At 35.2% G+C, this 72,089-nt stretch overlaps 4 protein-coding genes and 1 pseudogene across 4 annotated transcripts; all 5 read left to right on the forward strand.

The window, feature by feature from the left end:
• The first annotated feature begins 11,464 nt into the window (after positions 1-11,464).
• Positions 11,465-12,415, forward strand: LOC128100898 (olfactory receptor 10AG1-like). The gene has a single exon (XM_052723641.1). The coding sequence runs from the start codon at positions 11,465-11,467 to the stop codon at positions 12,413-12,415; it is 951 nt and encodes a 316-aa protein (XP_052579601.1).
• Positions 12,416-15,709: 3,294 nt separating this feature from the next.
• LOC128100899 (olfactory receptor 10AG1-like) lies at positions 15,710-19,857 on the forward strand (annotated as a pseudogene).
• A 12,597-nt stretch (positions 19,858-32,454) lies between these two features.
• On the forward strand, positions 32,455-33,399 carry LOC128101933 (olfactory receptor 10AG1-like). Its single transcript, XM_052725394.1, has one exon. It carries the CDS (start codon positions 32,455-32,457, stop codon positions 33,397-33,399), a length of 945 nt encoding a protein of 314 aa, XP_052581354.1.
• An 11,840-nt stretch (positions 33,400-45,239) lies between these two features.
• LOC128102080 (olfactory receptor 10AG1-like) lies at positions 45,240-46,208 on the forward strand. Its single transcript, XM_052725592.1, has one exon. It carries the CDS (start codon positions 45,240-45,242, stop codon positions 46,206-46,208), a length of 969 nt encoding a protein of 322 aa, XP_052581552.1.
• A 10,814-nt stretch (positions 46,209-57,022) lies between these two features.
• Positions 57,023-58,000, forward strand: LOC128100901 (olfactory receptor 10AG1-like; the record flags this gene model as incomplete). Its single annotated transcript, XM_052723642.1, has 1 exon — positions 57,023-58,000. A coding segment is annotated over one exon (978 nt), but the record flags the coding sequence as incomplete, so codon positions are not given.
• Positions 58,001-72,089: the final 14,089 nt, after the last annotated feature.

Consider the following 72,089-nt stretch of genomic DNA (forward strand, 5'->3'; position numbering starts at 1 on the left):
AGTGACACAAATTGGATAGAAGAAAAGTCAAAGTATCTTATTGTGTGGAAGATATGTTAGTATATGTAAGTGTCCCTAAAAACTCCACTGGGATACTCCTATGGCTGATAACCACTTTCAGCAAAGTATCTTAATATAAAATTAATTCACAAAAATTAGAAGCTTTCCTTTGTAGAAATGAAAGAAGGTCTGAGAAAGAAATCATTGAACAGCACCATTTACAATAGCTTCAAGTAATATAAAATATCTTGGGGTCACTCTAACCAAGCAAATGGAAGACCTGGATGATTCAAATTGTTATGACATTGAAGAAAGAATCTGAGGAAGATATCAAAAGATGGAAAATTTCTCATGCTCATGGATCAGTGGAATTATAGTGAAGATAGCCATTCTACCAAAAGCAATCTACAGACTCAATGCAATCTCTATCCAAATTCCAACACAATTCTTCACAGAAATTGAAAGGACAATTTTCAGATTCATATGGAAGCACAAAGACTCAGAATAGCTAAAACAATTCTAATGATAAAAGAACTGCTGGAGGTATCACCATCCCTGATCTAAAGTTGTACTAAAAAGCTGTAATAATAAAAACAGCATGGCTTTGGATAAAAACAGACACAATGATCGGCTGAATCAAATTGAAGATCCAGACATAAGTCCACACACCTATCAATCCCTATCAATAACTGTTATTTTTGTTGTTGTTGTTTTACAAAGAACTCAGAAATATACACTGGAGAAAAGATACCATCTTCAACAAATAGTGTTGTTCAAAATGAATGGCCACATGAAGAACAATCCAAGTAGATCCATACTTATCACCCTGTACAACTCCAAATGGATCAAAGATCTCAGCATAATACAAAGAATTTCACAGGAGAGGAAGTAGAGAATTATCTTGAAGTAATTGGCACAGGAAAAGACTTCTGAACACAGCACTGATTGCCCTGGCACTAAGGAAACAGCAAATGGGATCTCATGAAACTGAAAATCTATTTGGAAAATGACACCATCATTTAGTCGAAGCAGAAGGCTACAGAATAGGAAAGGATCTTTATGAATTATATATCTGATAGAGGATTTATACCTAAAAAATATAAAGAGCTAAAAAGTTCTGAACATCATGAAAACAAAAACTCAACTATAAATAGAGTACAAAATTAAACAGAATGTTTTCAAAAGATGAAACACAATGTTTGAGAAACACTTAAAGAAATGTTCAGCATCTTTAATCATCAGAAAAAGGAACCCAAAGGTGCTTTGAAATTTCATATTATACCAGTCAGAATGGCCAACATCAATATATCATATAAGAGTTCATGAGGGTGAGGATGTAGGATATGAGAACACTCAACAATTGCTGTTGGGAGTGCCAACAATTACAGCCACTATGAAATTTCATGTGACAGCTATGTAGGAACATGGGACCAGAGATGTACTTCAAGATCCAGCTATGACACTCTTGGATACATATTTAAAGGGCTCTACATCATATTATGGAGACACTTTCTCAAGTGTGTTCACTGATGCTCTCTTCATAATATCCAAAAACTTCAAACAGGTTAGACATCTATCAACAGATGAATTGATCAAGAAATCATGGTAAATTTAAACAATGTAATATTACTCAGCTGTTATAAAATAAAAATAATGAAATTTGCAGGCTGCCTATAGGGATAAAAATAGTCTTACCATGTGTCACTGTTATGTATTTCAGTCTTTGCATATTTGTTAAATGACCCATTTATTCATTATATGGATTATACTTTGCTTGCTCATATTAGAATAAGTTTTTCAACTAGTATTGACTAGTTTAAGCAATAGAGGTCTCAGAATTACCTATGAAAAAAGTACAAAGAATCTCACCTTTTAATTTTCTGGGAACCCTGAAGGATTTATGCACAGTATCCATAAATCCTCTTCAGTTTCAAATTCCAAATCAAATCATACAAGTGCTCTTCAACAGCTTTTGGGAGACAGGAATGGGATCAGCCATTTCTACAGGTCACTACTGGTGATTCACTTGACTTCTTTCAGGTTCAGGTGTCCAATTGCCATCATTGTTGGGTATTCCTCAACAATACAGAAATGCCCATGGATTGGTAAAGGGTGAACAGTGAACATCTGCTTCATTGCATGTGAACAATCACTTACATAATTGAAGCCTATTCACTATGACTGGTTAGCACATTACCTCAGATTGGGTAGCACTCATACCATCGGGGTCTCTACTGCAGAAGAAGTTATTACATTAAAAGGAGATGTGGGGAGTGCAGATTCATATACAAGATAGCTACTGGCCCGCTGTTGGCTACTCATGCTGCTTTGAAATTCAGTGTTCTGACTTCAGAAGCATGGTGTGCCATGCTTCCTATTCACAAGCTCAGTGCTCCAAGTAGGCTGTCCCCCAGGTCATTCCATGCATTTTTCTCCTACACAGAGGGACTGGAGGACACCAAGAAAACAAAGCCTGCTTGTGGTTGATATATTGTGCACCCCAATAAACTTATCTGGGCGTCAGAGAACAAAACAGACATAATAATAAACATAGAGGTCAGGCAGTGGTAGCACATGCCTTTAATCCTAGCATTCCAGAGGCAGAGATCCATCTGGATCTCTGTGAGTTCAAAGCCACACTGGAAACAGCCAGGCATGGTGACTCATGCCTTTAATCCCAGGAAGTGATGGCAGAAAGCAGAAAGGTATATAAGGCGCGAGGACCGGGAACTAGACCTGGTTAAGCTTTCAGGCTTTCAAGAAGCAGTTCAGCTGAGATCCATTTGGATAAGGACACAGAGGCTTCCAGTCTGAGGAAAGAGGATCAGCTGAGGAATTGCAAGGTGAGGTAGCTGGGTTGTTCTGCTTCTCTGATCTTCCAGCATTGACCCCAGTACCTGGCTCCAGGTTTGTTCCTTATTAATAAGACCTTCTAACGATTTGTGCTACACCAGCTACAGCAGCAGAACTCATAGAAATTCACAGAGACTGAAGCAGCATGCACAGTGGCTCCATGGGTCTGTATTTTAGCTTCTGCTTTAGTGTTTTAATGGGATTCTTGAGTATGAATGAGCAGGTTCTCTGATTCTTGTATCCTCTCTTATTTTTTTAATCCTTCTGTTGATTTGTCTTGTCCAACTTTAATGTGATCTTCTGTTTTAACTTATTATATTTTATTTTGCTGTATTTTAAATAAATGAATGAAAACCTAGAAACTGTGGGAAATGTTAACAATTGATTTATAATTGATTACCTGCTGGGAGAGGGAAAATCTATTTCTCCAATGCAGTGACACTGGGCATATCAATCACTCATGTTCAGGAGTAATTGATGAACACAGAACAGATTCCACAGGGTTTTGGGTTTTTTTTTTTTTTTTTGTGTGTGTGTATGTGTGTGTGTGTGCTTTTATTTGGTTACACTTTGGTCTTATTTTTTTCTTTTAGTTTTCTATGTTGGGGCTTTTGTTGTATTGATTTTTGTTTGTTTCATGATCAAGAACATAAAGTTGGGTGGATAGGGAGAGAATCTGTAGAAGGACTTAGGGAAGGGAAAGAATATGATTAACATATTTTTAAATATAGCAATGGTTTACAATTACAAAAAATATAGCATAAACTAAAAATTAAAACATTTGAAATTGAAATAATAAATTTTTGTGTTCAAAATAGTTATTTTAATTCATTTAAAAGTTAATGGCTTTAATGTGTGCTCCATGGTAAATATCTTAAGAAGAAAATCATGGAGTCTCAATATGTGGCTGAATTGGAAAATTATTACATAGTTCCTTAATTCTATGTTTTTCAGAAAAGAGATAGTTCATATTACTTATAAATATTGAAGTACCATTCTCATTATCAATACTTATTGATAACTTAAACATTAAAGGAAAAGAATATTATAATTTGATTAGAGCACACAGTGTCATAGTTGCTTTTTGACATTTCCTTTTTGTACCAAACATACTCAAATGACACATTATTTAATTTTATATCTTAATAGTTTTCACCAAATATGCATTTATACAACTTTAAATTGTACTTTATTTTGTTCTATAAATATTATATGTGTATTAAATTAATTATATTGTTAATGACATTCACAAACATGATACAAGAAAGTTAGATTTTGCTCTTCTCTTTTCTACACCATGCCTTTCCTCTTAAGAAAATCTATTTCCTTTTTGATTTATTACTTCATTTCTGAATCAAACAGCTAGCATCAGATAATATCTACAGCCATTTTCTAGAATCTGAAGATGTGCACATCAGCACAGTATTCATGGTCCTTAACTCTCATGTCACTTCTCATTAATGAAATAGCTGTCATACTAAAGATTAGGGAAAATTTGAACATAATGTAGTGTTGGAATTAGGGTGTCAGCATGGAGGAGAAATACACATTATAACAAAGATTCATGAAACTTTTGAGAGTATGGAAATTACATAAGATTTGATGATTCTTCTAAGATATTGCTGTCTCCATATAGAAAAGTACTCAAGTATAATTTTTTAAATGTTTGCATAAAAACATAGAGGAATTAATTTATAAAAATAAATATAACCAGTATTTATACAGACCACTATAGATGTTATGGTTACTTCAAGGTATTTTGTATATAACAAAATATCTAATACTCATAGTAATCCAAATTTTTTAATCATTCATTGAGTTATTGGGAAGCTGAGTACAGTAGGGAACAGAGAAAGGGCCGTCAGAAGGGAAAATCACACCACCAAGATATCCAGTGACAAATTGACAGCCATGAGAGCATATATGCATATAACATCTTATGGAATCAACAGGTTATACGTAGGAATATATATTATGTACAAATACATATATGCATGTAACAGCTTATGGAATCAACAGGTTATACTTAGGAATACATATTGTATGCAAATACATATATGCATGTGATAATCATTATTAAAAAAAGAGATAATGAATTTGAAGGAGACCAAGGTGAGGTATGTGGTAAAGTTTGGAGGGAAGAATGGGAAGGAGAAAACATTGTAATCTCAAAAAAAAAGGTTTACTCATCCAACTACTGAGGGATCTGGATGCAGAGATCCATGACTAGGCCCTGGGTGGATCTCTGGGAGTCCAATTAGCGAGAATGAGGAGGTTTAAATGAGCGAGAATTGTTGAGACCAAGGTTGGATAAAGCACAGGGACAAATAGCCAAATGAATGGCAACACATGAACTATGAACCAATGGCTGAGGGGTCCCCACTGGATCAGGCCCTCCGAATGGGTGAGACAGTTGATTGGCCTGATCTGTTTGGGAGGCATCCAGGCAGTGGGACCGGGTCCTGTGCTCATTGCATGAGTTGGCTGTTTGAAACCTGGGGCCTATGCAGGATTGCTTGGCTCGGCCTGGGAGGAGGGGACTAGAGCTACCTGGACTGAGTCTACCAGGTTGACCTCAGTCTGTGGGGAAGGCTTTGCCCTGGAGGAGATGGGAATGGGGGGTGGGTTGGGGGGAATGTGAGGGGGGCCAGATTGGGGAGAACAAGGGAATCCGTGGCTGATATGTAGAACTGAATGGTATTGCAAAATAAAAAAATAAAAAAAAAAAACGTAAAAAAAAAAGAAAAAAGGTTTAAAAAAAGAAATTTTAAGGATTGTATTTATAAATCATGTATAGTTTCTAAAACTGTTAAAGTGAAGCCGGGCGGTGGTGGCGCACGCCTTTAATCCCAGCACTCGGGAGGCAGAGCCAGGCGGATCTCTGTGAGTTCGAGGCCAGCCTGGGCTACCAAGTGAGTTCCAGGAAAAGGCGCAAAGCTACACAGAGAAACCCTGTCTCGAAAAAACCAAAAAAAAAAAAAAAAAAAAACTGTTAAAGTGAGATATACATTTAACAGTAGAAAATAATTACTATGATCATGAAATCAACATTCATGATCTAATGAATGATGAAGTACTTCTTGCACTAAAGGCAAACTATATAATTTGTGTTAACTGGATCGGCCCCACAATAAACCACCAAACAAAACTGCCAGAAGGGAATTGAACCAACCTAAAGGAATTTGTTTTGGAATTTTCTGATATTTCTCACATCCAGTGGTTTCTTGGTGGACTGTTGATTTTCAAGTATTACTTTATACTCTTGGGCAACACCACCATTGTACTAATCACATGGGTATTGTTTTCCTTGGCAACTTTTCCTTTTTAGAGATATGTTTCAGTTACTCTTCCTAGAATGGTCTTCAACCTTGTGACTCAGAGAAGAATCATCTCTTTCATTGCCTGTGCTGCACAAATGTGCTTTGCTCTTATCCTGTGGCCCAGAGTGCTTTCTCCTGGCTGTGATGATCTATGACTATTATGTGGACATCTGCAACCCTCTGCACTATCCTGTATTCATAAGTCACACGCTGTTGTGTGTGCTCCAAGGTTGTGGTCAGGAGATTTCCAGTACATGTAGGGCAGACATCACAGAATTTATATCATTTTGTGGTTCCCACTATATCAAGCACTTCTTTGATTTTCTTGATATTTTACCTTGCCTAGGAGGACATATATGTAAAAGAAGTGGTGGTCTTACTGGATGCTGAGTTGTTTTTTTTTGGCTTGGTTTTATTATTTTTATTACTTACTTTTTATACCCTATTATTAAATTCTGATGTAATTATTATCTAAATGATTTACTAGAACATTCTTTGAACTACAACTATTGAATATATTTTGCATATAAATATAATAAAATTTCAAGAATCATTTATTTTTTAATCTCTTCCTACTAATTTTTATGATAACATTTTAAAATTAAACCTTATATGTAATGTTGAAACTAATTTGCTTTCATGTCTATGCATGAAATATTTATCACACATTCCAGTGCAATCTATGTTGAATTGTATTAATTGGAAATTATCAGAAATAATATACTTCACTTTCATGAATTAGTGACAGCAGTATTTGAAAATACAATGACATATTGACAATGAGCATTAAATGAAATAACAAAACCTCATATACTTTTACATGTAAAGAGTTTACTCTAAATATGAATAACCAAATGAATCACTTATCATAAAAAGTCCTCAAGTTTGTCTTTTTAGGTTCTTTTGGGGGCTAAGAAACGTAGCAATGACTTTGCACATGTTGGAAAAGTGCTCATCAAGTAGAAATTTCAAGGCACTAAATGTACTCAGTTTGGTGTATATAGTTATATCACTGTTATTATTTTAGGAGTAGTAGACAGAAGTCATATTTTATGTGTGTATATAAGTAATCATTACAGCAAACCATGGTTTGATTAAATAAATATTACTGAAATACAACTGTATGTTAAAAAAAATCAATAGCATATTTCTGTGAACACAGACAAGTACTTTTCCAGTGAATGATGACAAATTATGGTTCACTTCAAATGTATTTCCTGAGGCTATATAAAATATAGTAAAGTTAGTAGTGAGGACAAGGGATTTTACTTTTCTTTTAAAATATCTCTTTACTTTCTCTCTCTCTCTCTCTCTCTCTCTCTCTCTCTCTCTCTCTCTCTCTCTCAGTGTGTGTGTGTGTGTGTGTGTGTGTGTGTGTGTGTGTACAACTGAGTGAATAAATGGTTTTAAGGAGCTAAAGGATTGGGAAATTAGATTAGTGGCAACATTCTTTCTTCATATATAACTGTCATTTGGTTCTATCCAAAATACTTTAAAAAGAGAACCAAAACTCTAATTATTTTAATTACCACTTTATTATGTTTTCTGATGTCAAAACTTATGTTCCTTAATAACTGCACACAAAACCGAAAGACTAAGGATATATAGTAATGATAGCCCAAGGGATATTTGCCTCATTTATTCATTTTTATTATTATTTTGAATTCTTGAGTAGCAAGAAAAATTTTGTTTTGTTCAATTAAAAGGTAACATGGGAAAGGAATTTATCCCTAGAGTAGTGATGATCTGACACTGAGGTTGCAGTGTGTCTTCCACCAACAGAATATGTATTAGAAGATGACCACTGAGGTTGCAGTGTGTCTTCCATCAATAGAATGTATATTAGAAGATGACCACTGAGATTACAGTGTGTCTTCCACCAACAGAATATGTATTAGAAGATGACCAATCTCTGACAAAAACAGGATTCTTAAGCACAGTTAAAATAATTTCTTCATCAGTTTCTGAAGTTTATCAATCAATAAAGGTAAGAATGCTATGTTTTAAGTCTAAACTGATATTCTTGAGTTTCTTTTGCCAAATATTAAATTTACTGGTACCTGTACTTCTATTATTTTAATATCATCATTAGAGTGGAATCACACAAATTAATGAAAAGGAGTTCATAGGTTGCTGGGTTTTATAACTGCAAATGATATTTCAGAATGATTTTATTTACTGTTCCAATATTTGACATTTATTAGATCAAATGAAAACTTTTAAAATAAATGGCAGATCATTAAAATTATTGTCATTAATATTGTTATCTTTTGTGTGAATATGTATCAGGTCATTTTCTTTTTTGATTAGGAATGTATTTAAATGTATCTACATTAAATCTGGAGTTCCAGCTGTATAGCAGATAATCAAAATATTAATGGACATGATTGAAATATCTTGCTAACCTATTGTTACCCAAATTATTCCTGATTTTTAAGAGTTAATATTAATAATAAATTAATCTTGAAAATTAATGTATTTCCTTTGGGTTTTAAAGAAATGATTTTTTTATTCCCCATCTTCACTTTTACTCATATACTTATTTAGAGAAATAAAACTGTTGGGTATACTCTGATGGATGTTAAATGTTCTTGTTAATATCACAGCAATATCTACAGAAACAGAAATCAGTATTTCATAAAGGATGACAGTTAAATAGAGGTAAGGTGCATGAATTCAATATGCCTAGATTTACCTGAAACGCCTACTGGTTTTCCTTTTATTAATGTAATTATTCAGTTCTGAAGGTTTCCAAAAATATAAAAAACAGACATGTTAAAACATTTGAAGGAATTTGTGCAAAGACTTTACCAAGCAAACAGGTCAAGGTAGAGTGTTGTTTGGCATCCATGAATCCCTGCGTTAGAGCAAAACCACAAACAAATAAAAAAGGAGAACATAAGAACTCTTTAATCATATAATTGCATTGTCTCTTCTTTTCCACATAGTTTTAGATGTCAAAATCCATAAGTGTGAGTAAAATTATTTGTTCTTTTAACAATGTAAAAGTGAGACTCCCTCACCTAAAACCAAGCAAAACATCAGAGAAGTTTAATAAATAAATAGAAAACAATTCTAGAGATGTAGAGGAAGTGAATCTGTTCATGATGCTTTTTCTCTGTCTAATATCTTATAAACCTAGTTTAGTTCAATGTAGAGATGCATTCTATGACCTAAACAGTAAGAAATGTTGAACACATCCAATGTAAAGAAAAATGAGATGGTATTTTCTGTGTGTGCCCTCTTGAAGGAAGCAGTTTTTGAGGGAAATATTTGGCTGAACAAACTCAGAAAACAATACTTTCTAGTCTTCAATAAAATGAATAAAGTTTTTTATCATTGTCTCTAAAATTAGCTGTATATTGAATTAAGTGTTTGAATAAATGTTTACATGAATTTTAGCATATAGTGTAGAAAAATGAAAACTTTTGCGCTGTAAATTTGTGAGTGTAAATATATACCTTCATAAGGTGAACTCTTATCTACTAGTTTCTGTTCATTAAATTTTTAGTCAATTCATTTTCACATTTTAATAATTGCTTTTAGTCTATTAGTACTTAATATGAAATATTTCAAAATGGAAAATAAATTATAACTTTACATATCTATCAGAAAATTCTTAGGTTCTTTTTTCATATTTAACACAAGCTTGGGATACCATACACACATAAGTCTCTAAACATGACTGGTGGTCTGACTCCTATTTGCTGTGCATCTCTGTTTCTCTTCAAATTAATAATGATTAATAATGACTCAACAAATACTGAAAATAAATGATATTATGAGCTATTTCTGCAAGAGTAGATGAAATTAATGTTCTTCTCATTATTCATCTACTGAACACATGACCAAATCCATAATATAGAAAATATATATGATACCAGCTGAAATTATAATACAGGTATAGAGGCAAAATGAGAATAATTATTATAAATGATAACTTAATAAGAAATGTGTGCATGAACCCTCCCAAGCTAATACAAAGCAATAGACAGAACAGAATAAATGAAACCAAAAGATAAGGCCAGTCAGGGAAGATATCATTGATTTGAGAACAGCTCAAAAATATCTGCAGTTGATCCCATTTCCACAACAGATCTGTATTCTGAGTAGAGAAATGCACACCTTCCTTAGATCTTCTTTTGACCATCAACGCCAGTGAAAATTTTCTGCCTCATGAGTTAGTCCATACAGGAAGATCACCCTAAAAATTCTTTTATGCATCCTAAATTCATAGCTGAATGACACACAATCCTTAAAATCTGAATAAAAGTTATGAATATTGATTTTTATGGTCTTTGCAATGAAAGGTAAGCATGGGTTTACATCTTAATAACACCTCATTTTACATGGTAGATAGTTAATGATTATTTAGCAATAAAAGACTCTATGTAGGAAAAAAGAAGTTAAGAAAGTTTGAGAAAATCACTTTCTGAAAATAAATATATCCTTACCTAAATTATTTCACAAACATTTAAAGAATATTTCCTCATGTAAATGAACACAGGTTCACACCAGACAAAATCCCAGCACTTAGCAGCAGAAGAAAAAATAACCTAACCAAAAAGCTATTTGCAATTGATATCTGCTGGGAAATGGAAAGTTTGTGTTCTCTAATGGAGTGTCACTGGGTATACACATGACAAAACATGCTCAGGATGAGTTGCAAGACACAACATAGACTCCATATTTTGTTTTATTTCTGGTGGTCAATTGTGTTTTTGCTTTTGTTGTTGTTTGAATATTGTTTTATTCTTTTTTGTTTGGTTTGATTTTCATTTTTTGGAGAGAAAGAACATAAAGTGAATAGTAAGGTGGTGGGAAGGATCTGGAAGGATGTGGGCAAAAGGAAAAACATGATAAAACATATTGCATGAAAAAAATAATTTAAAATAACAAAATAAATCTTTATTAAACTGAGCAAACAGTGTGATAATTGCACATGCAAAAATAAAATATTAGGTAAGAAGTAAAAACATGAGCAAAAGAAGAGATTCATTGCATAAATGACAATTAATTTGGAGTTCTGCCTCTGAGTAGATAAGCATTAAAAGTGGCATGCCTTATTATTATTAACTAGAACACACATTAACATCTAGTCACAAAACAAAAGCAAAATGAAAATGAGATTGCTCATGGATCTTTTTAGTACTCCATAGTATAATTTCCCATATTGTAACAGTTTCCTGTATGGGATGCAGACATTGAATATATGCCATTTTCAGTTTACAGATCGAATTGTAGACAATGCTAAGGGAATAATTGCACTTCTGGTTGAATTGTTCCCACAGATGGAATACACAGATGAGAACAAGCCAGAGGATAATGCTACTACAGTGACACAGTTTCTCTTCCTTGGGTTCTCTGACCTTCCCAACCTACAAGGATTTCTGTTTGGGATGTTCTCCATAATGTATGTGATTATCTTAATAGGAAATAGCTTCATAATTGTCGTAGCTAAAATTGACCCTGCACTGCAAAAGCCCATGTATTTTTTCCTGGCCAATTTTTCATTTTTGGAAATAAGTTATGTATCAGTCACTCTTCCTAGAATTCTCTATAATCTTTGGACTCAAGATAGAAGAATTTGTCTTCCGGCCTGTGCTATTCAGATGTTTTTCTTCCTAATTCTGGCAGCTACTGAGTGTTTCCTACTGGCTGTGATGTCTTATGACCGCTATGTGGCCATCTGCAACCCTCTGCATTATCCTCTGGTAATGAATCCAACAAAGTGCACACAGCTGGCAATTGGCTCTTGGCTCGGTGGCATCCCAGTCCAGATAGGACAAACTTGTCGAATATTCTCTCTACATTTCTGCCATTCTAATAGAATAGACCACTTCTTCTGTGATGTTCCACCGATTCTCAAGCTAGCCTGTGGGGATACTTCAATGCATGAGCTGTCTGTCTACTTAGTGGCTATGCTGTTTGTTGCCTCCCCTTTCCTGCTGATACTTGCATCTTATAGCAAAATCATTGCCACTATTCTGAAGTTGCCAACAGCCACGGGACGGGCAAAAGCCTTCTCTACATGCTCTTCCCATCTGTTGGTAGTAGTTTTGTTTTTTGGATCAGCTACCATTAACTACTTGAGGCCAAAATCCATTCATTCTGCAGGAACTGATGAGCTACTTTCTCTATTCTACACGATTGTGACCCCCATGTTCAACCCCCTGATATACAGCCTTAGGAACAAGGATATGATTGCAGCACTGAGAAGAGTTTTACTTACTAAGTCATAGACTTACAAGTGAATGAACACCTTCTTCCACATTAACCAGAAATATTTCAACTGTGTAGATTCCTTTTTACATGGTAACTGTGTCTATGCTATTATGTGTATTTACTTTTTAAATTTAATATATTATAATTAAAATATATTTACATCATTTCCCCTTTCCTCCTTCTAAATTCTCCTATGTCCCTTCCTCCAGTCCCTTTCAGGTTATCTACACCCACTCCCTCTCAAAATGATGGCCTTATTTCTTTGATTATTATTGGCATGTGATTATATAGATGATGATAGAGAGATACATAGATATATAAATGATGAATTATAAGTAGATAGGTGAAATATATAAAGATACATAAATGATAGATCATAGATACATAGATACATAAATGATAGATGATAGGTAGATACACAGATACCTAAATGATAGATAGGTAGATAAAAGATGGATGGATGGATAGATAGATAGATAGATAGATAGATAACAGAGGATAGATAGTTATGTAGATATAGATAAATGTATTAGACGAATGTATGAACACAATCTTCTGAGTCTTTTTGTGTTACTTGTATGTATATGATTTCAGGGCAGATACCTTCATCAAATAAGCTTTTCTTTATAGCCAATGAAGACTATTAAAGAAAATTAAAATTGGACCTAATGCAGACAACAATGAATTGTGAAGAGTACTGCACCAAGTTATATATCCTGAACTCAATTCCTGCAGCTGAGATTCAAGGAACATGACAGAAGAAGGGAGGGGGACTGTAAGAGTCAGAAGCCCAGGATTCCTGCTGTGATACTAGAAATGGTTGCCTAAGCAAGACTTGAACAATTGTAATATCAATAGACATACTTAAAAATAATTTTTGAACTATCCTCAAATGTTTTCTGCCATAAAATATATTTTATAAATTAATCTATCATCATGCATAAATTTTTATCATATCTAAATTGCTGTATACATCAGATTTCAATAAATATATGAATTTAAAGGACTTGAAATTTTTTTTAACCAAGATTATGGTAATTTATTGTTTAAAATTGCTCAGTGGTAGTGTGCTAGATTTACATGTGCAGTCATGTTTTTTATTGTTATTGTTTTTATTTTTTAATAAAGCACTGAAACCATCGAACAAAACAAAAGCATGTACATCCTGCCTAAATAGATTTGTTAACCATAGTACCTTTTAATGTATATTTTTCATAAATATGAAAACATGTTTATTCATTTACAGTATTTCTATTATGATGGAGGGAATATGAGGTATTTTAGTACTTTACTGTTTAATATGGAATTTTATGTATAGAAAATGAACTTGTTTAATATCCCTAATATCGTAATGAAATCCTGAGGATCCTCAATTATATCTCAACTTGCTATTCCCAATTTCCCTCTAGGTATTAAGCTTGGAATTTTGAATACCAACCACACCTAGCCTTTAAGACATAAATAGAAGCTGACTTCTTATTTGCATTCAATATGCATCATTGTTTTTAAAGGTGAAATGCTTAATATGAAAATGACTGTAGATAAAATTGATTTGAAAACGTCTCTGTGACATGATAACTTCAATTGGTTTGGATAAAATGTAGTTTAGCTGGGTCTTATGACAGATTTACTTTTAGTTTTGGAATATCTTTCACACTGAGGTTTACACACCTACCAGCAATGTCCTCCCCCTTGTCCCTATCTGCACTAGAATATCATTATCATTTGTGTTCATTTAAAAAATATAATTGAAATAGGATTGCATCCATTTCTGCCCTCCCTTTTCTCCTACCAGCTTTACCATATTACCATCCCTTGACTCTCTCCCATGCACCCCACTCTCATTGATAGGCTCATTGTCTTTTATTATTAATGTTTTTCACACACAAATATACACACATATATGCACACATACACTCACAATTATACATAAATATAACATGCTTTATCTATTTCTGTTGTTTATATATAAGTGGTGTCAAGGCTGACCACACTGAATTGGACAACCATTTATGGGGTTAATCACTAGGAAAGGCTAATTTTCCTTCTCCCAGTAGTCATTATTTTCCTGTAGTTTGTTGTCTAAGTCTAGAACCTCAGGCAATTTTCCCTTTTCCATGTTAACATGTCCCTTGCAGTTGCCATTATGATGGTCTTGTTTATGCAGCGATTTCTAGAAAAGACTGCCTTACAGCAACCTTCTTGGTATTCTAATTCTAATAATCCCTTTGCTCCCTGTAGCTGGAGTTATCTTCAGTCCCTCTCTGACCCAAGTAAACATACAGCTAGCCACCTACTTTTCCATGATATTCTTTGAGCCATAGATGCAGGGTTTGTGATATGGATGTATCTCATCTTGGGTCTGAGATACCCATTATTTTTTATCTCTGCATTGTGTTCAGTTGTGATTTTCTGTGGTTTCCATTTGCTAGAAAGAGAGGCTGCTTTGATGAGGACTGGTAGCTATATTCCCCAATGGATATAAAGATAAGATTTTGAATGTACTAAGAAATTATGCTAATGTAAAAGAGTTGCAGAAGTAGATTCTTTTCTAAGGTTCCAGGAAGCTGCCTAGGTTTTCTGTAGTAGAGAGAGTTTCCTACTATGGAATAGGTCCTAGTCTGATTAGACACCAATTGGATACTAATAACATGTGAATGCCACTTAATTCACCTTTATGCATATCTTGACATACTGGTAATTGTTGTGGTTTATAGATATTGGGTAGGACTGGGTAGGACTGCTTAATTGTTTCTATCCCTTGAAAGCTCCCATAGTGTTTTCTGGAACCCTAGAAGTTAGGATGCAGGAAAAAAATCTTGCAAGCCAGATCCACCTTAAATCATCATGGCCCCCATGTTTGTGACTACTGAAGGACTAATTCATACAAAATGTGAATCCTGGCAGTTTAACAACAGTCTGGCTAGAAATTCAATTCTGCGGCTTATCCTCCCTCTTGCTTTAAAGTTATGATCGATTTTAGGTGAGCAACTATTTGTAGAAGTTCTACATGTTATATCATTTGTAACTCTAAAACAAAACATAACACAATAAAAATCATCCAACCAAACAAAAAAACAAGAACAAAGCCTGACAATTCTCTTTGTTTTTTCCAGCCTTTATTTATAGGATATGATGAGGCCATACTTGCAAGGAGGGCTTGAAAAATGTAAGAAGCAAGCTCAAGAGACCAGATTATTGTTAATTTTTAATGACCAAAATAGTTCATAATTTACTTTATGATTTGCAAATCCACGAATTTGTTAGATTATCGTAGTATCATAACTAAAATGTAGTTAAATTTGGACATGATGGCATATGCCACTTGTCTCAGCATTAAGGAGACAAGGGTAGGCTGACCACTGTGAATTTAAGGTCATTACATACTGTCATAAACATAGAAAGGAAGGAAGGGAAAAAGAAGGAAAGCTAAGGAAGAATGATAGTAGTAGAGTGTTTGCTCCATTCAAGACTCTTTGGCCCGTGTACTCAATACTGAAAATAAAATAGTGCCAATTATTGGAAAAAAAACTAAAGCTATTAACAATTTTGGTACTTAAGATTCTAATACTTCTTTATAATAACAAAAAGAAGAAAGACTGAGGATATACAAGAATTGTGTATTCAGATAAGTTTTTCATTTAATATCATTTAATTCATTTTCTGTTATGCTAAATTCCTTGAATGAGAGGAAACAAAGATTTCTTACAATTAGGAATAACATGGGAAAGGAAATTGTATCCTGGGCTCCTACTGAAATGGACTGTGTTCTGATAATAAAATATAAAAAGCCTCTATTATTAAAAAGTGAGTGTCTGTAAGTTTACAAAATGAAAATTTATTACTACCTGTGTTTATCATTCATTAATAGTTATATTTTGCCCATATTCCAAAGATATTGCATGAACTGCTTTTAATAAATGCCAAATTTATATTTTCCTGATTGTTAGTTTTGAAAACTAAAAGAAAAGTAGAATTATCTATTTATGGTAGATTGCAAATAAATTTTCAAAATACCTTCCTGTTTTTCTGACACCTGTGGCTGAGAGACTCAATGAGAACTGAATGTCTACTCTTTTATAATATGTAATACTAATGCATTAATGACTATTATCAGTATTATCAGCTCATTTCCTGTTGGATATTTGTGTAAACATTTCTAATGGATAAGATCTAGGTATCACACCTTTTATAAATCTAACTATGTACAAGATTTGATTGAAATATGAAATTGAAATCACAGAAATCAACTGAACCTCCTAGGATCTGCAGGGTTCCTGTTGACTGAGAGCTAAGAGATTATGAAATTCACCATAAGTGAATCTGAAATTTAAATGAAAATGTTGAAACTTGAGATTTCCCAAACATCTGGGAACACATTGCACAGAAGCAAACAGATTGATGACACTATCTAGTTGACCTAAAGTAGTTTGATGCTGGGTGATTTAATCTCTAAGGTCAGAGAGAATACAGTGATTTTCTGTGATTAATGTGACTAGTACAGGAAAAACAATTATACTGGTTTATATCCACAAAGAACTAGTGTGAAGGTGTGTCACATCAGGTGGAGCTCAGTACTCTGAGGTGATAGGGATCAATTTGGTCATTACTTAAGATCAAAATTTTTTCAACCACCTTGATTCCAGAGAAAAGGAAGTAGAATTCTGGTAAAGTTATTAATGATAAGGAAATACACATTGCAAAGAAGTAAGTGACTTCCAATCTTGTTTTGAGGTGAATATGTGCCTGAGTTAAAGATTTTACCCTTAAAACATATCTTTAAATTCAAAGGAGAAACCATTTGTAATAACATCAAACATTCCCTAATAAAATGTTGTAATAAAATAGCCTATGTTCAGAATTATGAAATAGAAAAATGTGAAACAGAAAATACATTTTCATAAATTAAAAAATGATTTATAAAGCTTATTAGGAGTAGATATGGAATGTTTACTCATTAATATTACTTTTAGAAAATCATAGCAATATGTTGGAAAATAATGTATAAGTCCAATGGAAATAATGAATAACTGAAGGAAAATTTAGAATTTGTTTCTTTGAAACTTTAGGTAAAAATTTAAAGGGGCAAACTAAATATCACCAACTAGATCACCTATTAAAGCCTCATGAAGACTGAAAAACAATAAAATCAGCTTAAACATATACTTAGCAACACAGAATCTAATGTATGACAATTTCAAAGTTCATGAAGATGTATATTCCAGTTATTTTGTGAACCAGATATTTACAATTATAATAACCAGCTTTTGCATGAAACAACAGACTCCAAGGCCATTCAAGTAACATGTACTTCTAGTTTAATCTTCCACACAGTTGAAACACATAGAAATCAGGACAGAGGAAAATGCTTCCACAGTTACACAGTTTCTCCTTCTGAGATTCTCTGACCTTAAAGAACCTTCAAGGCTTTCTATTTGAGATGGTCTGTATAATGAACTTGATTATCTTAATTGATAGCTTCATAATTGTGATGGCTACAAATGACCTTGTACTAGAGAAGCCCATGTAATTTTCCTGGAAATTTCTTTTGTACTTTTTATTAATTTTGTTTGTTTTTATTTATTTTTTTATTTTTTTTTTGGTTTTTCGAGACAGGGTTTCTCTGTGTAGCTTTGCGCCTTTCCTGGGACTCACTTGGTAGCCCAGGCTGGCCTCGAACTCACAGAGATCCGCCTGGCTCTGCCTCCCGAGTGCTGGGATTAAAGGCGTGCGCCACCACCGCCCGGCTAATTTTGTTTGTTTTTATATCCTGACCACAGTTTCCCATCCTCCTCTTCTCTAAGTCCCTCCCCCCCTACCTCCACTCATTCCATGTCCACCCATTCCTCCTCTGTTTTGCTTCAGAAAAGTGTAGTCTTCCAATAATTATCAACCAGCCAGGGGATATCAAGTTGCTGTGAGACTAGGTCCCTCCTCTCCTATTACGGCTGTACAAGGCATTCCAGTTGGAGGAAAGTGCTGCAAAAGCAGACAACAGAGTCAGAGACAGCACGTTCACCAACTGTTAGAAGTCCCACAAGAAGACCAAGCTACACAACTGTTACATGTATGCAGAGGGTATAGGTCAGTCCCATGGAGGCTCATGTATGTTGGTTCAGTCTCTGTGAGCCTCTATGAACACAGGTTAGCTGCTTCTGTGGGTTTTCTTGAGGTGTCTGTGGTCTCTCACTCCTACAATCCTTCCTCCCCCTCTTCTACAGGATTTGAAGTTTGGCTATGGGTCTCTGCATCTGTTTCCAACAGTTGCTGGATGAAGCCTCTCTCATGACCCTTGGGCTAGACACTAATACCAGCACACCTAGTAGGCAGAACAAATTGTAGGATGAAGATTTTGCGAATTTTTATTGTTTAAAAGTCTGCTATGTATCAATCATATTCCCTAGGCATCTGTACAGCATTTGGAACCAGAACAAAAACATTTCTCTTCTGGCCTGTGCCACACAATTGTGTTTCTCTCTTATGCTGGCAGCTATTGAAAGTATTCTCCTGGCTGTGATGTCCTACTACTGCTATGCTGCCATCTGCAACCCTCTGCATTATCCTCTGGTCATGAACCCAACCAAGTGCACACAGCTGGCAGTGGACTCCTGGCTTCAAGGCATGCCAGTCTGAATAGGACAAACCTGTTAGATATTCTCTATACATTTCTATAACTCTAACCAAATAGATCACTTCTTCTTTTACATACTCCCTGTATCTGGCCTGTAGAGACACTTCTATTAATGAGATGTATGTCTATGTAGTGGCTATCTTGCTTGCTTCAATCCCTTTTATGTTAATACTAACATCTAACCGCAAACTAATTGCCAAAATTCTGAGGTTGCCAAATGCTGAAGGATGGATATCTGGTTAGGGTTTCTATTGATGTAAAGAGACACTATGACCATGGCAACTCTTATAAAGGAAAACATTTAAATGGGTCTAGCTTACAGTTCAGAGGTTTGGGCTATTATCATCATGGCGGTGGCACGCATTCAGACAAGGTGCTGAAGAAAAAGGTGCGAACTCTATTTCTTGATCCACAAACAGCAGAAAAAAAAATTGTGTGTCATACTGAGCATATCTTGAGCATTAGAGAATTCAAAGTCTACTCCCAGAGTAACACTTCCTCCAACAAGGCCACACTAATCCAACAAATCCACACCTCCTAATAGTGCCATTCACTATGGGGGCGAATTTCTTTCAAACCATCACAATGGGCAAAAACCTTCTCTACATGTTCTTCCCATCTGGTGGTGGCAATTTCGGGTTTTTTGTTTGTTTGTTTGTTTGGCTCTGCATCTATTACCTACATAATGCCAGTCAACTCATCCTGCAGTAAGTGATAAACCTCCTCCCTTTTCTACACTATCAGGACCCCCCTGTTCAATCCCGTGACAAATAGCCTTAGGAACACGATGTGTTTGCAGCTCTGAGAAGATTCCTGTTTAGTTCATAGTGCAAGGGAATTATGTGTACGTGATTGAATTGCATTCCCAGTTCTCACACAGAGTTTTCATTTTTGTACTTTCTCTGTGAGTTATTAATCACTTACTGGTAGAAACTTATGGTGGTATGAGTGGGTATGGCCCCCATAGACTCTATGTTTGAATGTTTGGCCCATAGGGAAGTGTGACCTTGTTGAAGAAAATGTGTCACTAGGAGTGAGTTTTGATATCTCAAATGCCCGGGTTACACCCAGTGTGGGACACAGTCACTTCTGCTGCTATAAGATAAAGATGTAGTTCTCTTGGTGCCTTCTCCAGCAACATATCCCTGTGCCTGACTGCCATTGTTATGCTCGGATCACAGGGAGCCCCAAAAGTCTTCCATGGAGAATGAATCCCAAATGTAAATGCAAAAAGCCTTAATTTTCAAGCTTGGTGCTTAGACTCTCTGTCTTACACAGTGGTGAGAGCAGAGAGCCCCAAGCTCATGCGGGGTAGGGTTTTTAATCATAGCAGAGGTTGGGGTGAGGGGATTTAGGGTTCAGGACCCTGATTGACTGACATTTGTCTAGGGGTATCTGTAAAAGAGAAATAGGTGTGTGGTAGGCTCAGGGACATCTGGTGATCTTATCTAATCTTCTGTAAGGGTTGGAAAGTTTTGGGATGTCTGGCACATCCCCTTACATGCTGGCCCATCCATGGGTGGATTCCTGGGTGGTGTTAGCTTTTGGCTTTTCCTGGATCTGGGTGTTGCCTGTCAGTCAGTAAGCCTGTCACAGAATCTGTATCTGGGCCTCTAAGCCTATCATGGCAGTTGTATGATCAATCTGTTTTGCACCCCCCCTCCCCAACCCCCACACCAGCCATCATATTCTGCCATGATGATAATGGACTAACCTCTGAAATTGTAAGCCAGCCTTAATTAAATGTTTTCCTTTATAAAAGTGGTCATGGTCTTGGTGTCTCTTCATTATAATAGAAACCCTAACTAAGACAGAAGTTGGTATCAGGGACTGGAGTATTGTTGTGATAGGCCTGATCATATTTTTGTTTTGAGGAATTTGGACTTTAGGAGTTTGGGTTAGGAAATCAGTGGAATGCTTTAAACACTGCTTAATGTGCCATACTAGTAGGAACATGGAAGACAGTGGTGCTGAGGGCAATTTGAACCCTGGGGTTCTGGCTGAAGAGTTTTCAGAGGAGAAGAATTTTAGTATGTTGCCTAGAGATTATTCTTGTGATATTTTAGTAAAGAATGTGCCATCTTTTGTCCTTGCCCCAAATGTCTACCTGAGGCTAAAGTGAGGAGCTTTGGATTAATTGCATTGACAAAGGAAATCTAAAAACAGCCTAGCATAGACTCTGTGGTGTGGTTACCAGTGTTGACTTATATGAAAGTTCTGCAAATAAAAATATAAAAAAAAAGATTGAGAAAAAAAAAGGCACCAGAAAATAGAATAGAACTGAGTCCTGTGTTTAAGGAGGTTAAATACATTTAAAAAATGGAATAAAGGGAGTGGTGACCTCAGAGCTAGACCCATCCAGCTAAGCTACCAATGAATGAAAAAGAAAAGGAATTAAAGAACTTTGTTCCAGGCTTGGTGATACAATCCTTTAATTATAGCACCCAGAAGACAGAGACAAGCAGATCTCTGAGATCAAGGCTCACCTGGTTTATAGAGCAAGTTCCAGGACAGTCAAGATTAGACAGTGAAGGAAACCACCAGAAACAAAGCTGGTGAAGATATGCATAAACGAGGGGACTATATTCCAACCCTAGCAAGGAGCACTACTTGGCAGCTTCAGCCACATAGTTCTAGCTTTAGATTCAAGGATAGAAGAAAGGACTAAGGAAAGTCATTGAGGCCAGTTGTGTGGCTGGGTGTCCCTGCGTGGAGTCCCAGAGAGGACACTGTGTGAAGCTGTGAAGGGGAGTCCTGGATTGCCTTGGAGAACACAAGATGTTGGGCATGCCAGAGCTGTGGGATACCTTCTAAAAAAAGCTGCTAACAGGGAGCGGAACCAGCCAAACAGAAAGAGATGTGTTACAGTCCATAAAGTTGAAAGGAATTGAAGATCTGAAGAATGCTTAGACATCAAACACAGAGAAGGAGAGTTTGAAGTTTGCCTTGCTTTGGTCCAGTATTTCCTTACTATGCTCCCTGTGGTTGTCCTTCTGTTCAATTGTTGCTGCCTTTTAAGCCACAGCTGTCCAGGTCATCCACTGCAACTCCGCAGCTACCAGCAGCAGTTTAGTTAGGCAGCAAGGGCTGAAGCCGGAGGGAATTCTGTTCCCTCAGGCCCCGACTCTTGCAAAGCTATGAAGGGAACTTAAGTAAACCTCTGTCTCTCTAAGGAACTCAAGATTCAAAGGTTAAGGTGGAATTCTGCTCTTCAGACAGGCTGAATAGCAAGTAGCTCATCTCTCTTTGCTCACATCCTCCAAAATCCCTCAGGCTTCTTGCCCCTTTTTCAAAACCTTTCTCCACTTAGCTCCTCCCTACCACTTCCTGTTAGCTAATTGCTAACGAAGACTCCTGACTGCAGGTGAATTTTATTTAATCAAACACATCTTTGCATCATTAAACAAATGTTCCAGAGCATAAACAGATGTAACACACCTTAAAACCATATTCTTCAACACCCTTTCTTCTGTCTTGGAACAGTAATGTGTATTCTGTGCTGTTAAATGTTGGAAGTATGTGATCTGTATTTTAATTTTTAATTTATAGGAGATTACAGTTAAGAAATTACATGAACCAAAACAGCAACAACAAAACAACAACAAAAACATGCTGGGTAGTGGTGGCCCATGCCTTTAATCCCAGCACTGGAGAGGCAGAGGCAGGAGGATCTCTGTGAGTTCGAGGCTAGCCTGGGCTACAGAGTGAGTTCCAGGAAAGGCTCCAAAGCTACAAAGAAACTCTGTTTCAAAAAACAAAAAACTAAAACAAACAAACAATAAAAACCAAAAGCAAACAAACAAACCAAAAAAACAAAAAAGCAAGAGATTACATGAATCTCAGAAGAGACGTAGAGACCTTAAACTTTGGACTTTTAAACAAGTTATAGACCATGAGGACTTTGGAAGTTAAATTAAATTCATTTTACATTATATTATGGCTACAAGCTTGGAGGCCAAGGAGTGGAACATGGTGGTTTGAATGAGTATCCGTCCCATAGATTCATTTGTTGAATGCTAATAGTGGAACTATTAGGAAGTATAGCCTTGTTGGAGGAAGTGTGTCACCACGGGGGTGGGCTTTGGGTTCTCGTATTCTTAACCTTACACCCAGTGTGGGAAACAGTAGCTTCTGCTGCCTGTGGATCAAGATGTGGAACTCTCAGATCCTTCTCCAGTACCATGTATGCCTACACCTCATCATGTCCCACCATGACAATAATGGACTAAACCTTTGGAACTGTAAGTTCACCCCAATTAAATGTTTTCTTTTATAAGAGTTGCCATGGTCATGGTATCTCTTCACAGCAAAAGAAACTCTAAGACCAAACAGTCTTTGTTACTTTTAAAAAACATTATGATATTTGTGTTACTTAGAATTATATTAGCTGATTCCCTACCCCTTGGAACTATCGGTGATAGTGGTCAGAGAAGAAGAAATAGTTTTCTTCCGCTACTGCCAATGTTCTGCTGGATGATATTGTACACATCCATATAGTATCAGCACTAAATGGACTCAATAGTTTTCAAATACTATTCATGAATTAGGAGGGAAATGCTGTAGGCATCATGGGGAGAATTATAAGGCAGGAAGGGGAGGTGGTACATTTGATCAAAATGTATTATATTTATTATTAAATTATCAAAATATAAGTTTAAATATATTTACTAGAAAAAATAATCTTTCTCCACCATTTTTACCTATAAAGAAATCTGTCTTATGGATAAAAAATGTAATATAAATAGCATTCCATTGAAAACAAAAGCAGAATTTTTGTTCATTTGTTTTTTTAGAGATAGGGTTTCTGTGTAGTTTTGGTGCCTGTCCTGGACCTTGCTTTGTAGACCAGGCTGGCCCAGAACTCACAGAGATCCGCCTGGCTCTGCCTCCTGAGTGCTGGGATTAAAGGTGTGAGCCACCACCACCTGGCAACAAAAGCAGGATTTAATCTATTGATATTTGAGGAATTATACCTGAAAAATCTGTTACCATAGTAATATTCCAAATCATCACAAAAAAATTTCCTCTGCATTGTTTTGCACTGTGTAGTCATCAAAGTGTGGTTATCAAAGACTTATTGAATGAGAGGCTAAATAAGTGAATGATTCAATGAATATTTCTGTATCCTACTTCAGAATTTTGTGAAATTCTGTGGAATGCCTAACAATGAAGCAGGAAAGCAGCATTTAACTTACTATATATCAGGGCCAATTTATTGAACTCAAATACTGAAAGATTATCTTGCACTGTACGTTTCATTGATATTTTTTTCTTTCACAGAACAGACAAACTGATGATATGTTCTTTTATTTTAAGATTTACACTCATGATTTTTGTAAATACCACAGAATTTGAATTCTAAATGACCTATCCAGACTATCCAACTTTGCCTAGAATGGAGTGTGTTTCTGCCCCTAGGTCTATTCCTTATATATTATAATGGTGCCCTTTTGCCCAATATAAAATGTACTTTGAGTAAATTTCTCACGAACATCACCTTCTTCTTTGTCTTTTCCTCCCCTCAGACTTGTCCCCTTTGTTATTGTAGACATTTCACTTTTACTTTTGTGTCACACATACATATACTTTAATTTAGCAATTTCAATAAAATATCTCAAGCCAAAATCAGAGAAAACATTTAGTATTCACCTTTCTGAGACAGAATGACTGCATTTAATTTGTTTTTCTACAATTGCATCCAATTTTTGACAAATTTCGTGTATTTGCTTTTCCTTGTAGTTGGAAATACTGTCCATTGTGTATATAGGATTCATTTTTAAATACACATTTCTGTTCATTGGCACCTGGGTTAGTTGTGCAACTGCCATCTTGTGAACGCTGCAGTCAGAATTGATGTATTCATAAATTCCTGACATTTTTCAATGTTGTCAGTGGGTTTGGTAGGGCTAAGTCATTCGGCTGATCGACTTGCACTTCACTAGAATCACCAAAATGATTTCTATACAGGCTTGGCTGGTTTTTGTTTCAAACAGCAGGGTGCAAGAGTTCCACTAGTTCCTATCTTCACCAGCATGTGTTATTTGTTCCTTAATGACTACATGCCAGACTATGATGGGTATTTTAATAAAGCAATTATAGCAATTGGGGATTGGAATATGATCAAATGAAGAACAAGTAAATTAGTTATGCATCCTCATTGGAATATTGAAACAGACACATCAAGTGTTCAGAGACATCACCAAATCATCTTTGTGTACTGGTGAAAGTAACAATAATATGTGAAATGGGACTCCAGATGTGAGTAGGAAAAAAATATATGGAAACATAATTTCCAGGCAACAAATTGATTATGTAATAAGAAAAGAAGAAGAAACATGGGTATGCTAGAGTTACATGATGAGTTGGGGGAAGAAGAGGGGGTATCAGCAAGGCTGGGTTATAAACTAAGAGGTAATCTCTAGATACGACCTTTGCAACTAGTGACCCCTCAGAAAAAAATGACCTCAACTCCTATAATATAACATGAATGTTAAAATGGTCTTTTAATAAAAACCTGGTACCAGATATTGAGGAGAAAGCTGAAAGATGAGAGAAGCAGAGCAAGCCAAGTAAGTTACCCCTTACCTCACCAACTCTTCAGCCAGAAAAGACTTTCTAGCAAAAAGGCCTTTAGCTGAAAGGAGTTCCTCAGTGGAAAAAGACTTTTGTTCTGGTCTCATCATGCCTTATATACCTTTCTTCACCCATCCATCACTTCCTGGGATTCAAGTTATGCGTGCTTCCCAAACAAAGGCATGAGTTCTCAAGTGCTGGGATTAAAGGCGTGTGATTCCCAAGTACTGAAATTAAAGGTATGTGCCACCACTGCCTGGTTTTGTTTCTCTCCTAGACTGAGTCAATCTCATATAGTCCAGGATGGCTTTGAACTAACAGAAATCCAATCAGATCTCTGCCTCCCAAGTGCCAGGATTAAAGGTCTGTGCCACCACTACCTGGCCTCTATGTTTAATCTAGTGGCTTGTTCTGTTCTCTGATCATTAAGAAAATTTTATTAGGGTACCCAATATATCACCACATAACCTCAAGGTGACGAACTAATTGTGTGAATGCATCCTATAGAATAACCTCAAGAAGATAGTGCTATACTTCTGACAAGCAAAATGATGTCATTGCGATAGACTTAAGTCACCTACATAGTTGTGACATACATTTGAATTTTGAATTAGCAACTAATTCACAGTGACAATGGGTGACAGTATCAAACACCACAGATTATCAGGAAAAACCAAACTATGAGTTCATAGTACTATCACTTTTTTGTGTGTTACTATAGCTATTATTAACTATTATAGATAACAAGTATGCATATGAACTAAGAAGAAAAATAATTCTTATAGATTTTATAGGAAATATAAACTAATACATGCTTTATAGAAATAGTATGGCAGCTCCTCAAGAATTAAAAACAGAATACCAAATGATCTAATAAGGCAATGTTGAGTATATGCCCAAAGGAAATGTGGCCACAATATTGAAAAATCATAAGTAAAAATGTTCCAGTCATATAGTTGGTAAGACAAGAAAATCATAACCAACATGAATGTGTGCATTCTCTTCAATTTTGAAATTGTTAATAAAATACCTGAATACCTAATATTATTTTAGTATATCCAACAACAATAACAAACGCATAGTGTGCATATTAGAAAATATATCCATCACTGAAAACATAGACTGGTGCTTAAATTCAGTGGTGCTCAATATATATTCACAAAATAATTCAACTGCAATTACAATTTTTGTTACTTACTAGTAGTCAATGAATGAACCAAAGAAAAATTTGAGCTTGAGATTCATGATACATGATCTTGACCATGTGAGTGGCTCCTGTTGCTTTGTTAGATACCTAGGAAATATCAAGTGATAAGCTTACACATTCACTATTATTTATTTCTGTATTTATTATTTGTGCCATGGAAGTAATCACGGCCTTGTGCTATACTATGTCACATTGCTACATCCTCACACCAATTTGAGTTTCAAATTTATATTCATGCTGCTTTTCAAAGATAAAGAAAAATGAATTTAAATATACAAACTTTAAATAACACTATGTTGCATTGTCCTTCCTTGGAAGATCTCTCTTCTCTTTTGGGAACTTACTAAGTAGCTAAACTCTCTGGTTATTTTCACTGTAGCACACATATCAAAAGTTTAAAAACTGGCATCCATATAAGAGAGAAAACAAGTAATGTTTGTCTTTTATGCATCTAATTGCCTCATTCAGGATGATTGCTTCTTGCTCCAACATTTTACTTGAAATTTGATGATTTCACTTTTCTTAACATTTGGACAATATTCTATTGTATAAATGTACCAAATTTACATTACCTTTTCAGTGCTTAGTGGATTTCTAGGTAGCTTCCAATAAATGGCTATTATGAATAGAAGCAGAGTTAGTCACCACAAAAACTGACTACATGTTTTATTATGTTTTTGTTTTTGTTTTATTTAGTTATTTTTAAGGGGTAACACAAAATTTGGACAAGTAGGAGAGTGGCAAGGATTTGGGAGGAGCTGGAGGAGAAGAAACATTGTAAAAGTATATTGTATCGGGCAGTGGTGGCACTTGCCTTTAATCCCAGCACTCAGGAGGCAGAGGCACGTGGATCTTTGTGAGTTTGTGGCCAGCCTGGTCTATGGAGCGAGATCCAGGAAAGGCACAAAGCTACACAGAGAAACCCTGTCTTGAAAAACCAAAAAAAAAAAAAAAAAGTACATTGTATAAAAAATTTGAAATACAAATTTTAAAAAAGAAACTTTAAATAAAGAAAAAACATTTCAGATTTACTTTAACTATAAAATAATTTCAAAGGAAAATACTATGAACAGTCAGTGTTATATAACACTATATGGAGTTGATGTTGGGGAATATAATTATAAGGTATTTTACTTTTGTTTATGTTTCATTTGTTTAACTCTGTGAAGCTGTGTTACTGTGCCTGTGTAAAACACCTGATGTCTAATAAAGAACTGAATGGTCAATAGTGAGTCAGGAGACATAATTGGTGGGGCTGGCAGGCAGAGAGTGATCTAGAAGGAGAAATCTAGGAAAAAGGAAGAAGTAGCCAGAGAAGGAGGAGGAATCCAGGGGACAGACATCCAGCTACATAGCCAGCCATGGAGTCAGGAGTAAGGTTTATAGAATTAAAGGAATGGGAAAAGTGCAGAGGCAAAATGTAGATAGGACAATTTAAGCTTAGAAAAGCTGGCTAGCAACAATAACAACAAGCTAAGCTAAGGCCAAGCATTCATAATTAATAATAAGTCTCTCTGCATGTGATGTGGGTGGTGGGTCCCTAAAGAACAAAAACAAACAAGTGGCTTATCTTTTCTTTTCATAGAAAATTCACATCTTCTTGTATTTTATTTTTAGATTATAATTATATCACATTCTCTGCCCCTTTCCTTCCTCCAGTCCCTCTCATATACCCCTTCTCATTTCTTTCAAATTCGTTTCCTCTTTTATCATCAATTTTACATAATATATGTATAGACATGTATATTCCAAAATACAGCCTGATCAATCATATAATGTTACTTGTTTGTATGTTTTCAGAGCTGATCACATGGTATTGGATAAGCAATTGGTGTGCTCTCATCTGGGAAAGACAGAAGACTATTTACTCTGCTTTTAGCATTCTATAGTTGCCCTTAGTTGTTCTGTAGAGTTACAGCTTCCTGGACTTTCCTTAGTCCACCTTAGCATGTCTATTGTTGTCCTTGTTCAGCAACATTTTAGTTAGTCAAATTGGTGAGATTTATGTGTATGGTGGGTAAATGATATAAAATCTTGCAAATGACTTTTAATCATTGGAAGAGACTTTTTCTTTAAGTTTATTTAAAATAAAAAAAAATGAATTTCTAAAGTCAATGTCTTAATTGCTGTTTATCTTTGTACAAAGGGCACAAATAAAATCAAAGCTTTACTGAGGTAATAAACAGAAAAACACATGTCTAAGATGCTTCATACCAATAGGTAGTGACATAAGTGTAAGGGAAAAAATGACTTAGAGTTATACCAGTATGTTTATAATATCCAGGATTTAATCACATTAATGCAAATTGTATCATTCAAAATTGTCAAATTAATACACAGTCTTCCATTATGGGGAAGGATGTCAACATGTAGGCTGGATGACAAATCATGGTTCTTAATCATAAGTTCTCTAAGCATAATCTTAACATTTCTGTAAATTAATTACAGATTCTCACAGTCATCTAATATTTTCTTCCATTGATTTTGTGAATGTGAGTTCATGTGTGTTTATATGGGGTCTTTGTGGATTTTATCAAAATTGCCCTTATGAATTAGTAGTTAAAAAGGGAAATCATTGATGGGGTACTCAATCAATGACTGGGAGGACCTCTGGATTGTGACATCTGGATGTAAATGGTTTTGAATTGAGAATCCCAGCCTATCAATGGTAGTCTAGCTAGACAATAAATTTAGGACTCTGTCCTCCCAGTTGCTGTAGATTTGTGATTAGTTTTTAATGAGTTATTGCTACTTGAAATTCTACATACCTTTCCTCGTTCAAATAGCTTCTAAAGGAACATGGACAGCTTTGTTTGTTTATTTATTATTTGTTTGTTTGTTTTGTTTGTTTATTTAGTCAGTTGAGATTAAAATCATCCTTGGTTCAAATAGTTCATAAAGGAACATGTACAGTTGTATTTATTTACTTATTTATTTATTTAGTTGGTTGAGATAAAATGTGCCTGTCCTTGGCAATATATTTTTTTTAATGAAAGACATGTTTAAGATGTCAAAATATTGTTGGATTTGTTGTGTCAAAAAGTATATTTTAATAACTCTAAGACAGTACATATGTTCAGATAAGTTAAAATGTCTTACCATATATAAAATGTAGTTACACTTAGGATTTGTCAGAAACCACTGACTTCAGCACTATGAATATATAGGCAGTTTGATTACAGCAAGAATTTTGTCTTTTAGTGGTCCTTTATCTCAATAAATATCAGTGCTGAAAAACTCTTTCAGTGGCCAAGTGTTTCCATCAGGAAGCCTTAGCTTCAATCCTTAGTACCAATTTCAGATATTTTCAATTCTAATATTTATTAATAATAACAAAAACAAATAATGACAGTATATATATATATGTTGTTAATTTAATTTGTGGTGCCTATTATGCCAAATTCATGAGTCATAAGAAAAAAGAGTTTTCTTCAATTAGAAATTAACATGGGAAAGGAGTTGTCCCAAGGGTAGAGAACATTCCTGGTTAAGTAGAATACTGTGTTATGACAAGAGAATATATTTTAGAAGGTGTTTGACCTCTGTTTCTAATAAGGAAAAATTCTTGAGCTTAGAAAAAAAATTCTTTATCATTTTACTATTGTATGTCAACAAATCAAGGTAAGAACTATAATTTACAAAATTCCAAACAGCATAGACTATATTTGACTGACAAAAAAATCATGTTCCTGTATTTTTATATTTTTAATATCAGCATTTAGATAAAATTGCAAAAAGTAATTAAAAATTGAATTATTTATTTTTGATTAAATTTCAAACATTACTTCAGCTTGGCTTTACCCTACTCTTCTATTATTGGATGATATATCATCCAATACATATACAATCAGCATATAGAATCCTTTTTAATATGAAAGACTAATACATTAAGGATCACAGTCATCAGCATCAACATAGTATGTGCTGAGGTATATTACATTATTACTTTCTGTTTCAGCATATGTTTAAATGTTTCAATGATATGACATCTGGGGAATATACATCATGAAATTCCTTCTATCTGCAATAGAGAATTAAAATGTTGAATGGTGATCATTGACATTGGCTTGACACCTATAATGGTCAGAACAGCTCCAGGTGGCAGAGTGTTAAAATCTATCAGCAGGAATTTGAAAATGTTATAGAATTATTGCATGTTGTCATTTGGTTCTACAGAATTTTTCATAGGAAACTCTTCAAACTTAAGGCAATTATACATTTATATATATACTTATAATACACATATCCATTTTGATATGTGTATTCACTTTTTTAGCTTATAATATAATTACGCATAAATGGACATAAAGACAAAAATTACATGCTCATCTCAATAGATGCAGAAGACTCTGTATCTTTTATTTTTATATTAATTTTAATTTCTAAAGTTCATAGTGAAACACAATACAATGTATTGTAAAGGTTTTAATAAATACCACAAGGTCTACATAAAAAATTATTGTTTCAAAGGTGATAACAGCTAATATTTATAAAGTATTTAAATAAGAAAAAATACCTATAGTTACTTGAAATTTTTACTGAATTTTTTTCTCAGCATAAAAATGAGAGTCTGAGGGTTTTCAGCTGTCACACTTGCACACACACAGACATGAGAGACAGAGAGACCGAGAGAAGAATGTTAAATGATTTGAGAAAGTTTGTTTTACCAATTTGTTTACATAACTTGCATACAGTAGTTGAGGAAATAGACTGTTGCACCACCAACAAATGCCACAGCTACTGTAGGCAAGTTATGTACACAAATTCCTAAAACAGACTTCCTCAAATCACTTAACATTCCTCTGTCTGTCTCTCTGTCTCTCTCTGTGTCTCTCTCATGATGGTGTATGTGCAGGTGTGTCTGCTGAAAACCTTCAGACTCTCATTTTTATGCTGAGAAAGAAATTCAGTAGAAGTTACAAGTAGGTATATATTCTTATTTAGATACTTTATAAACTGCAGGGTAAGTACTATTTGTAAAAAAACTGTAATTAATATATCTTTTGATTTGCATACAGTTTCAAAGAATTTGATAGACTAAGAAATATGAATTCTGATTACATAGATTTTACAACAAACTTCCAAAATTTTAAATGTCAAATAGAATTTCGTCAAATCTGGTGCTTAGTTTATCATGAATTTTGCAATAAATTGCATATATACAGGACTATTGGGATAAAAGGGTTTAGAAAACCACATTAAAACATTGAAGAAATTTTTTGCTAGATAATTTATAAGTGAATAAAGAATATTTAATTACAATAAAATTGATTTGTGATGATAACAGGAAACAATTTTGGAAGAAAATTTAGCAGCCAACTGAAAATAAAATCATTAATTCATAATTTGTCACTTTGAATATTTAGATAATAATTTAAAAGAGCATGTGTCATTGTGCCATTAACAAGAATATATATATATATAATGTATGCAGTACAGAGGTGAAAAAAACAGTAGCATTTACCTCAAAGGTATATTTAGTGACAAAGAATATATATCATGACACAGTCTGAGTTCATCAAGATATATATATCAACCTTTCTATATATTTGTAAGCAGAACTGAAAACCATGCAAATACATTTCTGAATGACACAGTAAAACCAAGGATAAGGAAGTGTACTTCTGATTGAATCATCCCCACAGATGAAACACACAGACATCAAGGAAGAGGACAATACTTCCTCAGAGACCCAGTTTCTCCTCCTTGGATTCTCTGACCTTCCCAACCTTCAGGGCTTTCTGTTTGGGACGTTCTCCATAATGTACTTAATTATCCTAATTGGAAATGGCTTCATAATTTTAATAACCAGGATTGATCCTGCACTACACAAACCCATGTATTTTTTCCTGTCAAATTTTTCTTTTCTGGAAATCTGCTATGTATCAGTCACTCTACCTAGGATTCTGTATAGCATTTGGACCCAGGACAGAAGTATTTCTCTTCTGGCCTGTGCCACACAAATGTGTTTCTTCCTAATGCTGGCAGCTACTGACAGTATTCTTCTGGCTGTGATGTCCTACGACCGCTATGTGGCCATCTGCAACCCTCTGCACTATCCTCTGGTCATGAACCCCACCAAGTGCACAAAGCTGGCAGTGGGCTCCTGGCTTGGTGGCATGCCATTCCAGCTAGGACAAACCTGTCAGATATTCTCTCTACATTTCTGTAACTCTAACCAGATAGATCACTTCTTCTGTGACATACCCCCTTTACTTAAGTTAGCCTGTGGAGACACTTCTGTTAATGAGCTGTATATCTATGTAGTGATGATCTTGCTTGCCGCAATCCCTTTTTTACTAATACTGACATCATACAGCAAAATCATTGCCACCATCCTGAGGTTGCCAACTGCTGAAGGACGAGCAAAAGCCTTCTCCACATGTTCTTCCCATCTGGTGGTAGTGGTTTTGTTTTTTGGCTCTGCATCTATTACTTACTTAATGCCAAAGTCAACACATTCTGCAATAAGTGACAAACTCCTCTCCCTTTTTTACACTATTCTAACTCCCATGTTCAATCCCATGATATATAGCCTTAGGAACAAGGATGTGATTGTAGCTCTGAGAAGATTATTGCTTAGAACATAGTGCAATGGACTATGTACACTGATTGTATTGCAACCACAGTTCTTACATAGACTGTTACATCCGTATTTGCCCTTTTAGATGTTAATTGCTATTATGATCTCTATGTTACTTTTGAAAGGTAGTATAGCATTATTTTGCATAGAAATACACTAACCAAATTGTTATTTTGTCGATGTTGTATGTCTAATGAAACATTTAATTAAATTTGTTCTTTGACGTTTTTCTACTTGTATGTAAAATTCCCTGTTCCTCTCAAAACTCAATTCCTCCATCCAAATCTTTCCCACATGTACTTCTTTCTGTTGTCTTTCATGACCCATGGGCTTAACTGAGGTCCTCCATGCTACCACACGTTTGAATGTAATATGTATAATCAACTGAAGGCTTTGACCCCTGCTCTCACTGAATTTGTTAGTAGGTAGGATTTCTGTTGGCAAAATAATTTTCCTCCTTATTTTCTTAACTTATTTTTGATAGGGCTAGTTTCATTCAGGCCCAATAAAGGGAAAAGCAGCAGCCATGTGTTCAAAATGCCATTGGCTTTGTCATGCCCAGGTGCTGGCGTTTTGTAGCCATCCGCCCAATCCTGTTACTCTTCCGTTAATTTGGTGTCCCCTTTTTTAATATTCTTTGAACTTTAGATGGTTATATAGATGTCTTCTATAGGACTTAGTAATCAATTATTAATTTTTGTCTACAGTTTAACCAGCCATGTATATGTGCATTCACCATGAATAAAATGTAATGTATATCACAAAATCCATATGAAAATAATAAACTGAATCAGTCTCTTTTCATGTGACATATTTATACGTCTAAATTACTTACTTTAATATTGTCCCTAATCTTCATGTTTATTTCCTGCTATATTTTTTTTGCTTGGTATCACATTATACCTAACATTTATATTATTAAGTACAACAAATATTTTTTAAAGCATAGATTAATTTAATTGATAAAGCAATGAAACTTACTGTTTTCAATCAGAATTTTGGTAAACTTAGAGGTTATGAGGCAATGAACCTTGAAAGGAACATTGAGCCTACTATGTATCTCAGTAAGATTGCTGAACTCACATAACAAAGTAAACTTATTTGAACTTATTTTCAAAACCTCAGATGACTGATAATATATTCATTTAATTCTACATTTATACCATAAATGATTGGGATTATTATAAAATTTGATTTATAAGGGTTCTGATGATCTGTATTTAGAATACATTATGTTTCTTCACATTCCTACACCATACAATGATTTTATATATATATATCTTATATATATATATATATATACAAATGATTTTAGCATGTGCTACCAGTTTATAAAAGATATTTTCATGCAAGTACATAATATATTTTGAGTAGACTTCCTCCTACCTTTCCTGTCTTCTTGGCCTCTCTCTCTCTCTCTCTCTCTGTCTCTCTGTCTCTCTCCATTGCACATACACACACACACTCACTCATATATATATACCAATATAGTAAAATATATTTTATTTATATAATTATATAATTATATTTATATATACCAATATAAATAAAATATAGAATCCACAAATGAGGGGCTGGAGAGATATCTTAGAAGTTAAGAGCACTGGCTGTTCTTCCAGAGGTAGGTCCTGAGTTCAATTCCCAGCAACCACATGGTGGCTCTCAACCATCTATAATAAGATCTGGTGCCCTCTTCTGGCATGCAGCCAGATACGCAGGCAGACACTATATAATAAATAAAAATTAAATAAATAAATAAATAAACAAACAAACAAATACATCTTTAAAAAAAGGATCCAAAAATTATAGAAAACAAGACATAAGTGATCTTTCAAAAAACAGAAATAAAGTCAAATATTTCTGTGAAAGAATCAATTAACTTATTATAATTTTTTTCAATTGTATATATTTTTCTCTAAAGGACTTAATTTGGTTTTTTTTCATGGTTTCCATAACATCTGTTGGGTGTACATATTTTCTTTAGTAATTCCATTTTCAAATGATACTTAGTTTGGTTCTCAAACTTACCTATTAAGAACAGTACTACAATGAACATTGATATGCCAGTACGTCATTGATCTGTTAATACAGAAGCATTTGAACATTACCCTAAAGTGCTGTAGCTTGGCCATGTGGTTGATTTACTTTAGTTTGGAAAAAAAAAAAAAATTTAATGTTCCTTTCCACAGAACCTAGACTGTTTTGCATTCTACAAAATTATAAAAAGGTTCTCTAATTTTTCTCTTGTTCTCATCAGTTTTGGGTGTTTCTTTCTTTTAGTCTGATTTTCTATTTATGTGTATTTATGTATACCTGTGTGAGTTAAAGTCCAAAACAGGAGAACAGGGGCCACAGGAAGTCAGAAAAGGGTGTTAGATACTTTGGATTTTTAATTGTTCCTAGTTGTTAAGCTACCATTCCAGTCCTATTGCTTGTTTTCCTAATGATTAAAATTCACAGTGTGTCAAGATACAATCTCAGTGTGGCTTTGATCCATGTTTCCTTGATGGCTAATGAAGCTGAACATTTTACTCTGTGTGTAGTGGGCATCTGTATTTGATCTTTCGTAAACTGTCTGTTTCAATAGCCTGTTTATATTTTGGATAATTTAAAATATTTTCTGTTTTAGGTTTTTAAGTCTATATATTCTAGATATTAATTCTATGCCAGATCTATGGCTAACAAAGATATTTTATATTCTGTAAATGTTTCTTCAGCAGATTGTTTCATTTGCTGTAGAGACACTTTTTCATTTAATGAAATCATTTTTTTTGTCATTTTTACTAGTGTCCTAGTGAGGAAGTTATGCCACTTTCTTGGTCTGATGTACCATATAAGTTCTTGGGCATCATTCTTAGGCCTGGTTTTTTGATAGGAGTTTAGCACCCCCATGGGCCATATAATCTCAGTTCGTCCAAATAAACTCATAGGGTGACACCCATTATATGCCCAAGACCAAGTCATTTAAGAATCTTTGCTGAATGTGTGGTTCCAGACAGATGATGTCATTTACATAAACACCCAGGCATACAATCAACTTGCTTCCTAAATAGAGTCAAACCTGCCTTTAAAATGGAGTTCCTCAGGGCAAAGCAAATTCTAGGGAACCACTGCTTTCCACAAAATGAAGCAAGAGTGTATATTAACAGAATGATATCAATAGTTTTATATTCCCATCTTGTATTAATGATAGTGTTCAAAAACAAGTAACATTAAAACAAAATATAGTAAACTTATGTAAAGTAAACAAAGAAAATTTATCACAATCATGTGTAATCTACACAGATTAGCAACCAAAAAAAAGTCTTATAGGAGCAGTGACACCATTACTGAGATGAAAATTTAGCTTTCCAGGGAAGGAATAAATCTTTGTAAAGGGCTTTTTAAATACCGTAAATTAAATTTCATTTTAAATATTCTTACAATGTAAGAGGTTGTTTTTCTTCTCTAATACTGTACTATATGTGCTTTAATATTGACTTGCCAGGTAAGAAAATCCCAGTTCACAATAGCAGCGCGATTCCTATGAGGACACCAATTGACTCCAAATTAAATGTCAGGCTTGCTTCACAGGAGAGAATTCATGTCTCTTACTATAAATCTAGTCAAACCCCATGGCTAGGGAAGTCATAGGCCCTGGATAGGGATCTTCTTGACGTTAATTTTCTAAGTGATCATGTTGTTACCTGCCTTCCAAATGCTATGTCTGTGCTGCTCCCAAATTCGCTCAGAGTAACTTATCTTTTACAGTTTGTGGTGATTAATGCAGAGAATTATCACTGGATAAAATACTAAGAATCAGTGACTAAATGCTCAATTGTAGATGGGACATCTAAAATCAACCTCCTTCACCCCAGTGTTCAGGGGACATCTTGAAAGACTGGATATAAATATGTAAGCCATAAGATAGAGAAGTGTGGTAGTTTGAATTTAATTGGCCCCCATAATTTCATAGGGAGTAGCACTACTAGGAGGTGTGGCTTTATTGGAGTGGGTATGACCTTGTTGGAGGAAGTGTATCACTCTGGGGGAAGGCTTTGAGGTTTCCTTTGCTCAGGAAACCACCCAATGTGTCAGCCAACTTCCTGTTGCCTGCACAATGTGGGACTCTCAGGTACTCCTCCAGCACCACATCTGCCTGCATGCTGCCATGTTCTCCACCATGATGATAATGGACTGAACTTCTGAAACTGTAAACTGCAACCTAAAGACATTGTTGCTGAATGTGATTTGATGAACTGTGGGGATCGAGAGGTTTCAGAGGAGAAGAATTATAGTAAGTAGACTGGTCTTGTGATTTTTTGGTGAAGAAACTGGCTGACTTTTGCGCTTATCTGAAGAGTCTGTCTGAAGCTAACTAAAGTGAAGAGTTTTGGACTAACTTTGTTAGCAGAGGAAATTTCAAAACAGTCTAGTATAGACTCTTCCATGTGGTTTTTAGTGGTAACTCTACTGAAGATTTATAATGAAAGGTAGCAAGCTGGGCAGTGTAAATTACAAAATGTAAATTTTGAGGAGGAAAAAGAGTACCAGGAAGTGGAAAGGAGCTGAGTCCTGTGTTTAAGGAGGTAAACAGATAAAGAAATGAAATATCTCTGTAGGTTTCCCCATCATGATCTTGATGGCCCTTGCTCATAGAATCCCTCTTCTCACTCTTTGACTAGACTCCTGGAGCTCTCCTGGTGCTTGGCTGTGGATCTCTGCATCTACTTCCATCAGTTACTGGATGAAGGCTCTATGATGACAATTAGGGTACTCACTGATCTATCTACTGGGGTAAGTCAGTTCAGGCACCTATAGAGACAACCAAACCAAACTAGTGGGAACTCAGGAACTTTAGACCAACAGCTGTGGAGTCTCCACAGAACTGGACTAGGCCCTCTGCCTAATCGAGACAGTTGTGTAGCTTGATCTGCTTAAGGGGCTCCTTGGCAGTAGGATCAGGATCCATTCTTGGTACATAAGGTGGCTTTTTGGAGCCCACCACCTATGGTGGGATACCTGGTACAGCCTTGATGCAGGGGAAGGGGCTTAGAACTGCCTCTACTGAATATACCAGGCTCTGCAGGTTCCTCATGGGAGACCTTGCCTTGTTGGAGGAGGAAATTAGAGGTGGGTTTGGGAGGCAGGTGCAAAGGGCAGGAGGAGGGATGAGAGGGTGAATCTGTAATTGGTATGTAAATTGAATAAAAAATTCCTTAATTAAAAAAAAAAGAAATGGAATATAGGGAATGATGACCAGGGCCAGGTCCCACCCAGCTACATTTCCAGCTTGGGAAAAGGAACTAAAGAAAAGCTTAGAACTGGTTTTGGTGGGGAACATCTTTAATCCCAGCACAGAAGGCAGAAGGGGTAGGATCTCTAAGCTTGAAGCCAGCTTGATCTGCAGAGCAAGTTTCAGGACAGTCAAGCTTAGGCAACGAAGGACAGAAATCTGGTAACGATATAATTGCACAAGGGGGCCATGTTCCAGCCCCAGTAAGCAGCAGAACTTGGCAGCAGAATCTCAGCCATATGGTTCTGGCTTTAGAGTTAAGGATACAAGAAACGAGTTATGAAATTTACTTCCACACCTAAAGAGAGCTGCCGAGGCCAGGCATGTGTCAAGGGTAGCCCTGAGTGGATGCCTAGTAAAGAGGCCATTGTAAGAAGCTTTGATGTTGAAGCCTGGGTTGCTTTGGAGAACCCAAGATGTTAGAGATGCCAGAGTCATGGGATACCTGCTGAGGAAAGCTGCTAACAGAAAGTGGAGTCAGCCCAAAAGAAAAAAGTGTGTTGCGGTCAAAAAAGCTGAATAGAGTTAGAGATCTAGAGAGTGTTTTAACATCAGACATGGAGATGTAGAATTTGGTGTTTGTCCAGCTGGTTTTTTATCTTGCTTTGGTACAGTATTTCCTTGCTGTGCTCCCTTCCCTGCATTTTGGAATGGTAATGTATGCCCTGTGCCATTATATGTTGAAAATATGAGATCTGCTTTTGTATTTTAATTTTTATAAAAGATTACAGTTAAGAGATTGCTTGATTCTCAGGAGAAACTTTGAACTTTGAAACATTGTTGAGACTGTGATAGACTATGGGGAGTTTTGAAGTTGGACTAAATGCATTTTTCATTATGATATAGCTTCAAGCTTTGGGGCCCAGGGATTTGAATGTGGCAGTTTGAATGTAATTGGCCCCCAAATCTCAGGAGGTGTGGCTTTGTTGGAGTGGGTGTGGCTTTAGTGGAGGAAGTGTGTCACTGTGGGGAAGGCTTTGAGGTTTTCTATGCTCAGGATACTGCCCAATGTCTCAATCAACTTTCTGTTACCTGTATAGGACTCTCAGCTACTCCTCTTGCACCATATCTGCCTGTATACTATCACGCTCCTTGCCTTGATGATAATGGACAGAACCTGTAGCAGGAATCTTAGAGAGTCTTATTAATAAAATCAAACCCGGGACCAGTTATTGGAGTGAAATGCTGGATGGTCAGAGAGACAGAACAAGCCACAGCTAACCTCACCTGGCCAACTTCTCAGCTGGTCTTGTTTTCTCAGACTGGAAGCCTCTCTGTCCTCATATCCAAATGGCTCTCAGCTGAACTGTGCTGCTAGAAGCCTGAAAGCTTAACCAGGCAAATGCTTCTAGTTTCTGGTCCTGACGCCTTATATACTTTTCTGCTTTCTACCACCACTCCCTGGGATTAAAGACAGGTGTCAACATGCCTGGTCGTTTCCAATGTGGCCTTGAACTCACAGAGATCCAGAGGGATTTCTACCTCTGGAGTGCTAGGATTAAAGGTGTGAGTGCCACCATTTTCTAGCCTTTGTATCTAGTGGCTATTCTGTCTCTGATAAGTTTATTAGGGTATAAAATATTTTTGGGAACACAATACCACCACAAGAACCTCTGAAATGTAAACCACCACTTCAATTAAATGTTTTCCTTTATAAGCATTGCTGTGGTTGCTTCATAGCAACAAAAACCCTAAGACAAGAGGTGCTGAAGTGCTATTTTTTCCACATCACGTTACTATTGCATGTAGAAACTCAGAGCAGCTATGGGTGTCTGTACAAGCTCAAGGTAGTGCAATTCTAGAACTGATTTGGGTAAGAACCATAAGGTCCCACTCCAGGTGAAGATATATGGGCAGTCCACAGTTTTTGCAGCAGGGATAATCACACTTCTTTGGGGACATGGTCACGGTCACTGGTAGGTTGATCATACCTCAGTGGATATCTACAAACCACAGCAATAATTTAGCTCAGTGAGTAATAGAAATGAAAAAAATAAGTGACATGGAGTTGAGATGGAGATGTGCAAGGGTTAGGAATTTTGGGATTGTATTTTCCTGTGTTCTGGCCGGCCAGCAGTTGGGACAAATCTCTTCCACTTGCATCCCCCAAGTAAACACACAGAGGCTTATGTTAATTAGAACTTGAATTAGAATCTTTAAGTAAATATCTTAACAGTTATTTATCTTTGGTTTGATGATCTGTGTAAATCATATACTCATTTAGGCTACATCTTGATGAAGGCAGTTGTGTACTGAAGCAAAGCTTCACCTTTTTAGAGGAAGTCAGACATGATGAACTCCAATGAAAATAAATTCTATCATGTTATTCATTACTAAATTTGAAAGACAAAACTGTAGTGACTTCCCACCTCATCACAGTTGGAATTTCTCTAATAAAATGAGAGAAACAAGTAGCAACAACAAAATGTAGCCATATATTCTGGTGTATATGTGGTTAGAGAGAACATTTATACAGAATTGTTGAGAATAAAATGTGTTGTCATTATGGAACACAATCTGGAGGATCTTAATAAGGCTGAAAACAGAACTACCATAAAATCCCCAATAATTCTTTTGGGTCTATGCCTAATTGTTCTAAATAAACATACCATAGAGATTCCCAACCATCCATAATTCATAATTGCCAAGTTATAGAATTAGCCTCAGTGCTCATCAATGTGCACCTGGGCAAAGAAAAAAAATATAGCATAAAAATGATATTCATTGTCTGCTTTGTGGATTTTGAATTTTTATAGGTAGATAAGAGATACACACACATACACACACATAAAGTATGAGAATGTTTCACATACCACATATCCAGATGGAAGTAAAGAGGAAGTAGAGTTTATAGAGGTAGATATGTTCAAAATACTCTATAGACATGAAGGAAATTAACTTATGAAACTCAACACTCTGTGCAAGGTATATAAACTGAAAGATATTTAAGGTGAATTTATGGAATAAATAATACAGAGATCACAGTTTTATTGTGGGCAGTACTAAATTCATTTCCATTGATCCAAAGTTAAAAAAAAATTGATCATGAATCAAAGACAATGCACTTTTATATTTCACCCTTTAGATTTTCAGTTACAAATAGCTTTTTTAGTTATGTAGCTTGATCTGTTTAAGGGGCCCTCTGGCAGTGGGATCAGGATCCACCCTTAGGGCATGAGTGTGCTTTTTGGAGCCCACTACCTATTAGGTGGGACACCTTACACAACCTTGGTCCAGGGAGATGGGGTTGGACCTGCCTCAACTGAATGTATCAGGCTCTGCTGACTCCCCATGGGAGACCTTGCCTTGGAGGAGGTGGGAATGGGGATATGGATGGGGGGAAAGCTGGGGGCTGGGAGGAGGGGATATGTGGTTGGCATGTAAAATGAATAGAAAATTTCTTAATAAAAAGAAAAAGAAAAAATGGCTTTTTAAAAAACTTTTGTATATGTGTGTTTGTACGTACATACATGTTTGCATGCATGTGAGCACTTATGTTGGTGTGCCTTTATGTTGGTGTAACTGTATTGACTTTTGGGTGTTTTTTGCAATCATTCACCACTTTATTTGTTGAGGTGAGATACATCACTATACCTGGAGCTATTTGATTCAGCTTGTCTAGCAAACCAGCCTGCTTCCAGGATGCATTTTCTTCAACTCACCAGCACTTGGGTCACAGGCATCCTGCCACATCAACTGAAGCTTATTGACATGAGTACAGTTCTGGCTGTCATACTTATGGGGTAAAACATATTTCCAATGGACACTGATCCCAGTCTTTAGAATTCATCCTTAAACATTATTACATTAAAAGAAAGGTAATATATAAGCAGAAATAATACAGATACAAGAGGGAGGATATTCTAACATCATTCATTTGTGTGTAGTGATAATTTTGGTAATAGTGAGATATTATGTTTTTATGTAATGTTCTGGAAATTTTCAGAAAAACACTCTGAAATACCCTCTTCTGTATTTGAGATCAAGAAATAGTTGTTCTTACTAAATTTACTGACCCTTCAATTGGAGATTCTAGTTCCTACATACTTAAATAATAAAATGATGAACAATTAGCAAGGAATAATTATAACTAATGATAAGATTAGTAGCATATAGAGAAAATAGAACTGAAACAAAAGTATTGGTTTCAAAAAGATAATGAAAAAATCATGGTACTACGTAATTGGCTGCTCTCCTCTGGCGATAACATGATCATCACTTGAAGTCTTTGGGTAGAGAAAACAGCTTGCTCACCACTGGAACTAGTGGAACAGAAAAACTAATATATAGTTAGGAATTTATATGGAACTAGTGACCCTTCTAGAAGGATGGATTAGAAGGTCATAAGAATCTCTTACGGGATTGCAACATTACTCCTTACTGCCTTCTTACATATTGCTAGAATGTATAGGAAATTCAAAGGTAACTGAAGGGGACTTTTTGATTAAGTCTCCTTGATGTCATCCTGCATGATGAGGTGGTACTTCACAGTGGTGCAGCCGTTTTGGGGTCATTCATACTCTTATGTCATTTCTTACTTGTGTACTGTAAGTAAAACCAAAAAAAAGGTCATTGTTTGGAAGATTACTAAAAGTTTTGTGCAGGAATGTACATAAAATATATAGTCATAATACATCAGAAAAAAGTGTTTGTGTAATGCATGAAGATTGTTTGTGATTTCTAGAACCAGAGAGTAATACTGTGAAAACAACAGTAAATAACATAAAAGTATCTAGATAATTTGATAATAGAAGAATACAAATGTGACTAATTTGAGTTTCTCAGAAACTCATTATAGTCTCCCGAATTAAGTTGATGCACAAGAGAAATGTTCCCCAGGGTTTTGACTGTCCTTATTTAATAACAATCCACATCTGAAACGAAAATAATTAGAGTAGAATGAATGTGGCTGCCTAAAGGAAACAGGAGCATATAAAACACAAAAGCTAAAATTCTTGTTTGGTTTCATAAACGATTTCAGGTGAATGTGTAGAGGTAAGCTGGAGTTCTTTTCTTACACCATTTATGAAGGATAGCTCTGACCTTCAAGGTCAAGATGCTCTTAAAACACCACAGAGAAGTCCGTGATCTTATTTTGAAAATGATCTACCCATTAAGTATGTCTCACTTACTTCTGTTCTCCTTGCTAAGTGAAGTTAGATATTTGTCAAATTGTAGTAATGATGGTAATGGCAAAAGAATTGATTGCATATATATATAGAATGTGAGCATGGAGAGAATTTAAAAACACAAGAGTATGTGATTGTATTTATTTATGCACTGTTTTAATTTTTCTTTTATTATGTTGTTGAATGATTTTTTTGCATTTATGTCTGTGTACCACAAGCATGGCTGGTATATTTGGAGGCTGAAAGAGGGTAACAGATCTCCTAGAATTAGTATTACAGATGTTAGTGAGCCACATGTGAGTGCTGGGAATGGAACCCAGGTCCTCTGGAAGAGCAGGCAGTGCTCTTAATGCTGACCCATAGATCTAGCTACTTCAATGTGGTAATTTAAATGCATCTGTGAATGAATCTAGAAGGCAAATTGTATACTAGGATATGAAATATATAAATATTACCTTTATATATATATGAAATATGTAAATATAAATAATACCTTCTAGTATTCATGTTTACCTTAATTATCACAATGATGTATTATGCAGAGCAATATGATAATGCATCTCTTATTTCTTATTAGAAAAGAACTGCTTTAAGGAAACTGGCTTCAGTGGATTTTTTTTTCATTTCTTATTTTTAATGTAGTATTTTTTCTGTTTTTGTTGTTGTTGCTTGTTTTTTTCCAAATATCTGTGGGTGTGCATACTTGTAAAGGTCAGATTTTGATGTCAGGAGTAATTGCCAATTGCTCTTCTAATTAACTAGCCAGCTTATGGTCTGAGGAACAATCCCAGAACTCAGTCAGATGGCTAGTCTAGATATCAGCTTGCTGTAGATCCTGTCTCTGACTTTTAAGCATAGAATAATACTAGGGCTTCCACAACCATTAAGCATTATCTTGGGTTTCTGGAGATGTGAACTCTGCTCTCCATGGTAGCAAGCTGCAAGCTGCAAGCACATAACCATGGATCCATCTCTCTTTGTAAGCAGCACCACAACCTGTGGATTTCACAATGAAAGGCAAAACTTCTTTTGAATAAGAATTAAAGAAAAGCTTCAAATAAAATCTATAGATTTAAAGACTTTATATTGATAAAAATGAAGGAAAGGAAATATGCAAACGCAAAAACATAGAAAAAAGTTTGTAGTTAAAATCTCACTTTTCAGAGCAAATTACAATGTATAATTTCCCTGCACTATGCCCATATTAGTAATGTATGCATCTCAAAGCCTTGATGAAATATAGCTGAATCTAGGAAAATAAATCTGTCATGGTTTCATTTTAACCACATGCCAGTACTTTTTTGATGTTAAAAATCTCATGTTGTAGTTAAAAAGCAGAATTATGCTAAATGACTATTTAACAGAACTTATAAATATATTCATTCATCTCATCCAGCCAATATAAGAAACTTGTGATCTTGGAAAAGTAAACGCATTAAACATATGGAATTTGTTTTATCTTCAGGTGAAGATCAAAATTCTAATATTACAGCTACAGAATTTGTTCTCTTAGGATTTTCTGATGTCCCCCATCTCCAGTGGATGCTGTTTGGGATATTTTTGCTCATGTATTTGACTATTCTGATCTGCAATGGCATTATAATGCTGCTAACAAGAACTGATTCTTCTCTGCAGACCCCTATGTACTTTTTTCTCAGCAACTTTTCTTTTGTGGAAATCTGCTATGTAACAGTCACAATCCCAAGGATGCTCATGGACCTTTGTACCCAAAAAGGGACTATTCCCTTGTTTTCCTGTGCTGTACAACTCTGTTTTGTCATCATGCTTGGAGGCATGGAGTTCCTCCTCCTGACAGTCATGGCCTATGACCGTTATGTGGCCATTTGCAATCCTCTACACTACCCACTGGTCATGAACAATAAGGTCTGTATGCAGCTTGTGGCTGCTTGCTGGATCAGTATTATTCCAGTTGTGACTGGACAAACTTATCAAATTTTCTCTTTGCCTTATTGTGGATGTAATAAAATTAATCACTTTTTTTGTGACATCCCCCCACTACTCAAGCTTGCTTGTGGAGACACATTTGTGAATAATTTAGCAATCTATGTTGCTTCAGTGGTGTTTATCATGGTTCCTTTTCTGTTGATTATTGTCTCCTATAGCAAGATTATCTGCAACATTCTAAAACTGTCATCAGCTGGAGGAAGATCGAAAGCCTTCTCCACCTGCTCATCTCATCTTATAGTTGTGGTTTTATTCTATGGAACAGCTACTATTACATATGCACAACCACAATCAAACCAATCAGAAAGCATGGGAAAGCTCCTGTCTCTTTGCTACACCATTTTGATCCCATTGTTGAATCCCATTATATATACACTAAGGAATAAGGACATCATGGTAGCACTAAGAAAATTACAAACTAAATTATCAACATATGGGAACACTTAAGATTACAGAAATGGTTTCTTTATATTATTTACATGCTTGTATAGCACATAAGAATTGTTACCTTTATTTCTGAAATATCTAATTATAATAATTATTATATCTCATGTCAAGTGGACTTTGTTTGACAAACTTTAGTTAAGTAGTCCTATAGTAATCCAGAAAGAAATTAAGCAATCTTTAATTTCAGGAGTCAACATTTTAGCACAAGGGAACAGAGTATAATGAGATTCTACCCCTAACTGAGGAGGTTTTTGCAGTCTTTGGAGAGAGGAAATCAGTTTTCTTTAAGGATGCAATGGCCCCTGGTGGTTCTACCCAAGCTACAGTGGATGATCCTGTTCTCAGAAACACAAATTTGGCTGCATGGGTTTAAAAAGTAAAGATTACTAAGTTGGGCACAAATAACAACATAGAAATAGATGTTGGAGGAGTCAGGGTATGACTTAAATGGTGAATGTGTTCAATATACATTGCATGGAATTCTTAAATAGTTATGTAAAAATAAGTTTCATTCATGCATTTGTGCTGTGTATATTGCTGAATTGCAACTTACTTCTCAAACTCTTATGTAATAAAAATAGTCAACAAAGTACAATGTGTTCTTAGAAAAAAATAAAATTGGTGAATTTATTACGGAGAGGATCACAATTTAATGTAAAATGCAGAGTTTCAAACCATGGAGTAGAGGTATAATAGTTCGAAACAACCATGATATATCATCAGTACCCATTGGAGGAACTCAGTTCATGGCACACTTTAAAAAAGTAATAAATATTCCAAAATAGTATAAAAGAGGTTGTTCTTCAAATAAAACTTCCCTTTTGGTAGACTATTCATACTTAATGTGGATAAATCTAGGTCAAAATAAGATGTAAAAGAAATATTTGTTGGCAAAGTTAGCATTCCACCCCAAGAAGGTTAATGTGGAGGATCCTCTTACCCTCTTAGCCTGTTGGCCCCCATGTTGAGAGGGCAAGAGGCAGTAGTGGCAATAGAAAACTTTGTATGTGGCCCATGAGCATGAAAGGAGACAGTCCTCCGGAGGACAGATTTTGGTGAATCACCTCAACTTCATCCTAGAATATAAGGAATATATATGATTCAGGAGCCTGCAGACAAACCCTAATTTGCATTAAGTGGCATGTTTCTATCATAAGGCTCCTAGCACAAGTCTTAGTTATCATATGTGCAGCAAGGGAGCCTTCTAACAAGAATCTGTGTCAGAGTTCAAGATAAAGATAAGTTAGGCATCTGGTTTAGAGACAGTTTCAGATAAGGTCAGTCTTTCAGGTCCAGGGACATTCTCCAGATAAAGGAAGGTAGAGGAAGAAATTTCTGCTGAAGGGAGGGAGCTCCATGTTGTTGCGATAAGCTGCCAGGCCATGGGGAGACTCCAACCTCTACCACCCAACAATATATTCAAACAGGTTAAGAAAGAAACATCAAGAAATCAAGACCAGGTTTGAAATTACATTGTGGGTTGGTGGCCAGTTTGATATATAAGAAATATGGTCTCAAAAAAAAATAAGATCCTTTAAGCAGAAAATAAAATACGAGATAAAGAATCACTCCATTCATATAATTTCCCTTCAACATAACTACAGAAAGTTTGTTACTCATGAAATTAAGTGTATAGAATTCACATTATCCAATATAATATATGTAATCTTCATGAAATAGTATGAGAAAAATATTTTTACTGAAATAACTTGATAAGTCCAATATAATTTGGCAACTCCCCCATTGAAATAATTTTGATTTAAACATATTATTGATTTGCAACTTCTAAAGACATGTACTAATAGAAAAGAAAAGTTAAATCAAAGTTTATTATACTATATCCAGATGTGTTAATTGAGTCTATTATACATAATCTTATATATTATTGAAGTGTATATAGGCATATTAGATAGGACTCAAAAAAGATGCAGATGAATATAATACATTGTTTATATTGAATACCTAGTAAGGAAATACTACTTACATTAGAGCAGAGGGATTAAAAACAAATTGTACTTTCTAGTATACTTATAATACATCATGAAAGAGGAACAAAAATTAGTTAACACATGTTTGAATCAGAAAGTGTTTATGACAGAAATATTTGGAACTACAGCTTTAGAAAACCAAAAGAAGGCTATTCTTGCTTGTCTTACAAATAACCCTGGCCATGTCCTTTCTGCTATGTACTCTTCAAGATGCTTCTGGATGTTCTATCACATCTATAATACCCTACTCTCAACCCACCCACCCCCCAAAAAAAACCTGAAAGAAGAAAAAAGCATAAATCCAAACAATTACAAAGTGAAATTTTATTTTAAATCAGAAAAAATGTAAAATAACCAAAGATGATTATATGAACATAGTTTGTAATATTTATATGAATATATAATTTTTGAAACAGCAAGAAGGGATCATTATGGAAGAGGGGCAGACAGAGGCAGATAGAATGGTTGTGATAAGCATAAGTAGAACTTGTGAAAGCAAAAAACGAGACCAAATCCCAGTATGGGAAACACACACAAGTGATAAGCAATGTTACCTTCTGGAGAAGGAAGCATCATTTTTGTCTTATAGTTAGGCCCTGGTAAGTTAACAATGCTCTAGTAGAAGACCGGACCACAGGAACATTTTGTGCAGCACCAATTTGTTTTGGGTGGTACAAAACAAACAAGTCAGGACATAAAACAGGTAGATAGAGAGTGAGAGGGTCTTGGAATAGGTGACATGCTGAATATGATCAAAACTTGTTTTACAAACCTGGAAACTCATAAAAACGATTTAAAAGGAAGACAGGTAATAATTAAAGACCATACTACGTTAGCTCATAGGATCGAGCCCAATCTTAGTGATTCTGGACAAGAACTGACACTGCTACTAAGCTACACTCCAGTACTGGAACATACTGTCCTGAAAATAAAATATCAGAAAACAATTCATAAAGTAAGTGAGAACATACACCTATTAAGACTCATGAAAACAAAAACAGAATAGCTTAATACAAAAAAAATTGGTGTAAGTAGGAAAGCAGTATAAATGCTTATATTAAACATACGTAACCAACAACTAAGCTTCATGAAGGGGTAAGATAATTGAGTCATAAGTGTGAAATGAGTTCAGTGAATAGTCTACAAATTAAGTGTATTAACCACATACAAATGAGCTCATCATTCATTGTCTTTGCCACTGAAGCAATGAAAATCAAGCAGCAATGCAATGAGAAACTGAGTTCACTGATGCTGGAGGCTGAAACTGAAATTCCTGACAGTTTCAACTGTTTGCAAAGGTGTGGACAGAGGCATATGGGTGTTTGTGATACAAAATAGTAAGACCGTATTAGAAAGCATGCTGACTGTTTTCTAAATATGCAAACATGTATAAAACTGTTTATTAAGTAGAAAATAAATATATAGGGTGAATGTAAAATTTGTTCATTCAAACATGTCTATAATAATTAAAACCTAGAAGAATCAGAAACTGGTCAGAGATCAACTGCTAAGAAAATCATGTCATATTCATCCAGGAAAATTAAGTTCTGCAATGATTATTGATGAAATAATGAGAAAGGTTGCTAGCATGAGTCTTAAATCCTTATTTGAAAGAATATTTCTACACATTAGAAATTGAACTGCCAAGACCTCAGGTGATTCTGGAGCAAGGGAATCTACCCTTGAGTGGAGCAATTTTCCTGTATAGTATATAAAACTTCCTGAGGTGCCTGTAGAACCAGACTTGACAGTATATTCAGAAAGAAGAAAGAAAAGACTAGGAGCAGATGCAGAGGTCAAGGAAGAAATAAAACACACAAGAGTAGAAGCTGGAGCATTAGCAGTAGGAGGTCAAGTAACAGTGGGAACAGCTCCAGCAGCAGCAATGCTAGTAGTTGAAGCAGATCCAGTAGCAATTCTAGTGCATGCAGGAGCAGCAGCAGAGATAGCCGAAACAGCAGTAGCAGTCGTAGCAAGAGTAGAAGTCAGTTGAGGCCAGCCTGGTCTACAAAGCAAGTTCCAGGAAAGGCACAAAGCTACACAAAGAAACCCTGTCTTGAAAAAATAAAAAGAGTAGAAGTCAGTTTACAGGGCAAGGACATACTGAAATAGCAAGCCCAGAAGGAGCATGGACAGGGAGCGAAGGGATGCTTGAAGACTAGAAAGAAATCACAAATTTTCTGAAGGGTGCTCGTAGAGTTACAAAAGAACCCAAGGATAATAATTCCAGATTTGACATAAAATGGTCTGTGTCAGAGATTAGTTGATTAGTCATAAGACATTTAAGAAGTAAAAGGGACTGAAAATCAGACAGGAAAGAAACAAGTATTAATAAAAGAAGCCAGGCTTTGTTAACATAGTTTTTGCAGAAGATTTCATGATGAGCAAAAGGATTACCTTAAAAGGAGGAGGCTGCTTAAGAATTGCGTGCTGTGTAATTTTCATGGAACCCTCAGTGACCACAACAATCATGCCCATGGGACATTTCCTTCCAGGCAACATACAGCCACCATATTCTCCTAAATTCTAGAGAGCAAACAGAAACCAAGGAACAAAACACCCACAAAACAAAACAAAACAAAACAAAAACCAGTATAGAACTATAATCTTTGGAATCCCAGATGCCTAGACATTAGCAAAACACCGCCATCAATAACAGTCAGGACAATATGTCTCCACTAGAGCTGAACAACCCTAACACAGCAGGTTCTGAATATACCAACTACACTGAAGCACAAGAAAAACACCTTAAAACTGCCTATATGAATATTATAGAGGTCCTAATACAGGAACCATATAAACCCTTTAAAGAAATCCAGGAAAACAAAAATAGTGGAAGGTAATGAATAAAACTCTCAAAAATATGAAAATGGAAATGGAATCAAAAGAAATGAAACACACACACATGACCATGACCACCACCATCACCACAGCCAATAATAACAAGAATAACAGCAATCAACAATCGATTGCAATGGCTATCTCTCAATAGCAGTGGTGTCAATTCTCCAATAAAACGACACAGACTAACAGTGTATGGGAAGACAGGATCCAGCCTCTTACTGTGTCGAAGATACACCTCAACATCAAGAATAGACTTCACCTCCATGTAAAGGGTGGCAAAAATTATTCTAAGCAAATGAACTTAAGACGCAAGCTTATATACCCATTTTAATATATAACAAAATAGCCTCCAAACTAAAACTGTAGATAAGGAAACTACATACACATCAGAAGAAAATTCCACCAAAAAAACATTTCAACTCTTAGCATCTTTACCTCGAACTCAAGTGTACCCAAGTTTATTAAAAAGAAAACAAAACAAAACACTACTACTTCAGCTTAATTCACATATTGACCCTCACCCACTGATAGTGGGACACTTCAATATCAAACTCTCACCAGTAGACCAGTTATCCAGATAGTAACTAGAGCCTTTCTCCAGTAACTGATGGAAGCAGATTCAGAGATCCACAGCCAAACACCAGGACGAGCTCCAGGAGTCCAGTCAAAGAGAGAGAAGAGGGATTCTATGAGCAAGGACATTAAGATCATGATGGGGAAACCTACAGAGATAATCTAAACAAACTAGTGGGAACTCATGAAATTTAGATCAACAGCTGTGGAGCCTGTATGGGACTGGACTAAGCCATCTGCATAGCTAGACAATTGTGTAGTTTGCTCTGTTTTAGAGGCCCCCTGGCAATAGGATCAGAATCCATCCCTGGTGCATGAGCAGGCTTTTTGAAGCCCACTACCTATGATGGCATACCTCATACAGCCTTGAGGCGGGGGGGGGGGGGGGGGGGGGGGGGGCTTGGACCAGCCTCTACTAAATGTGCCTTTACTAAATGTACCTCCCCATGGGAGAACTTATTCTTTTGTAGGAAGGAATGGGGGGTGGGTTGGGAGGGAGATGCTGGAGGGGCGGGAGGAAGAAAGAGGGGGATCTTTGATTGGTATGTAAAAGGAATAAAAAAATTAATTAAAAAAAAAGAAATTCTAGAGCTAACTGATGTTATAAACCCAGTGGACCTAATAGATGTTTACAGAACATTTTAACCAACCGCAAAAGAATATACCTTCTTTCTTGCACATCATGGAACTTTCTACAAAATTATCTCCATACTTGAGAGCACAAAGCAAGTCTCAGCAGATACAGGAAAACTGAAATAACTCCATGCATCCTAACAGACAACCATAATTAAAGCTGGATATCAACCGCAGAAAGCTTACAAATTCAGGGGAACTGAACAACTTTGTACTAAATGGAAAATCTGTCAGCACGGAAGTTAAAGACTTTCTAGAATTAATGAAAATGAATTCACAACATACCCAAACATATAGAACACAACGAAGGTAGTTCTATTAGGCAAGTTCATAGCACTAAGTGCTTACATTAAAAAGTTGGAGAGATTTCATACCAGCAAATTAGCAGCATACCTGAAAGCTTTAGAAGTAAAAGTATCTTTATTTGCAGATGATATGATAGTATACATAAGTGACCCTAAAAATTCCACTGGGGAAGTTCTCCAGCTGATGAACACTTTCATTAAAGTAGCTGAATACAAAATTAATTCACAAAAATCAGTAGCCCTCCTATATATAAAATGACAAATGGACAGAAAAAGGAACCAGGGAAACACTTTTCATAATAGCCTTAAATAATATTTTAAAAAAATCTTGGGGGTAACTCTAACCAAGCAAATGAAAGACTTGTATGATAAAAACTTTAAGTCTTTGAAGAAAGAAATTAAAGAAGCTATCAAAAGATATAAAGATTCCTCATGCTCATAAGACAGTAGGATTAATGTAGTAAAAATGGCCATCTTACCAAAAGCAATCTAGATATTCAATGCAATCTTCATCAAAATTCCAAAACAATTTTTCACAGACCTTGAAGGGACAATTGTTGACTTCATATAGAAATACAAAAAAACACAGGGCAGTTGAAAGAAATAGGTCCTCTGCCTATATATTATAGCTTTCAATCTATCCCTTTTATTAGAAACTGGAATATGTGAATGAATGGGTCTCTGAATTTTGTGCCTTTTCTTGTGGTCTTTTCCTTCTGTTGTCTTGCCTTATCCAACTTCAATGTAATGTTTTTTTATTTATCTTATTATATTTTATGTTATATAAAAATGAATTGCATGTTGTAAAAACTCATTTTGGAAAATACAGAATATTTACCAGACATTTTTGTACTTCTTGCACAATTTTGTAGCAGCTATTTATCAAAATTTATGAGGTTCCAAATATGTAAAAATAATATAGTGAAAAATGATTAACATCCCTTGTGTTCTTTTTGAAATACCTACTTCTATTAAGTCAGTGTCCTCATATTTTAATAAATAAATCTTTAAATCTCTTCCCTTCTGCTATGTGTCATACATTGCTTTTGCAGAAGTAAATATTGATCTTGCATTTTTTTAAATTATCTTTGCTGATACAGTATAATGAGTACCTTCATATCATTTTCCATTCTTGTTATAAAGTAATGAACATGATTAAGATGTTTTTGAGGGTTTCATCACTTTTATTTTACTGAAAACAGTTATTTTAAGTTTAACAAGTATTTACAAAGGTGAAGGAGAACTTTTAAAACATTTAATTATTTCCTATATGTAGCTAGAATTTTCATGCCTGGCCCACAGTCAGAACAAATCTCTCTCACCCGCCAGTCCCACAGCCGTTCAGACCCAATCAAGTAAACACAGAGACTTATATTGCTTACAAACTGTATGGCCATACCAGGCTTTTTGCTAACTGTTCTTATATCTTAAATTAATCCATTTCTATAAATCTATACCTTGCCACGTGGCTTGTGGCTTACTGGCATCTTCACATGCTGTTTTTCATGGCGGCAGCTGGCAGTGTCTCTGACTCAGCCTTCCACTTCCCAGAATTCTTCTCCTCCTTGTCCCACCTATACTTTCTCCTGCCTGACTACTGGCCAATCAATGTTTTATTTACTAACCAATCAGAGCAACACATTTGCCATACAGAACATCCCAGAGCACCTATATTATTTTATTCTACATTTTTCTGGTTTTAATTTAAAGCATTCAGTAGGTAGATAATGTAAATAGTGTGATTTGATTGTCATTTTATGATTATAAAAACATCATTCTTTTGTCTTCACAGCTATTTGTGTAATAACGGTGTTGTATAGAATCTGGCAAAGTTACCTCCTACTGGGGCATCATAGTGGTAAAAGTATCTTCTAAACTTTTTGAATTTGTGGTATTGTCTTTGTTGTTATCTTCAACTGAACTATGCCAAATATTTTTTTCCAAGAATTTTTCTTAAAGGATGTATTATATGGATATTTACACAATGAAGTAAGTTCATACAGACTTGAATATGTAAACCAGATAATACACAAGTGTATCAAATGATTATTAACTTTGGTGTTTATAAATTTATTTGGACTTGGAGTATCTGTTACTTATTATTGTACATGTGCAAATAAATCTGTCTTATAATTGTGACTGCTAAACAATATTAAATAATAAATAAGTTATATCAGAACAGAATATAAGGAGGCTCTTTTTCAAATACCTTCTAACTGAGAACAAGAAACAAATAAGACATTTAAGCATGAACCCAAGGGAGGACATGGAGTTTTGGGGGAGACTTCTCTTGTAGGGAAGGGAATGAGAAGAGTTGGAAGGGAGAGTATGTGAGTAGACAACGTCAAAATCAATTGTACACAGGTAGGAAATTTTGAAATAATTAAGAAAAATTTAAAAAGTGTAGACACACACCAAAAAAATTGTAGTTTCTCTGGATTTGTTTTGGGTGTGCCTAAAGAGTATACACAGTGCCAACTCTGAGCTTTCGAAGAACACATGGACACATACATATGTTTTTATGCTCTCTTTCTCTCTCACACATGCACAGCATGCATGTACATATGTGGGCACTGATAGCTGTACACTTATACCCACAAACACACCACATACATACTCACACATAAATGGGCATATATACTGCATACTCTCCCTTTCTCCTTCTCTCTCTCTTTATCTTTTTCTCCTCTGTCTCTTTCTGCCTTTGTCTCTGTGTCTCTCACTTTGTCTCTCTGTCACTCTATCACATACACACACACACACAACTATGAATTGACATGATTAATGATGTTGAGTGGGAAAGAAATGGAATTGTATTGTCAATACAGACAAGAAAGTTTTGAAAAGTAAACCAGAATGATTGCCTAACAGAATGTTTACTGAATGGAAATTGGCATGCAGGGCAAGCTGATCCCTAGGGCAAATGTCAGTATTATTTAAGAAGAGTTGGTTTTCCAAGCAAGCAAAATAATCCTTGAAGAACTGGTGTGACTTCCTGAAAAAAAAAGTATTTAAGAAGCTATAAATTATCACCAGTCACCTACACATAATTAGGCTCTTCATGCAAATATCCAAAGGTAAGATGCCACATTGTTGTTTGTAGTTAACTTAAGGATAGCTATAAATTAATAAAAGAGAAAAAAAGTCATTGCATTTTGCTTAAAATGCAATGACTTATTCGTATTAATCACAGGTCTTTCAACTTTATTGCTTATAATATCAAAATATAGAACATGTTTCAAGTAATGAAAATTTATGTTAGAAGTGGAAATGAGATGAATTTGAATACTAGTACTAATAAAATATAAAATGGGAGAGACTGTTTGAAGCCAAATTCACCAATATCATAACTCAAAAGCACCAGTATACTAATCTTGGAGGTATGAACTCTTGACAGGGATGAAAAGATAAAGGACAGTCTTGTTTTACAAATAGGAAATTAGCATGAAGAAAAATGTTAAGCAGATCTTCAAACAGTGCTGACTTCTTTGCATTAGATGATGGTAATATGAAGCAACATGAGAATTTGTTTACTTTTGCTTTTAAGATTCCTTTTCATATTTGGTCACTTGAAGATGCTCAGCATACTGCAACTCATGTTAAAAAAACTCTACATTAAAAAGACAATATTATAAAGTGAAAATAAAGAAGAGAAATTGTACTTGAAAATGAGGAAATAGTGTTAAATGAAATCCCCCCAAAAATGAAAAGGAATTTGAAATGCTATAAATGAAGCCTATTTATTTATCAACAAAACTAGTTTTAATTATTTAGAATATACTTCACATGAGCTGTTAAAGGGGAAGTATAATTTGACAAAATAGTAAAAAACTGACAAAATAACAAAAACGTTAACAAAAATACACCTATTCCAATCTTAATAACAAAACAATAAAATATTGACATAGGGATGAGAGACAAATAACACCAAATATGCCTGATAAATTCTCAAGGAATTACATTATTTTACATTTACCTAAAATTATATACAAGATCTGTATACACACACACACACACACACACACACACACACACACACACACACACACATGTTTGTATAGTCTTCGTTTATTATTTTGTCAACTCTCTCTGTTCAAGGTTCTGTCTCTATTTTTTCTTGATCCACACAGTTTTAGATAGGTTCTCCATTTTACTTCAAATGTGTATCTGTTTTCCTAGGTGTATATATATATATATATAGTCATTTGAGCTGACAATGCTCCTCACAAAAAGCATAGAATGCTTGATATGATAATGGTCACTACTCAATATTTTTGTGGCTGTACAGCCACATCTAATAAAATAGAATAGATCTTAATACTTTGATTTAATTAATTTTCACTAGTTTTTTGCTGTCTTTAGAAGTTTCAAGACTCATTGGAACACCGTAAGTTAATGATATAATTTGTGTATATTCGTGTTCTTCATTTAAGTAAAGGAACAGATCAATGGAACGTCGGATATGAGTTAATTAACCACCTTTGACTTATTGTCCGTAGATGAACAGAAACTTACAACAGAAAAATCAAATACCTCTTCTCTGACCGAATTTGTCCTACTTGGGTTTTCTGATGTCCCCCATCTCAGGTGGATTCTGTTTGGGATTTTTTTTCTCATGTATTTGACTATTCTGATGTGCAACAGCACTATAATGCTATTAACAAAAACTGACGCTGCTTTGCAGACACCTATGTATTTTTTCCTTAGCAATTTTTCTTTTGTGGAAATCTGTTATGTAACAGTCACCATTCCAAGGATGCTCATGGACCTTTGTACTCTAAAAGGAAACATCTCTATATTTGCCTGTGCCACACAAATGTGTTTCATTCTTCTGCTGGGAGGCACAGAGTGCCTCCTCCTGACAGCTATGGCCTATGACCGTTATGTGGCCATCTGCAACCCTCTACACTATTCTCTAGTGATGAACCACAGGATCTGTACACAATTGGTGGCTGCCTGCTGGATCAGTGTTATTACAGTTGTGATTGGACAAACATACCAGATATTCTCACTACCTTTTTGTGGCTCCAACAGAATTAGTCACTTCATCTGTGACATTCCACCCGTACTCAAGCTTGCTTGTGGAGACACGTTTGTGAATGAGATAGCAGTCTACATAGTTGCAATGGTGTTTGTCATGGCTCCCTTTATGCTGATCATTTTGTCTTATTGTAAAATCATCTGCAGCATTCTGAAACTGTCCTCAGCCAAAGGGAGGGCCAAAGCATTCTCCACCTGCTCCTCTCACCTGACAGTTGTAATCCTGTTCTATGGAACTGCTGGCATCACATACTTACAACCCAAGCCAAATCAATCCGAAATAATTGGGAAACTATTGTCTCTGTTCTACACCATTTTGATCCCAACTCTGAATCCCATTATCTATACTCTGAGGAACAAGGACATCACGCTGGCTCTGAGAAAACTGCTCAGTAAGTTACTAGTATGAGATAAAGATTTGAAGAGCACATATCTGTTTATCATTTATACACACACACACACACACACACACACACACACACGTATTTTTCTTCTGACATTCTTTAATATTGATTAAATTTATGTTTAACACCCAAATTTTGTCATGCAACATTAATTTCATACTTCATTACAGGGCCTCCATATTTCCAGATGGAAAATAAATCAGCTGCCTGTGTCTGTTATTAAGACCTACTTTTCACTGTCAGCTAAATACTCTTCTAAGACTGCCTAAGCAGCTCTTTGGCAGCGAATTTATTGTGACCTATGAGCAGAGTCAGTTGTCATATTCTGAGATGGATTTAGTTTGACTATCATACACTCTTTTCCTTGATTCTGTAGTTAATTTTGTTTGTTTGTTTGTTTGTTTTTAGTACGCTAAAATGTTAAAAGGTAGCTAATGTAGTTGAAGTATAAAGGTCAGGCATGGGTGGATGAGTAGCTCAAAGGAACTGTTTCTCACTAATTAGTTTGTTGTTTATAGATTTCAGGTAAGTGGGTCATTTTCTTTCGTCTTTTATACACCAATGATACGGCCACATTCCAATAGATAATCCTGATCTATGGCCACACAGAGGGCCTTGGTTTTACTGAGTTACAAAACAAAACCAAAAGGCATGATTCTGAGAAAGGAATAGAGAGGAGGCAGGATTGATAGGGCTCAGAGATAGATGAATAGATGATAGATAGATAGATCGATAGATTGATAGATAGATTGATAGATAGATAGGTAGATAAATAGACTGATGATAGAGAGGAGGTGAGAGAGAGAGCATACAGAATTCATTACACACAGGTTTTGCAAATAGAATCATTATAAACAAAGTGTAACCTAAACTCATCATATATATGTATAACATTGATAAAGAACTACTTTGACAGAAAACAAGTAAAAACATGCTAAATCTTAATTACATCTTGTATATGACTTGAAGCAATGTCTCAATTCATCCTTGGTTGTAGCATTAGGAGAAGGTGCGGCATAAAAAAATTTTGAAGCAATCTTGGCATTTTGTTTACTATAGTATTACCAAAATGTGTACAGAAATAAGAATAAAAAGATGGAAATATATTTAGAAAAATGTTAGCAGGAAAATTCTATGAATTTCTCAGAAAAACAGCTATTTAAGCTATGACATCTCTCATTAAAAAATTACAGATCAATATTCCCATCCCTGAAAAATGAAATAATATGTCCTTTATGAAAGTGTGGGTATTTTCTTAAATTATGAGGTTTTATTTACATAGTCAAATATATTTTAGGGATTGGAGAGACAGCTAGTGGTTAAGGGCATTTGCTGCTCTTGCAGAGGACACAGAAATCACAGGGTGTCTCTTAACCAGTTTTTTCACTCTAGTTAAAGTGGATCTGGTGCCCTATTCTTTTCTCTGGGGGAACAGGTATGCACATGATACACAGACATAAAATTAAACAGCACTCCATAAGCCTAGTTTTTAAATTAATACATTTTTATTTATGAATATATAGTTAAATCCTAAAAATATTTCAAGAATATCAAAATAGATGTTAAATATTGATACATTATTTATTAATTAATAACATGGAATATTATATATGCTATTATATATTTGAATTAATAATATATTGAATATTTATGCTCCTGTATAAAGGTATAGAAATAAATTACTGAAAATATAATAAAAACCATATAGAATTTTCAGAATATCCCACATACAATAACACAATCAAATTAAAATACATTCATAATTCTAGAAGAAAATCATAAGAATTACAAGCACCTCTGACACACAATTTACATTATTGGATTTAAAATGAAAGTATGTTTGCTATTAATGGCTGAAACTATCCCCATGAAATCTCACAAACATTATTGCCTAAACATATGCTGAACAAGGATGCTACCAATAGACTCTGCAAAGTGGTTGAGAAAAAGCCCATGGGGCATCAAACTTCCACGAAGTCTATAGACAACTAATGAATTCTGAGAGCAGGATAAGTAGCCTTATATACACAAGAACATACCGGTTGATTATCCAGTAGAAAACGGTCTATCCTGAAAATATACATACAAGTAATATTATACAGACTCAGCTGGTTATGTGTAAGATAATCTATCCATATGCATATATATGTGTAACAACAATTAATGGAAAAAGAGGCCATAAATTTGAAAGAGTACAAGGAAAAGTATATGTAAGAATAATAGACAGGAAAGGGATGGGGGAATATTCTAATAACATTAATATCTCAAAAATTAAAACAAATAAAATTTACTTGACCCCATCAAAATGTAAACCACAAACAAGAAGTATGGTAAATACAGAAAAAAAAGAGGGAGATGTGTGAAATATGCATAAGGATGTCTGAAAAAACACAAAAAAATTTGATTAACTGTTTACCTAAAAACAAATCCCCCAAATCTGCAATACTCTTAATTCTGTATATAATTATGCACATATAGTTGTTTCTTTGTTTGTTTTTGTTTTGTTTTGTTGTTTGAGATAGGGTCTTTCTATTATGTAGCTCTGACTGTCCTGAAACTCACTCTATAGAACATAAAGATTTAATGAACTTTTCTCATTTTGGCTGCCATTTCTCCCTCCAAGTACCAAAGATCACCTAACAAAGCCCCTAATACCAGACACGAGAAGCCTTATTTTAAGTTACTGCCCATGGGAATTCAAGAGAGTCCCAAAACATATAGCCCATTGTTGTTGCCCTTCATTATCCCAAAGAAGTGGAATATAAGTGCCTATTGATGTAGACATCACAGATTTAAGAAGCTGAGCCTAGAGACTATTGAGCAGGAACTGACCTGAAGGCCCCTCCTTGAGTACCAGCTCTCATGGTACCAGACGGTGCTCTGCAAGCTCTAAAAGGAGAGCGGTAGCTAACAGTTCAGCACAGCTATGATGCCTATGAAGAACATAAACACCATCATGACATGATAACCCTAAAGGTATAATACAGGCACACATTCATTGGTGGTCAAGTTCAGCTCATTAAATGGACTTAGCATGAGGGATTCTGCTCAACAAGAGGAAAACCTATTTAACTACTTGGTGCTAGTGACATCATAGTTATTGGAGGAGAATCTACAGCTGCTAATTTACTAAACTGGCACAATCCCCAACAACGACCTATAAGCATATTTCCTTGTACCCATAGATAATTGTAGCCTTCAATCATCATCAAGGAAACACCTCTTTGAAACAGAAGATTACTACAGGAAAACACAACTAATCAAAATGTAGATTTGTGGCACCCAGTCCCAATGAATGTATCTACAAAACATCTAAATGTTTAAGACTCATGGAATACTGAGTAAGAGGTGGTAAAAAGACAGAGGATTAGGGAGTTTTCTGTGACATTTTTATCCTAGTAACATCAGAGGCTACATTTATAGGGTCTCACAAACATCACTTGATCAAATATGAGCTGAAGAAGGATAATACCAATGAATATGCCAAAGTGGACAGGGAAAAGCTTGTGAGGTATCAATACTACACTATTAGCAAATGAGAAGAGATTAGAGAGGGAGGTGGTAATTCCAGAAAAGAGCATACCAGTTCTTTGTCAAGTGCCAACCAGACAACCCTGAAAACATATAAGGGTAACATTATACAGACTGACAGCATATATTTAGGAATCTCTCTCTCTCTCTCTCTCTCTCTCTCTCTCTCTCTCTCTCTCTCTCTCTCTCCATATGTGTGTGTGTGTGTGTGTGTGTGTGTGTGTAGAGAGAGAGAGACATAGATACATGTATATGCACTTATGAATGCAATAGTAATTAGTGGCAAAAAAGTCATTAATTTGAAGTAAAGTAGAGAAAGGTTTATGGAAGGGTTTGGAAAAGAAGGGACAAATGTTGAAATTATATTATAATCTCAAAAATAAAATTAAAAATACAAAATAACGAAATAAAAATTCAAAATACTATGACATGGAAGGAGATGACTCAGTCAACAAAACGTTTGCTTAATAAACATGGGAATTTCTTTGAATCCTGGAGACCACCTACAATTCTGATACATTGGCACAAACTTGTTATCTTAAAGCTAGGAGCTGGAGAATTGAAGGTTACTAGGCTTGCTATCTCAGTAGTCTGTCTTAATTACTACATACAAGTTTCAGTAGAAAACTATATCTCAAAAAGTGAGGGGTCCTCTGCTTCGACCCAGGTGTAAACATACAGATGTACACATATACAGAATCTGTACTTACCAAATACACAAATAGTACCAGAAAACATTTAAAATATGTGATCATAGACATATGATCCGAAAATAAAAATAAATGGCAACAGTTCTAGATCAAGGTTTTGTTTATAAATAAGTAAAATGAAAATACTTTAAAAAGAAGCCAAAGGGAAAGTGTGTCTTTATATCTATTTAATTGTATACAAGTGCGAGCTGGGAGTACATTGTTTTAGTACGCTTAGATATTTATCACATATTAACTTCTAAAGGTCCCTAAGCTTTGTATGCATAATTCAAAGTGTTAGAATTTGAGCAAAGATAAAAAAGGATATAAACTAATTAAACAGGTGTATTAGTACAATTTAGAAATACAGGAGGGGGAAAATAAATAATACAGAGCAAATGATTGCTTATACTATTATCACAGACCAAAAGAAAAAGAAAAAGAAAAGCCAAGAGATATAAATGACACTTTAAAACTAAATTTATTCTTTTCTGATTTTCTGGCATTTTCAAACTCTGCTACATTTTGTAAGACTTGTCTTATCTGGGTGATCATACTAACAGCGACTAGAAATGACATCATTATTTATAAATCAAATGTTAACCAATTTCTAAGGACTCATGTTTTACATGTTTTATTAGTTTTGCTGTTGTTTTGTGATTCTCATTTTTATTTGAATGGTATTAAACTCTGGAATTAAAAAACAAAACTCATTATTTTCTCTAACTATAACACAAATATTTTTTCCCTCACAGTTGGAAACAGAGTATGTCTTCCTGACAGTAATAGCTATGAATTCTGTGTAGTGATTTGAAATATTATTTACCTGAAGAAGTGTTCCCTGCAAATAAACACTAGAATATCATACACTTTGAATCTGATAGAAAAGAGAAGAGGGTATATAGGCTTGAAATAACTGGCACAGGAAAATATTTTCTGGACAGGACACCAATAGCACACGGTATTATGAACAACTAATAACTGGGACCTCATGAAGCTGCAAAGCTTCAATATGGCAAAGGACACCATCATTCAGAAGTGGTAAGACAGTGAACAGGAGGAGATTTTACCAAATATACATCTAAGAGAAGGTAAGTATCTAAAATTTATTAATTATTAAAAAATACTCTGTATCCAGAAAACAAATAGCTCAATTTAAAAAAAGGGTTCAGAACTAAGCAGAAAATCCTAAAAAGATAAAAAACAAATGACTGAGAAATATTTAAAGAAATATTCAACTCATGCTATTGGTTGCTGTCCACAAACAGATTGTAAGGCCTTATTGCTAAAGACAATAATTATATCACGGAACACCAAGAAGTTGAGCTGGTGCCTAAACAGAAACTTTTCCCTTCTGACTAACATTCACTGGAAGACACACTATCAGAGGAGAAAGATAACCATCAACCCAGCTACAATACCTGTGATCTACAATGGTGACCGGCCTCCAAGATACACAAATGCAATAGTAACTCAGATGTAGGAGTACAAACCACTCTAGGTTGGGTTTAAAACTCATCCCTATGAGGAAGAACCCATGCCTGACACTGCTTGTGTTACCAAAATTCTAAGACTAGATAGACCATAGGCCTAGGGGAAAACTAAATACTATTTACTCTGCTAAAGGATCATAGAAATAAAATGACTCCTTATGACAATCTGCTATACCCTTAGACCTGTGCCTTGCTCATCCATCTCCTGAGATGCTTCCTCTTGCAGTAGGTGGGAACTAACACAGAGACCCACAAGTGGGCAATGTGCAGAGAATGAGAGACTTTGTAACACCCAGTCCTAAACTGATGGCTTCAGAACATTCTTCCCCTCAGGGCACCGAGAACTATGCAGAAGAGGAAGGGGAAAGATTGTCAGAGCTAAAGGGGATGGATGACTCCAAGGAAACTACACTCTCCAGACAAAACAAGACTGATGCACATATGAAGTCAGAGATACTGTTGCATCACGCTCAAGATCTCCACAGACTGAAAAGTAGGAAGTAGACATGAGTTCCGATCCCTAACAAAGAAGATATCTGCAACTGAGATCCACTTGTAAAGGAAAAATTAGCTTTCTTTATGAAGTCTCACTAAGAATATCAGAAACACTTCAGGATAGGTCCCTTGCTCATCAGTGAGATGTTCAACAGAAAAAAACACAATGGTATTTTTTGCCTCATATTTCCTTGCTTAGATATCTTTTGTTTTGTTGGTCATATTATGGTTTTATAGTTTGTGTTTTAATGTTGGTGCCTGTTAGCCAAGTAAAAATCAATTTTCTCTTAAGGAATATCACTGGTTTTATTAGTTGCATTCCCGCAAGGCCTAATGCCCAGGTGTGGTTTACCAACAGAATTTGGACTTAATTTTTTATTTCCCTGTGGTCAGATTTTTTTACTTCATTGGTATTTTGCTTGTTTTATTTGTCTTTTACTTGATTTGCATTTATGTGGGGTTTTGTTTTTGTTCCATGAGAGAGACAGAGAGAGAAAGCAGAATGTTGGGTGACAGAAAAAAAATAGAGGAGAGGAGCTTGGAGAGAAGAAATCATTATTAAAATGTTTTTTTGAAAAAAAAAAAACTAAAAAAGTAAGAAATAGACTAAATAGGGTACATTCATACACACAAAGCTGAAAACAATTGATGCAGCGACCGCATGGGAAATGAGGTAATATTTTAACAAATAGTCTGACCTCATTTAAAGAGTCTATCTGTACTAGACATTTACCAAATACTTGTCTCAGAACATCCCTGTTAGTGATCAACAGTAGAAGGCTCATCATAGCATGATTCAGTTAATCATTGAGGTAACATTAGAAAATTACCAGATGAACAAGCCAGCAACATACAAAGAATAAATTATTATAGAAAAACAAACTAAAATTAAAATGCATGTAGTGCTATAATCATATTATGTACATATTCAGAGCTTGAGAGAAAAAGGTCTAGGGTTGCCTACATAGCTAGATACACAGTATAAGTATAAATGTATAAATAAAGACATAGACAAGAGAAATAAGACTCCTTGTTCTTGGTAAAAAAACAATACAGTTGATTGTCTTATGGCCACATATTATTGATCATTGAAACCAAGTAAGCAAATATGTTTTGTATTGATTTAAAAAATACAATTGATAACAATAATAAATATGTCTCTAACAGAATGAGACTAAGAAACTAGGATTTTCAATTTTTTTATTGATGGACATGCTGGCTTGATGCTTTAGAAGAGAAGGAAAGAGGTGAATATATACAAAAAGCAGAGTCATATAAGGCAAACTACAGAATGGGTCATACCAAGTTTACTGTATAGAAATAGAGAAACATTGTCTTGATATTAAGTATATTCTTATCCATGTACAGCTTAACCATTGACTCAAAGAACACAGCTTTGGTTAAGTTCATTGATGTTAGCTTTATATCCTCATGTAGAATTCATATAAGTAATATAAGAATTTTTAGATTATTGAAAGCTCTCTGTGTGTTCAGATTTATATGATTAATTCTGTTAGGCATCTGTCCAAATATTTACAGGATTTGTTCTTCTTTTCTGTCATTGACATACACATATATATTACTATTATATATATATATATATATATATATATATATATATATATATATATATATATATATATTGGACTTTCTTTTGACATGAAAAATTCTATTACTAAGAGAAGAATAGCTTTTTACTTGACACAAGAATATTAGGTTTTTTTCTTATTTGTTAACATTGTGCATAATGTGAAATGAATATTTTATTTGTTGCAGAATTATTTTATTTTGTAGCTTCTTTTTGATTTTTATTTGATATTCTAAAGATTAGATATGAAGCAGTTATATATTAGAAACCTAACAACTCCACTGATGATACTGTTCAAAATGAATTTTTATTAATCATTTTGTTTGTGACATATTTTGAAAATATTGTTTCCCCCTTCATGAAGATTCTTAAGGTACATAATGTTAGGCATAATTGTCACTCTCGGGCCTGAAATTTGGAATACACAGATTTCTTTCCTCATGGATTTTTCATTATTGCAGCTTGGCTTACTCTAGATTCTCATTTCACCCTAAATAAAGATCACTTTGCTTGTTAAAACTGTAACACGGGCTATCCTGCTAGGGTATACAGGATACAGAACCCATTATAGTGTACTGACTGGAGAAAAAAAAATACATGCTCACAGACTCAATCTATTATGAACCAAGGCTATACATAGTGTCTTCATAATAGAGAACATCACAGTGTAGCTGGAGTTTTCCTGCCTGGCCCACAGTCAGGACAAATCTCTCTCACCCGCCAGTCCCAAGCCGCTCAAACCCGATCAAGTAAACACAGAGACTTATATTGGTTACAAACTGTATGGCCGTGGCAGGCTTCTTGCTAACTGTTCTTACAGCTTAAATTAATCCATTTCTATTAATCTATACCTTGCCACGTGGCTTGTGGCTTACCGGTACTTCACATCTTCCTTGTCCTGATGGCGGCTGGCAGTGTCTCCCCCTCAGCCTTCCACTTCCCAGCTCTATTCTCCTCCTTGTCCCGCCTATACTTCCTGCCTAGCCAATGGCCAATCAGTGATTTATTTATTGACCAATCAGCAACACATTTGACATACAGACCATCCCACAGTACTTCCCCTTTTCTTTTCTTAAAAAGGAAGGTTTTAACCTTTACACATCTCCAAAGTCAGCTTGGTATATTTGGGAATTTGGGCGTAGCTTCTCTTACTACTTCCTGCTGGAGGGGGGCGCTGTATCTTCTGGGGAAACAAAGAAAATTTTAGGATCATGGAGTAGTCCGTGAGGCTGTATCATCTGAGCCAGTTGTCTTGAAACGGTTCTGGATGTTGGATCATCTGGGCCATGGTGTCATCGGAGACCTTTCAGGTGGTCTTGGCTGGTCAAACCTGATGTGTCTTAATCTTGAGCAAATCCATAGCCTCTGGCTTTCTGTGGAAACAAAAGAGACTCTTTTCCAAAGCAACGTATCCTTACATCCAAATTTTGAAGTCAAAGTATCTTTAAAATATACATACTGGTTTAACTCAGCTTCCTTTACAATCAAATATCTCTCTGTAGTTAAGAATCCCAAAGACAACACAATCCAGACTCTCTGTGTAATAGTCATCTCTACGTGGCTTATTTTTTATATTAATTTTACTGTCTCTTTAAAGACTTTATTTTTTTTTTTTTTTTTTTTTTCGAGACAGGGTTTCTCTGTGTAGCTTTGTGCCTTTCCTGGGACTCACTTGGTAGTCCAGGCTGGCCTCGAACTCACAGAGATCCGCCTGGCTCTGCCTCCCAAGTGCTGGGATTAAAGGCGTGCGCCACCACTGCCCGGCAAGACTTTATTTTTTTTTAAAACCATGTATTTGTTTCTATACTGTATATATCACCTTTTTTTGTCTCTTTTAAGCCTACGTATATTTTACATACATTTTAAACTATTACATCTGAATCTGTCTTATTGTGAATCTATTGCTTTAAGCTGCAGCAGCTGTGGCTGCTGGCTCCGCCCACCTCAGCTTCCCAACATGGCGGCGGTATGCTTACCGCCAGCTCTGGGAGCCATCATGGGTCTATGCTTTTATCCAAGCAGCGTGTAGCCCAGAAACCTCTTTTTTTTGTTTTGTACTAGCAAAGGCTAAATCCACAATGCAGCTTAATATGCCACTTGCAGAGGCCTCATTCCCGCCATACGGGGGCAGGTCGAGCGCACACGCTAGGAACCCGCCAGTAGCTCAAACCGGCAGCTGCCGCTCATTTGAGAGAGACAATTAGGAAGCTGTTTTTAGCTCCGTTTTAGAATCTTTTTTTTCAGGTTTTAGGTGGAAACTCTTGCCACCACGTTGAACGCCATTTGTTGCTAGAGTTTTTCTGCCTGGCCCACAGTCAGGGCAAATCTCTCTCACCCGCCAGTCCCAAGCCGCTCAAACCCGATCAAGTAAACACAGAGACTTATATCACAGCTTTAAATTTTGCCAAATTAGGTAATTATTGTCAAGGTTTAAATTTTGGACTATCTCTCACAGTGTTGCGCAGTAAACTGTCCATGTCTAGGAAAAAAAAAAACACAGTGTGCTTTCAATTCCACTGGGGGCCCAATTTAAATGTCAAGGTGGAGTAAACATTATAAAACAGGACAGTAAGCAAACCTTAAAGAGATTCAGTGACACAGAAATTTAGATCTGTAGACAGCGTTCAGGTGAGGGACAGAGTAACATTTATTTGAAGAGAACTTTATGGCCTTCAGAAACAAAATTCCTTAACAGAAGATGATAAAGCTTTGAGGATACAAGTGACTCTACTTAAAATAAATGATACATTAAATCAAGGTGATAAAAAGTCAAAATTAATCTGCATTAGAAAGGTAAATATGACTTATTTTATACTGAAATCCATTTTAGTTCAATATCAATGTATTCCAAATTTTAACATATTATAGAAAACTAATTTAAATGTTCATGTATGATTTTTTAAAAAAAATATAATTTATATAGTGATTGTTATAGTAAACACAGATGGTGAACCTCTTGAAAATCAAGAAATCTTTCCCTATTATAATTTTGTGACACATAGATAATTTTATGGAAAACTTCATTTTGAAGCAGTACATTCTAACAGATTAACAAAGTAGTAGCATATTCCTTTATGTAGTCTTAATCATATTTTAGTTAGAGTCTTAGAATTAAACAACCAATGTAATATATTTATAATAATGGTGATCCAAGCCTAATTATTTTTAAAGAATCATAATGAATTCACAGAAATAAGTACTATGCAATATAATGAAAAGTATTTTAAGATCAACGGCATTATTTAAATTCATTAGAGGAAGTATAGCTTATGCATAGCAAAAAACACTCTAAAAACATTGTGCAAAGTCTTGATCTTCAGATGACTTAGAAGACTGGTACAAATTCTTTGAATTCTTTGGATTTATTCAGACAGGAGAAACTTAAAATAGAAATTCCCAGGCATCATTCTTATTGGTGCAAACATAATAGAAATTAAACATTTACCAAAAAAAACCCCATTATTTGACTATAGCACAGTGAGTAAATTTCTTCTCTTTATAGCTTTGTATCCTCCAGATCAGAAGGTAAGTCATTGGTCAGAATGTCATTTGTGTAACTATATTTATTATTGCATACCTCTAAACTGTAGTGTGAGTAGATCTAGAAATATTTTTTAAGAGTAAAATATATAAATCATTGTCACTTGAAAACATAATGGAGGAGAATTTCATTGTTCTTTTCTTCCATATTAATCATTTTTTGCTGCTTGAGAGTGAAAAATTCCTTTAAACTGTCTTTAGTTCAAAGCTGAATGGCATAATGAGCATCAGACAAGTGCAGAGTACTATTTACTAAAGAAAAAACATGGTTGAAGTAGTAGAAAGGTCCTGGCCCTTTTCCTGCATGTCATTTATGATTTACTTGATATAATTCACACTAAAGCATAGAGAAAACTTCAACAAAAGGTTCTCATGAGAAGTCCTGATATTGGAGAAACATTAAGGAGAGGTGAATGAAAGGAAAAAGGTTGTAAAAAGAGATTCGTTGCTGTATCACCTTCAGGCAGATTTTAAGGTTTCATTAAAGTTTTCTCATAACAAGGAAATGACACTCATTTCCAAAATAAATTTTAAGCAAAGGGAGGGATCCAGAGAATGTCTTTGATTAAGTTTTTATTAATCCATTTGGACTGAAATAATTAGAAAATGTAGAAGAATTAAACATAGTATTAGAAAACTAATATAGATAACATTTGTAATAACATTTGTGCTATGACTACATCAAGAGTTTTGCTTATAGTAAGAGGTGAAATTCTCACAATACTTCTAAGTAATTTTATAATCTAGGTCATTGGATAGCTTAACAAATTATGGCCAAATGCTACCACAGAATGTATCTTAAACAGTAGAAGAAAGTGGAAGAACTATTCAAATACATCACATTTTAGTAGGACTCTGTTCTCTCTTGACAATTATGATACTACACTTTTTTTTATAGACAAGGTCCAATGCACAGTGTTGTAGAGATGAAAGATGAATAGGCCTAAGTGAGAAGTCAGTTATCATCACAGATAAAATTTCTTAGGAATCATCCTCTTCAGGAATGTAAAAGTACAAATTTAGCTGCTACAGTGAATGAGGACCTCTTGGTCACTGTGTGAAAATAAACCCTCTGAACACACCAAATTTATGACCCTAAAGAAAAAAGGTTTGAAAGAAAATAATTTTCAGTATAAGGCCACCAACTGAAGTTTTAATAACTTCAAAATTGCAATGGTGCACAGAGTCCTGTGTGGAGACCTACCCCACCAGGAACTTAGGTCACCTGTGAAGAGGTGGCCTGGAACTGAGGAAAGGCAAGTGCTCCCCAGTGTCCCTCTTACCAGGAGACAATCAGACACAGCAGGGAATCAAGTCAAGCAAGAACTTGTTTATTGATAGGCAGTAAATCTCTTTTATACCAGAAAACCTCAGAACCCTAGGAGGGGATGAAGGAACCAACCAATCATTTTAAAGATCACCCTATTTACAAGTTGTTTATGCCCAGACATCATCTCCTGTTTTTAGCATAAATAACTTGAGCTAACTTCCTTTCTCACTATTTGTCTTTATCTCCATACAAACAACCCAAGCTAACTTTCTTTTAGCCACCCTTTGTATCTGTTCTCTGCACAAACAGCTTAAACTAACTTCCTCTGGTACCATTTGTATCCACTCTCTGCACAAACAGCTTAAAGCTTAAGCTCTATTTCTCTAAATTTCTTTCGGCACCCTCTTTGCAGCCCATGTATGCCCCACAGTCCTGAGAGTTTAACAGGACAGCCAGTGACTTTGCTTCATATGGCTACAGACTCTACCTCTGTGTCCTCAACACACGGCGCCCTGTCTTTCCTCCATTGTACTGCTACCTTCATCCTGGTATGAAATGTGTTCCTAAGCTGGATAAAATGAACGAAACCTTTTAAAACCCTTACTTAATATAATTCAGAAAGATGCTTCTTTTAAACATGATATCCCAAAATTTTATGTCATTATTGTTAAACTGCTTGTCACTATGAATTGAAAAATGAAGTAAATATGTTCAAATTAAATCATAAGATGAAAGGAACCCTTGAAATAAATAACAGTGTGTTATAGTGCTCAAGCTAGGTAACAGGCAGTATTTTGAATGTTTTAGTCACAAAACTATTATAATAAATGTTTGAAGAAACAAATAGACAATAGTATTGCTAAGGCATTCATGTGTATAATTTCACATTTTTCCTTTTTTATTGAAATTTGTTTTCTCCATATAATATAGTCTGATTATGGTTGCCCCTCCCTGAACTCCTCTCAATCAAATCGACACCTTTTTCTTTCTCTCATTAGAGAACAACAGACATTTAGAAAATAATATGAAAATAAATATGGTAAAGTAACAACATACATACCAGAATAGGATAAAACAAACAAGCAAACAGAAGGGAACAAGCCAAAAAATAATAAAAGCCTAAGCATGTGTCACAGAGAGCCATATATTCACACTCTGAAAGCTCTGAAAACACAACCTGGAATCCACATTACGTATGCAAAAGATTTGTAAGGTTTACAAACAATGCTATGACAAAGCATTTGGGACAAAGAACTGCCCCAAACGCCATTGTGTTTGTTTAGTATTGGCCATCTGCTGTTGATCATGGGATCTGCCCTAAAGAGTGGTTTGTATATCCAGTGAGACTGTATTGGAGAAAACAGTTTTTTTCTTTTGCAGTGATTATCAGTTGGATATAACTTATGGATTAGGGTAGGGACAATTTTTATTTTAAATATCTAGTAAATGTTTTAAAAATTATATTTTTCCCCAAAAATCTAACATAAT

The sequence above is a fragment of the Peromyscus californicus genome, unplaced genomic scaffold (genome assembly GCF_007827085.1).
Source record: "Peromyscus californicus insignis strain IS unplaced genomic scaffold, ASM782708v3 Scaffold_7__1_contigs__length_154581171, whole genome shotgun sequence".
Taxonomy (NCBI): domain Eukaryota; kingdom Metazoa; phylum Chordata; class Mammalia; order Rodentia; family Cricetidae; genus Peromyscus; species Peromyscus californicus.

What these genes read in the sequence shown, in the direction of transcription:
- LOC128100898 (XM_052723641.1), top strand. Translation starts at nt 11,465, where the DNA reads ATGGAATACACAGATGAGAACAAGCCAGAGGATAATGCTACTACAGTG.
- LOC128101933 (XM_052725394.1), top strand. Translation starts at nt 32,455, where the DNA reads ATGAAACACACAGACATCAAGGAAGAGGACAATACTTCCTCAGAGACC.
- LOC128102080 (XM_052725592.1), top strand. Translation starts at nt 45,240, where the DNA reads ATGGAATTTGTTTTATCTTCAGGTGAAGATCAAAATTCTAATATTACA.